The sequence below is a fragment of the Papaver somniferum genome, unplaced genomic scaffold (genome assembly GCF_003573695.1).
Source record: "Papaver somniferum cultivar HN1 unplaced genomic scaffold, ASM357369v1 unplaced-scaffold_84, whole genome shotgun sequence".
Taxonomy (NCBI): Eukaryota; Viridiplantae; Streptophyta; class Magnoliopsida; order Ranunculales; family Papaveraceae; genus Papaver; species Papaver somniferum.
The window spans coordinates 1134927-1207015 of record NW_020651415.1 but is presented as its reverse complement, the minus strand read 5'-3'; the positions used below and the strand labels follow the sequence as shown (position 1 = coordinate 1207015).

General features: G+C 36.0%; 5 protein-coding genes across 5 annotated transcripts; 1 reads left to right on the top strand and 4 right to left on the bottom strand.

Moving 5' to 3' along the window:
• Nucleotides 1–11270: 11270 nt before the first annotated feature.
• On the bottom strand, nt 11271–15008 carry LOC113345890 (probable methyltransferase PMT26). Its single transcript, XM_026589543.1, has 8 exons — nt 14397–15008; nt 14159–14308; nt 13301–13571; nt 13099–13209; nt 12785–12959; nt 12386–12658; nt 11972–12166; nt 11271–11499 (listed from the first exon to the last, which is right to left on the bottom strand). The coding sequence occupies exons 1-8, from the start codon at nt 15006–15008 to the stop codon at nt 11271–11273; spliced, it is 2016 nt and encodes a 671-aa protein (XP_026445328.1).
• A 17432-nt stretch (nt 15009–32440) lies between these two features.
• LOC113345862 (probable membrane-associated kinase regulator 1) lies at nt 32441–33652 on the bottom strand. The gene has a single exon (XM_026589520.1). It carries the CDS (start codon nt 33505–33507, stop codon nt 32569–32571), a length of 939 nt encoding a protein of 312 aa, XP_026445305.1. The 5' UTR covers nt 33508–33652; the 3' UTR covers nt 32441–32568.
• Nucleotides 33653–48773: 15121 nt separating this feature from the next.
• On the bottom strand, nt 48774–50473 carry LOC113345889. The gene is made up of 8 exons (XM_026589542.1): nt 50381–50473; nt 50230–50293; nt 49980–50059; nt 49800–49869; nt 49665–49714; nt 49240–49563; nt 49000–49071; nt 48774–48848 (listed from the first exon to the last, which is right to left on the bottom strand). The coding sequence occupies exons 1-8, from the start codon at nt 50471–50473 to the stop codon at nt 48774–48776; spliced, it is 828 nt and encodes a 275-aa protein (XP_026445327.1).
• A 231-nt stretch (nt 50474–50704) lies between these two features.
• LOC113345951 lies at nt 50705–53567 on the bottom strand. Its single transcript, XM_026589589.1, has 7 exons — nt 53150–53567; nt 52858–52946; nt 52680–52755; nt 52283–52332; nt 51845–52177; nt 51545–51583; nt 50705–51340 (listed from the first exon to the last, which is right to left on the bottom strand). Exons 1-7 carry the CDS (start codon nt 53334–53336, stop codon nt 51155–51157), a joined length of 960 nt encoding a protein of 319 aa, XP_026445374.1. The 5' UTR covers nt 53337–53567; the 3' UTR covers nt 50705–51154.
• Nucleotides 53568–71342: 17775 nt separating this feature from the next.
• On the top strand, nt 71343–71963 carry LOC113345916. Its single transcript, XM_026589561.1, has 2 exons — nt 71343–71455; nt 71529–71963. The coding sequence occupies exons 1-2, from the start codon at nt 71391–71393 to the stop codon at nt 71821–71823; spliced, it is 360 nt and encodes a 119-aa protein (XP_026445346.1). The 5' UTR covers nt 71343–71390; the 3' UTR covers nt 71824–71963.
• The last annotated feature ends 126 nt before the right edge of the window (nt 71964–72089 follow it).

Below are 72089 nucleotides of genomic sequence, written 5' to 3'. Positions count from 1 at the left end.
ACGGAAAATTGGTAAAATTTTGAGAATGTTATGAGATGTTTCAAACACACCTTACACCTAGAAATACACTATCAAAATGGTTACCGCAATCCTTTAAGGATGTTGGTTGGACATCCTTTCATTTGAATCCTTTAAGGAATGGGGTGATTCAATCCTCTATAGTGGATAGAGGAAAACACATATTAATCCAATGTGATAGTACCGCGGCTATTGCAAGAATTGAGTGCGTTACGAAAACTACAAGAGTTGATGTTATGAGAATGGATTATATAGTGTCTGGAAAGAGATTTTGTGAGTCCTCTGACGAAAGGATTGATAAGAAGATGTGTATACATCTTAGGGATGAGGTTGATGCCCATTGAGATTGAGTCATCTATGATGGATACCCAACCTAGAAACAGGTTCAAAGGGACTAGACGAAGTCATAAATGATATGTAGATGCGAGAATCATGCTTTTGAAGAATTCATCCCACGGCATGACATCCTAAAGCGAGTAAATAAAATATTGAGTTTAATTTTAATTTTAAAATTTTAAACTCTTAATGATGTTTATATCTCTATTTAGAGTGGGATACTTTCAAGAGTACTCTTGATAAACTCACTTTTTCTATGACAACACAAGTCCATAAGTTCGGTTCCTTCGTAAAATAAGGATATCACCGAACTTTAGTTTACGGAAATAATTAAAAGTCCAAAAGTTCGGTTCGTTCGCAAGAATGTTCAGTTTTCTTTGTAACCGAACTTTACCTTTAATACAATAAAAATTATAGAAACACGGTAACCTAATTTTACCTATTAAGGAAACAAATAAATTACAAAGTAAGAACCATGGGCTAATTCTATATATGCATTTGCAAGTGTAGTTCGGTTGATTCAAAAAATATGTTGAAGTTTGCGAACCAACCAAACTTCTAGCACTAGGTTACTTTTAACCTGCAGTTCAGTTGGGAACTTGGTTGCGTTGAAGTTTGCGAACCAACCGAACACTTGGTAAAAATTTTAGTTCACGTGAAGTTCGGTTAGATATTATTTACGAACCAACCGAACTTCTGACCCTAAAGTTCGGTAAAATTGCGGGCAAACAGAACATTACTCTGTAAATCCTATAAACAAAGTTCGGTAACATGTCTGTTAACCGAACGACTAAAAACCTCCATTAACGAGCGAGTTCGGTGACCTGCGTGTTTGGAGAAAGTAACCGAACTACACTTTCAGATGTCCTCGGTTACATGTTCTTCACATTAGGTAACCAAACAAGGCCAAATCTACTTAAAAAACATTTTTTTTAAAATTTGGAGCAATTCAACCAACATTATCTAAGTTTGAAGCATACGTGGCTACCCAAATATCCTTCCTCCGGTTGTGGTTGGTAAAATCCATCGTTTTTGATGTTTTCCTTCTTCATCTTCTCTAACTTTACTCTCTCAATAATTCTACTTCTTTAAAAAAAAATCATCTAATTTTTTAATTTCACCAATTGTCTTTAACTTAATCATCTCACTAATCATTACACTAACTAATCATTACCCAAAATTAATCAGGAGGGTAATTTAGGTGTTAATATAAATATGTCATAAGGGGTGACCTAGATTTACATCTAATGTCCTTACCCAAAATAAAACCATGGTCCCCCAAAAAAACCGTGGTCCCCAAAAAATCGTTCTTATATTATTAGGAGGAGAGAAAAACAGGAAGGGGGCAGCCGCAGAGCTGTTTACAAAGAAGAGGCGACAAAGATTTGGTCAGTTTTATTTTCTCATAGTTTGCTAGGTTGTTTGTTAGGGTTTCGATTTCCTCCCATTTATTTTACTTCATATATAGTCTGGTTTGAATCCGTAGGTTTTAAGTGTTTTTTTTCTTCTTGATAATGATGACTTAAAGGTCTGGTGGTGATTACATGTCTTGGTGGTGCATTTATTGGGTCCATTGTAAGTGGTTCAATAACAGATGTTGTAGGTCGTCGTATGGTTTTCAGTTCAGTGCTTTACCGATGATTATTGAGGCTTTTCTTAGGTAAAACCCTTGTGTTATTTTGAATAATTTCATTTCTTTGTTTATTAAGTTCAAATGTAGCTTATTAGAATTTTTTTTTTTTACCATATACTTGCAGCTCGAGAACAAAAAGCCTGAAAGGTATGCTTCTTGGGTGGTTTCTTGTTGGAAAATGCATGGGTGTAGGTCCACCTGTTGCTTCAGTTATTCGATACTCTAGAAATTGTCTATTGATTCTTCACTTACTGTTGAAATTTTCTCATATGAAGTGGCTCTTATTATATGTAAGCAGGTTTCACCTTCTTTCGTAAAAGATACTTATGAGAGCTTTATCCAGATAGCAACATGTATTAGACTTATGTCATCCATGTTAATTGGAATCTCGGCCAACAAAATTACTGGATGGTAAGAAAATTGGTTTGCATAGATCACAACTTCATTGTACAATTATTATTATTGTATGCTTGATCCTGTGATGTTGATAAAAAGTCGTGGTTGGTTGTTACACGTGCATATGCTTTTCTCTGATCCACATTATGCTCAGGTGACGTGTGTGTTTCTGGGTATCCGGGACTACCGATGCAATAATAGCTCTTGCAATGGAGTTCTGAGTGGAGATTTCTCAATGGCTTCATAAGGTCGGAATATTAACCCTTGTTTTATCCAATTTAGAGGCTCTTCTACAGACATTATCTGGTCTTAACTTCTATGCTACCTATACCTTTTTAATTTCAACATGAATATGAAAAATCATTTGATTTCTATTTGTGGTGAAGCGGAAAGGTAGAACCTCCGAGGCGGAAGGCGAATTTGAGAAGTCAGATAGAGGACATGAGCTTGACACTGTAAAGTTTTCTGAATTATTTTATGGGCGCTATTTCATAGGTATCCATGAAAAATTTCCACTCAATTCATTTTTTCTATATTAGAATATTACATGTGGTTCTTACTATTACATTTTAGATTACTCATTCATTAGTTTCTTTTGGAAGTTGTTCTTATTGGATCAACTCTATATGCGTTTCAACAACTGTTATGAATTTCTATTTTTCTTCAACCGTCCTTAAAAGTGCGGGGATTCCATCAGACAGGGGAAACATCAGCGTAAGAGTTGAGAATTTATCCGGTGAAGTGACATATCTTTTGCGCTTGTATATTTGGATCTATGAGAAACCTTTGTATCCTCTTTTGACTTATAGTTGTTTTTTAGGGTCAATTATAGCAATGACTTTGATGGATAAACTAGGACGGACGCTTCTTCGTCTTGGGAGTTTTTTTGGCATGGTACCAGTTCAAATTTTTCCCAATAGACTAATTTGGGATTTTGCATAAGTTATTTTATATTGTATGGGTTATGGTTCATCCATCTACTATGTTGATGTATGGATCGCTCTTGATGAATTGAGATGATCAATGATTGTTCTTGATCGATTTTAATGAAATTGAGGTTCCTTCCTAAATTGGGTCTTCTAGTTCATCTAGAATTTTATGCATGCAGGTGCAGAATCATTTCATTTAGAATGGTATGCATGCAGGTGCAGAATCAATTTATATAGTGTTGTAAAAAAATGTCGGAATTACATCCGGCGACTACTTTTTTTTTGACCTGGAAATTTTTGAAACATCTATAAAGGTATGAAACGTATGCGTTGCACAAATCACCAGAAATGAGCAACGGATATAACTGGAACCATACATATAAAACGTGGACAAAAACCAAAAGGGGACCCATAAAGTGTTACTCTATTAATACTAAGTGTTGCACAAATTAAAATATATGTTGCATAAATAAGAAAATAATCGCTGCGCAATCAATTGTGCAACTTATATAAACGTTGTACAAATTAATTTGTACAACGTTTATAACGAGTTGCAAACCAATGCGCAACTTTGTTTTACCAGCCTTTATTTCCGGTGTCCAAATTATGCGCAACGTTTATAAACGCAACAATGGCTGTTTTTGTGTAGTGAGAATGCTTGGTGATGAGATACAAAATTTGATTTCGGGTTTGTTAAGTTTATCTTGATTTAAGGCATAATGTTGGAAGTTAAACCAAGATATGGTTAGCTCCTTAGATCGAAACTATTGTTGACATAGTCATGGTGGATCAACGTACGTTGTTGACACACTGTGCGATATTTGGAAGTTGGAGTTTACTTGAGAAACAAGGTGTTTGATTTCTAGAGAGTTCTAGAAGAGTTCTATTTAGAGTTTTATTTATGTTAGGAAAGTGTCTTTATTTAGACTTTATCTTTGTTAGGAAATTTTCTTTGAGTGATCGTCAAGTTTGTGAGACTATAAGTAGGCTATTGAGTCATAAGAATTGTACACCGAATTTGATTATCAATGTAGTCATTTTATACTTCCGCGTTGTACTCTCCTCTCTCTTGATCTATCCTATACAAGAGAAGATGAATCAAATGACGGATATTCAAGTGGCAATTGTAAATCGGAGAAACCAGAGAATGAGAAGATGATGGGTATTAAGGTTGGAATCCCTAAACCTAATTTTCTCACGACCAAACACCGACCAAGCCTAAATTACATGCTATGTCATTAAAGGTGCGAGCCGTTTGATACATGATATCTTACGGTTGGTGAGTTTTGTCAAAAGGCTTTGTCAAAACCTTTGGTTTATGGAACCCAACATTTAATTTATAGCGTTTCTGCGGTATTTTCTCTTTGTTTTTTCGTCTTATAGAAACTCAACCGTAAAATCTCTTCCACGGAAAAGATTTTGGATTTGCTATTAGAACGTTCTGCTTTTTATTATGAGACATTGCACAATGTCGGGGATGAATCAACCTTACACCTTTTCAAGGAATTTTATAAACTGCTACGTCCAGACGAGGTAAACAGATATTTGATTAATATTACTCAGTAAATGAGCTTGTATCTGGTAGCATTGCTGGCTTAATATGAAATTATTTCTTATATTGATGACTCAGCATGATCTAGTAAAGTGGTTCGAGCAAACAAAAGGCATGGAGGAGCTAGTCCAGAAAGAAAAGGAAGAAATGAAGGCACGAGATTTTTGTGAAGCGAGTTGGCTCCATGCTCTTGGGAACTAGCTTATAAACAGATTTATGACTTTGTTGGAACATATGCCAGTATTAACTGTATCTTATGAGTTCTGCAACTCAATACTTAATTTCTGAATACGTTTAGTATTTTAGTACTAAGTTTGTCGCTCTGGACTATTATTTTAGGTAAAATGCATTAGCTAGAGTATGCCCTATATTGTTTGAGAAACAAAAACGATAATGAAAAATTGTGATACTACAAAATTACTCCTCATATAACTATCTGAAACTTTTGAAAGAAAAGACAGATCTGGTTAATTCATCAAACAAACATTTTACTGAAAATGATGAAAGCAAATCCGGTTTCATTAAAAAAAAACATTAAGGAAATGGTGTTTTACTTTTGGATTTAAGAGTCAACAATGGTTATAAAAGACTACCAATAACCCATACAAGTTTATAGTTAGGTAGATGAATATGCAATGGAACCCTTTCTGGTTCCATCAAAAAACAATTTTCATACCAAACAACTCACAAAGCAACCTAATAAACTAGATGTAATATATTACATCAACATCTTCTTCACAGTTCGAAACCGCTTCAGGTACTATTGGAACATCAGCTTGTTTCCTTTTACATCTCAAGTAAGTGCTCTGTACCGGTTGTTGTGCCCTGTCCTCAGCATCATATTTTTCCAGCAATGATTCTTCTTCTCCAGAAAGAACATTTGTAGCATTTGGCCTAAAATTTTCAATCAAGGTTCGTGCCCATTGGTATTTGGCTTTGAATGAGGTAGTTTCACTGCTAGCACCATCATTTTCTTCAACTGGCGCAGGCACCTCAACATTTTCAGTATCACTATCAGGCAGTTAGGGATCAACATAATCATCTTCAAAAGTCACAGCAAAATGTTCGTGAATGGTCCGCGAAGTCATATTCCTTGATCTTGATACCCAAAAACAATATGGGCGCCTACCATCATTTCGGTTTTCTATTGAACTTAAAAACATCATCACTTCTTTTGTCTTCTTGATGAGCTCTTCTTCATTCATTACGCCATCATAGAAGGGCTCAAAGAAACGCCAGAATGGACATGACTTAAGAGCTTTCAAATGCAGCTGCTTGTTTTTTATCAACTCTTTAATTTCTGCTGCTTGCTCGCACAAATGATGCAATGAACACATGTACGTTTCTGTTTCTCTTTTTTTACCTATTATGCAACCAAAAGTAAACCATAAGAGAATAACAAATAAAAATGATGAAACCATAAGCATAAGATTATACTTGTAATGATGAAACCATAAGCATTCCAATACACTTGGAAAATGATGAAACCATAAGCATAATTGAAAAGGGATGAAACCATCATCGTCGAAATCCAGGCTAAAATGGGGTAGACAACTCTCTAACGGATCTTCCGATACGGTGTTTGGTAATGACTCATGCACTAAGGTTTCTATCATGTTTACCTCTTGAATGCATGTGTTATATAGCTCAGAATGTATCCTATTTACATTAAAGATATTCAGCTCAATAGTCATATTACCAAAAAATATATTCATGATACCATTTCGACAGTTTATGAGTGCATTAGACGTCGCTAAAAATGGGTGACCTAAAATTACAGGTATCTGGTTCTCTGGGTAAGGGAAAGGTTGGGTATCTAGGACAATGAAATCCACTGGATAAATAAACTTGTCGACCTCAATAAGTTCATCCTGTATCACACCACGAGGAATTTTGACAGACCTATCAGCTAACTGGAGTGTTATCTTGGTAGGTTTCAATTCACCAAGTCCTAGTTTTAAGTACATATGGTATGACAGTAAATTCACACTGGCTCCTAAGTCAAGTAAATCTCTTTCTACCCGGTATTTTCCTATTGTTCAAGCAATGGTAGGGGAACCTGGGTCTTTATACTTAGGAGTTGTGGTGTTCTGAATGATCGAACTTACATGACTAGCTAAAAAGGCTTCTTTAGGGACACTAAGCTTTCGCTTTCGGGTACACATATCCTTAAGAAACTTGGAATAAGCCGATAGTTTCCTAATTGCTTCTAGTAACGGAAGGTTTATGGTAACTTTCTGAAAAACCTCCATTATATCATTAAAGCTGGATTCACTTTTTGTTTGTACTAATAGCTGAGGAAATGGGGCTCTGAGGACAAAGACGGGCTCAATAGAACCCTCATTGGTATCTTTAGAGACTCTATAAGTCTCTTCATTCCCTGGCTCAGAAGGGTGAACTACAACATGTTCACTATCAGGTATGGAAACCTTGTTGTCGACTCTCTTTCCACTCCTAAGGGTTGTAACGGAATTCACATGATCATATGATCTTCCTCCTATTTCATGAACTCCTCTAGGATTAGGTTGTGTCTGACTAGGAAAACTTTCATTATCTCTCTCACTTAGAATTTTACCTATTTGGCCAACTTGAATATCTAACCTAGCAATAGCCTTGTTACTATTTAGAAAATTCTGATTAGTTTCCTCTCGAAAACTAGCCTGGTTCTTTATTAACATATCTTGGGCCTCTACGAACATCTCTTGGATCTTTTTTAATATACTAAGAGATTCCTCCACGCTAGTTAGTCTATTCTCAGAAGGGTTCTGGAACTGGGCTTGACCTGAAGAGTTCTTATTATAACCAAAACCTGGAGGAGGCTGAAAATTACTAGACTGGTCTTGACTATGGCCCTTAGACCAAGAGAAATTAGGATGGTTTCTCCAACCAGGGTTGTAGGTTTCTGAGTACGGGTCAAACCTCTGACGGTTCTCGAATCCAGTGTTATTATAAAGAGCATTGGCTTGCTCTTCAGTATTCTGTCCTTCCCGAAAAGGCTCCACTCTACCACTAGTGTGACCTAATTCTAAAACTTCTAACCTCTTTGCTATAGCGGCAAATTTGGCATCAGACTCATAACCTATTAACATTTCCTCTATTTAGAAGAATTATTTTCTTGGGCTCCCTATTATTTTCCCATTGCTGGGTCTTTTCAGCGATTTCATTCAAAAATATCCACGCCTGCTCAACAGTTTTATTTTCTAATCCACCGCTACATAAAGACTCAACCATGGTAGTTGTCGAATAATCCAAACCCTCATAAGGATCTGAACTATCCTATCCATTCCTAAACCATGCTGGGGATTTTGGGATAACAAGTCATTAAACCTTTCCAAATACCTGTATAAAGATTCTCCCTCTTGTTGAGAAAAAGTACAGATCTGCGTCCTAATAGACGATATTTTGTGCGTAGGGAAAAACTTCTGTAAAAAGGCAAATGTAAGTTGGTCATAGGTTTATATTGATTCAAAAGGCAAACTGTATAGCCAAGATTTGGATTTATCTCTTGAAGAAAAAGGGAATAACCTAAGTTTCAAAGCATCATCATCTAGGTTTCTAATTCGTAGAGTACTACAAATTTCCTCAAAATCCCTAGTATGAAAATAGGGGTTTTCATTTTCTTTCCCTAAAAAGACTGGGAGCATCTTTATGGTCCCAGGTTTCAATTCATAAGTTGCCTCAGTTTCAGCTAACTTGATACATGACGGACGAGAGGTCCTAGCTGGGTTTAACAAGGCTTCAAAGTTGTCATGGTTGGCACAACTGAAGTACTAGGGGTACTTGCGTCACTCAGAGATAAGTTCTCAAAACTTAAGTTTCCAAAAACAGGGCTCTCAAAAGAAGAATCTTCGAGCTCCCTACTTCCACAAGAACTACTAGGTTTTTCACTAATCAATCGACCTAGAGTATCTCTTTTCCAAACCCGTCCTTTTAGGAAGTCGGGCATACACTAAAAAAAATCAAAAAGAAATAACAATCCTAACAAGGAAGGTTTTTCTTAAAAAACACACAGCAGGCTGACTCCACCAAAGCAAACCTAAAGATTGCTAGAAACAAAAAACATGATGGCTCCACTTAGATTGTTTCTAGACCAGCTTCTATCTCTCGAAAGAGAATTCGTTACAATTTGAGCATACCTCTCTGAAATCAATCCGAGCTAATGTAAGTGAAACAGAGACGAGGGAAGCTCAATGGAGCTTTGACACCCAAGGTCTCGCCGGCATTACAAGACGGCACGTTTCAACTTAAAGAAACCTTCATGAACTTCGAAGAATTCTTAAAAGAGTAACCAATATCCTTCGAAAAACTTTCCTAACAAGCTCGTTACCCTATTGGTCTCGTTCTAATCAAATTTTAAGCTTGGGTTAGCGTTAGGTTTCGTTATCCTAAGGCGGGCAAAAAGGGAACGGTGATGAAATCCGAACCCTTATTTTATATGGTCAATTCTTGCCCTTTACTAGGAATTTAAAAACAATCGGTGCAGTCCTCAACAAATAATCACCTTAAGGCAGACAGTAAACCCGCTTACAGGAGATTCGCGGGTGTTTCGATGGACTTACCTCCCGTACCAGACGGGCGATGAACCGTTGTAGTCGACTCGGGCCACTGACTCCGGTGTCAGTGTGCGAACCCGAGGGGCTAAAACGATATCGTAATCGTCGTCCTTCCCTGCACACAGTTTAATAATATATATTTTAAAATAACCCTTCCGTAGGGTTTTAAAAAAAAAAAATTAAGTCCAAAGGTCCAAATTAAAGTCCAAAAGGAAAAAAAATAATTACAATATTTCCTAATACAATTCAAAAAAAAAAATCTAAAAAAAATTAATAATAAAAAATTAAAATAAAAAATAAATAAATTAAAATGATAAAACTAAATCCTAAAAAATTATTTGTCTTCTTTTTTCTTCTCTTTTAGCTTTTAGCTATATTCCAAGCCCTTAGTATTCCACTTCAAACTTGTAAATCAAAGACACAAAAAGAAACGTAAAAAGGAACAAATAAACCTAAAAAAAATTTACCTAAGCACAAATCGGCGTCAGCGGCGCCAAAAATTTGATGTATTTTCAAATGTTGTAGTAATTGTGGTAAAAATGGGTTCTTTTCAGACTTGTGAAGGGAATAAAAATTTTAGATTTTTTTTTAAAACTTAGAAATGTAGTAGTGATGAAACCATAAGCATAATTGAAAAGTGATGAAACCATAACTCTAGAAGTTAAGCAATAACTAAAAATGATGAAACCAATTTTTGGTTTCATCAAAAAAATGAACATCTTATGGTTTCATCACAAATCTGTTAACATCAAACCAGCAACAATAGAAATTTGTTTTTCCCCATTAACTGAAGATGATGTAACTCGAATTTGGTTTCATCAAAAAGTAACATGCAATAAACAGGGCCAACAGAATACACAAACTTGAATCCTAACAGAAGAACAATAAACACATCCAAAATTGAAATTAGTTTTCAATTAAACCTAAACCTAACAAATCAAACCTTAATCTAACAGATGAAACCAAAAATCAAACTGAAAACGCAATAAATCAAATGAAACCTAAACCCAAAAAATCTGGTTACATCCCAAACGTAAAACAGAAACCATTGATGAAGAATAATTGAATATTTTTCTTACCTTTTGGAGGAAGTTTCGTTGTTTTCTTAAGCTTATCATCTTTCTTTTTCTCCCGTTGATTTTTTTCTTCACCATTTTTTGTTGGTTTTAGACGATTTTTGTCTGAAAAATGAATTGATTTAGGTTAGATTTTTCTGCAGTTGATGAAATACGTAACCATAGAAGAAGAGAAGAAGTTAAAATCGAGATTGAATTCTTGTTTTCGCTATGAAGAAACTACAGCAGATCTGGAATTTTTCTGGGTTGGTTTTGAAGAAGCTGAAGAAAGAGTTGAAGAAGAGAGCGAATTTTTTAGGTTTTTTGTCCGTTATCGAACGTTATAAAACATTAAATGAGTGGAGGGGGTTTTGGACAGTTTCTTTTGGGTGAAATTAGAGGAGGGTAGTTTAGACAATTTATGACAATTGGGGCTTTTGTGTCAGTTTTGTTCGGACGGATTTTTTATGGATGAGTTATAACCCCTTTGAGGTTATAACCCGCGCCGTTCATTATGTGAACGTCTTTTAAACTCCGCATATTCCATAAAAATGATTATAAAAAAATCTAAGATATTCTAATATATCTGGACAACGGGTGCGGGGCGAAGCCTCGCCACACCAATTGGCAATTCCCGACAAACCCGGTGCGTAGCACGGGTTACATACCGTTAAAATTATAAATCGAAGTAGATAAGTCAAAACCATCAAAGATATCAGTAATTCTAGCCGTGAGCTGCTTTGCTAAAGATTTTAGAAGATACCTAAAGATCTATGAACAAAAACCCAGAGAAAAAGCTTAAGCAGTGGCTAAGGCAATTGTTTCTACCACTTTTGGCCGCCAGGTAGTTTTCTGAAGACACAACAATCCTTCATTTTCCTTGTTGTTGGTTAAGCGAATTTCCCATTGCAAAGACTCTGCCATTTGCATCAGCTCCTTGATAATCTCAACTTTGTCACGCACTATCAATTTTCCGTCTGGCCTTAATATCCTATCAACTTCTGCTATCACGGCTACTAAGCTGCACCTGCAGAACCATAAAATAATACTTAAACACAGTATACTTTGAAACACATTCAATCAAACCGCAATTTGATGCTTGGTGAATCCTAAGGCACTGGGCTATGTAATTCATGATACACCCAAACAAGTGAAAATATTTTCTCATATATTATTAATGTGAGAGCATAAAAATTCTACTATATGGGGCTGCATTCTTGAAACTTGTTAACAGCATTACCAGAAACACTTGTTCGGTTAGGTTGGGTTGGGTTGTATGTATACGGACAAGGATTGGAAAAGAACCCAAAATATGGAAATAGATGTAATGTAGAAAGGGCAAAAGATGTTTTAACATTGATCTTGGTGTTTAAAACAACTGTACAGGACAGTAAGCCATATTTGGCTGATTTTGGGATGAGAATATCACATGAGGAAATCCTAATTGAGAATATACATACACACAGTAACAAAAAAAAAGGGGAAATCATAGCACAAACCTGAGTTTGAGCTTAGAGAAAAGATGATCAGCATGAAGAAGGTCATAGGACCTAGGATAGGTGCTAAAGGATTCACACCAGTCATGATAGATACCAAATAGACCCCGTTCATATATTATGGGGAGTGTGTCTGGTGAATCTATCGTAACCACATTCATTACCCACACATTCAAATCCTTGAGCGCAGCAGCAAAACTGCATGCACAAACAAACACCAATATAGGATTAGAATAGAACCAAGGATACGCAGTCTTAAGCTCTTAAGAAATAAAGATCGCATCATAAATTCGTTTCAACTATATTATAAGGAAACACACTCACAAATAAAAGATTAGCATAATTTCAAGCTGTACCAATAAGAACAATTATTCAAAAGTAACAGTTTGATTGAAAGTTGTAATTTAGCATGCTTACCCTCCATAAACTGATCTCATATCCATGACATTTCTCACGTCAGACCAGCTAACTCCCATTTCGTGTAGATAAGAATTTGTGACAACACGTTTCCAGTGTTCGTGGTCCGCGATGAAATCCTCTGGGGATGCTTTTCCATAGACTCCAAGTCCCGCACCATTCAACCAGTAAGGTGGCTTTTCCAACCTCAACGGCCACTGATCTGGCCACTGAGACCCACGCTCTGATGCTTCTATTGGCAACTTGTGCATACATGATTTCAGTGTAATGTTCCTACACCATTTCAAACATGTGATAATCAACTAACAGTGAAGACAATGTTCCTACACCATTTCAAACACGTCATAATCAACTAACAGTGAAGACAAGCTTAAACTATGGAGCAACTAAGAAAATTACCAGGCAGCATTTGGATCATCAGATTCTTTACATAGAGGTGGGTCATCTTCTGGTCTTTTTTCATAGCATTCGTTGGATAAAGGCTTCCTATATATTGCAACCCCAACACCATTGAATGAATCCTTTTTAACTATCAGCAAATCCCAGCACATCTGCTTTGTTAGTGCAGACATAGCTGCAAAATATCGTGAAAGAAGAATAGACAGCTTGTTAGTGGAGACATGACTGGAAGATATAATAAAACAAGAGTAGACAGCATTAGTTGCATTTAGTGTTTCCTCGTATTTAACTATCAGAGAGGAGGAAAAATCTACCTTTCCAGATCCCAAAGTCTTCGGCTTCTTTCCGATAAACAGGAGTAGCTGACCAGACAAAGTATCCACCAGGTCTCAGAATACGGTTCAATTCTAAGAGAAGTTTACCACCTGCATCGTTACATTATAGTGAATTTTCAATATAAGAATTCAAGCATCAGATAAAAGGAATTATAAGAGATAACAAGATGAAGGAGGATACCCTCGATATGCCATGGAACCCTGCAACGAGCACAATGGATAAGATCAAACACTCCACCAGGGAAAGGGAGTCTTGTTGTGCCCATCACGGCTGATAGAGCTGGGAGACCCCTTTCAAGTGCAAACTGAATTTGGGCCTCATGCTCATCCTTTGGAGCAAATGACATCGTAAGAACATCTTTGTCAAAGAGAGATGCACCAAAACTGGCTACCCCACATCCAACATCCAATACCACACGGCTCTTCCTTCCCCATGATATATCAGCCAACTCCTGTGATCAATATAAAATACAACGGTTATGCACATGAGGACATGAATCACATTGAGCTTCCGCCACCCCTATTCCTCTTGGTATATTTCAACTGCATATCTTTCCAGTATCTTGCTACTATGTAACTAAGATATATCAAGGTATACATAGGTTAGGTATGCCTCGTGTGAGAAATAATCAAGGAAATAGGAAAACACACTAACCTATCTATCCAGTGGGGAATCACCTATTGTTCGGGGTATGCTTCCATACTTATAAAATATTAAAAGTACATAGACAATGAGAAAAATGTTGGGGAAAAACTGCTGCCCCGATGACTTTCCAACCTTTAACTGCCATTCTTTATTCAGGAAATGTAAAGCCAAAAACATGACATACCAACATTTTAATATTGTCGATATTTCACTTAATACAAGTTGAACAAATGCAATAGGTCAACTAAGTACTACTAATTAAACCGTGTAAGTTAAGGTAACCACACGCAACCTACAAAGAATCATAACTTCGTCAATATCATTCAAGAAAAGTAAACCCACTTAGCTATAATAACACATAGATCGTAAATCCGTAGGGATAAAAAGTCTTACTTTTTCGATAAATTCAACATAAGGCAAGGCGCCCTGCATAAACTGAGTTCCACCACCAGGAAATGTTAGGTACTCTCCACTAACTTTAACCCAATTTTGATGCCCCTTTATTTCTGCAAGCTTAGTGTGGGGAACATTGGAATACCATATCTGCAGGAGAACACACACATTTTGATCAGATAGACTACGAGAAAGGAAACAATTGTGATTGTGCGATGTTGAAAAGGTAATCATTTACCTTATTCCTGCTTTTAGGCCACTTAATAGATTTTTTATATCCTTGAGGCAGATGAACCAGACAAGTTGGTGGCTCTTCAGGGCAGTGCCTTTCTCTATGTTCATAGTGTATAGTACTTTGAAGATGTGTAACAGCATATATATTATCTAGGCAAGGTATATAATCTGGCCCGGCGGTGACGTTACAAAGTTTCCATTTATACTCATAAGCACTCTCATCTTTTGTAACAGAATATTCCTTTTCATTCTTTGACTCTGAACTTTGAGTAGAAAATGCCCCATCTTGTGTGGTAGACTGGTGCTGAGCTGCATCGGGAACCTTATTACCTCCACTCCCCTCAGATTTCTGAGATGTTAAATCCTGAGGTGAGATCTGCTTCGAATCTCCCTTTTTCGCATCTTCATGTACGACTGCTGAATTATCTTCAAATTGTGTAGAATTAGGTTTATTGACAGTATCTACCTCCCCATCCCTAGAAAATTCTGTATTTTGCAGAGGAACAATTGACGAAGATGTCATCATCCAACCACCAACTAAGCTGAGAGCAACAAGGACAACAATAACAGCCATTGAACTCCTCACATCAGCTCTTGGACCTCTTCCAATACCCATCTTGTTATTGTTTCGTCACAAGTATGATCCTGAAAAACAAATAGAAAAAAAAAATGAAATGAATCTCACACCTTGCGATCATCTCAATTGTTCCCTATCTCCACACATCTAGCACGATAAGTGAAACAGAGGATCGAAACAACATAAGCAGACTTTACTTGTGACGGAAAAACAATGTATGCATATCATCATTACCAATAGAGACTACAAAGTCATCGGAAAAACAAATCTAATCTATATGGATGTTAAGTATTTATTATAGAACTTGAAAACACAAGGGATGAATTGCACAAAACACCATTAAGTGTAACACTGAAGTGAAATATGTGAATTCTATTTATAAGTTTTGGGCAAAAAATAAAATAAAACAAACTATTCACCTCAACGATCTACTTTTATCTGATTGTTACTCCAGCTATGCAGCTATCTTCTCCAAATACACAGAAGGGTACTTGCAAAAGATTACTCCAACGCTCGATGTTAATATTAGGTATTCACAGGTTATTGTTCTAGTTGACCGGAGTATTTACAAGTTATACAAGTCGTTTAATAAGACCTATCCAATCATGAGTTTTGAGATATTCCCGTTCATCGGTACTTATCCATCCTATGATTCTAGAATTTTCTAAAATTTTCGATAAGATTTACGAGATGTACCACCAAATCCTATTTTTTCTCTCATAATCCCACCAGTAAAAAAAATCAGGAACTCACCCAACTATTTCCGGTTTTTTGAGATTTTCATTCGTCACTTTGGATTTAGAGAATTTTAGGGTTTGGGCTATTAACCGTTAACTATCTGGGCTGAAATTTATTTAATTTTTTGATTGGTAAAGGAGAAAATATTATACTATTTACAGGTGAGCATTTTATCAGTAATCCGCAAGTTTAACCAAGACCAACCGTATTTTTGTGGATGGATTCGGACCGTTCGCCAATGGATTGGATTCGGATGTAATTTTTGACATTCAACGGATTACGGAATGGGCCCATAAGCAACCCTGAAAATCCGTTGGACATCCATATACGTTGGATTAAGGCATTTATATAGTTCTAACAAATATGTAGATAGTTTTGGAATTTTTAAGGTGTTTTTTTGGAGTGTTGTCCATGACACTTCTATATTAATCTACATATATAAAGTGTGTAGGTTCTATAAGAAGTTATCTATATTGTTGTATTTGTTCGTTATAAATTTTAACTAACACATATCCATTAGATTATTCGCACCCAATCCGTTCAACGGTGCATCCATTGATGCAAATCCTTTGGATGTTTGATTGGATGCGGATGCCAAATTTAAAATCCGTAGTGAATTGGATTAGATGCGGATGAGGTAAAAACCGGTCCATCCGATCCCTGCTCAACCTGAGTTTGATCAAGACGAGACTGTAATCTGCAGATTAGCTATCCCTATAATAATCTATCCTTTTATCTTATGATTATTTATTTAATTAGTTCAAACTAAACTTTGGATTATTTCGAAAACGTTCCACCCACAAATAATGATCAATCAGAAAGTATATATAATACTAATATGTAACCCGTGCTACGCACCGGAAACGATGGGATCAACCAATTGAGTGTGGCTTGTGGGAAAACGGGTTAACCCGGCCCGTCCCGTAAACCCGCGGGTTTAACCCGTTACCCGTCTAAATATCACACGGTTGTATTGTATGAAACACAGACACGTTGTGGCTCCCCTTATCAATGCAATTGTGTGTCCTAGTGTTTCCTTTGGACCTTATCTCCTCAACCGATCGAAGAGAATCTGTTTTCTCTTATTCTTTCTTCTTTTCTTTTTCTTTCTCTGCTCTTCTTCTTTTCTTCTTGTTTTCTCCGGTGAGGTTTTTGAGATTAGAGCGAGAATTGATTGAGGATGTTAAATGATGGGTTTGTGTAGATGATGAAGGAACTTAGGTTGTTGTCGATTAAGCCGAAGAGGAAGAAAATATGGATCTGAGAAAAATTTAGGATTCGGTTTGAGTTCAAGATATGGAAGATTTGATTATTGGAAAAGTCAAAGGCTCGGTCCACATCTGAGTCCAGGTCAAGTCAAGGATCAACTGAGTCAACTGAGTCAAATCGGGCAACGTCTACTGAGTCAAGTCTAATCAGGTCTGGTCACTGAGTTAACTCAGTCAGATATGCTGAGTCAGATGAATGGGATGACTATGCATAAAGCTATGCCATAACAGAGGCCAAAACTCTAATGCACCCTTCTATGTTACAACTGAACAGAAACTCTACCAAGGTTACCAACACATCTAATCTCGTTATCAAACAACACATTCTTAACAAAAGCAATTAGTATATTCTTTCGAAATAAACTTCATAATCGATTACAAATACAACTATAATCAATGTAGTCAATATCGGCCGTATCGGCCGATATATCGGGGATATTTCGGATATCGGCCCAGAACGATATGATAAGAAGGATATCGGGGATACGATATTCGCCCTATAATATCGGCCGTTTCGGTCAAATATCGGCCGTATCGGTCGATACGAAATTTTCCTACATTTCCCGATATGAGACGGTATTGGTCGTTTTCTATAAAGTTTAAGGGTAATTTTGGTGAAGAAAGTCTTCCAAGTGGTAGTAGAGGTGCATGTAGCTCTCGAAGCAAGTTGGTACAGTTAATCTTTTGTTTTTTTGATAAAATTGATGTTATCTATTATATCTTATCCGAAAATGTGTGGAGAAAATATTTAATATAAAATTATAGTCTCTAAATCTAGAACCGATATTATACCGATATTTCAACGATAATATCCCCGATATAAAATCGTACCAGTGTATCGGTCCCGGCTGAGATGAACCGATATCCGATATTAACTACATTGGTTGGGCCATAGTGTTTGAATGAAATAAGTGAATTGATGTTGATGTTGTAGCTGCTGTGATGTTGTAATGCAGAGAGGTAGTCTGGAATGTGTATGCCTAAACTGCATATGAAGTTTTCAAAAGTATTCTGTGGTTGTGATGATGAAGATGGAATGAGTATTACACTGCTAGTGGTTAGAGTTTGAAGTTTGAAATTGAACTGTGGAGTTCAGGTTTAAATGGCGGTGATTCAGGTTTGAGATGTGTAGTAAGTATTGATGATTGTAGGGAATAGCTAATAGCTCAAGTGGAGGCTTGCTACTGCAATTGCAGGCAGGCTTTAATTATAGTCAACGTAGTTAATATCGGATATCGGTTCATCTCGGCCGGGACCGATACACTGGTACGATTTTATATCGGGGATATTATCGTTGAAATATCGGTATAATATCGGTTCTAGATTTAGAGACTATAATTTTATATTAAACATTTTCTCCACACATTTTCGGATAAGATATAATAGATAACATCAATTTTATCAAAAAAACAAAAGAGTAACTTTAATAACTTGCTTCGAGAGCTACATGCACCTCTACTACCACCTGGAAGACTTTCTTCGCCAAAATTACCCTTAAACTTTATAGAAAACGACCAATACAGTCTCATATCGGGAAATGTAGGAAAATTTCGTATCGACCGATACGGCCGATATTTGACCGAAACGGCTGATATTATCGGGCGAATATCGTATCCCCGATATTCTTCTTATCGTATCGTTCTGGGCCGATATCCGAAATATCCCCGATATATCGGCCGATATTGAATACATTGGAGACACCCACTCGCCTCTACACGTGGATCCATAAGAGTACAATCCCAAATTACTATTTCACCCTCCAAAAACAAATTGATAATTATCTTCATTCGGTATCCGAATGACACGTTCGAGTAGTCCATTTCGCGTAACTTTTCGAGACCTACTCAGCAGTACTAGTTTCGTATCTAAATCGTTGTTAGATTAATTCATATTAATTAACGTTCATGTTAAACTAGTCGAATTATCAATGGCTAAAACGTATCTTGTAGAGATGGCAAATAAGACATAACCCGCGAGTTTGCCCAACTCGACCCGTGAAAACACGCACCCGGATTGGATGGTTGTAAAACAAGACGGGTGCGGGTTGGAAAAATGGTGGCTTGTGGGAAAACGGGTTAACCCGGCCCGTCCCGTAAACCCGCGGGTTTAACCCGTTACCCGTCTAAATATCACACGGTTGTATTGTATGAAACACAGACACGTTGTGGCTCCCCTTATCAATGCAATTGTGTGTCCTAGTGTTTCCTTTGGACCTTATCTCCTCAACCGATCGAAGAGAATCCGTTTTCTCTTATTCTTTCTTCTTTTCTTTTTCTTTCTCTGCTCTTCTTCTTTTCTTCTTGTTTTCTCCGGTGAGGTTTTTGAGATTAGAGCGAGAATTGATTGAGGATGTTAAATGATGGGTTTGTGTAGATGATGAAGGAACTTAGGTTGTTGTCGATTAAGCCGAAGAGGAAGAAAATATGGATATGAGAAAAATTTAGGATTCGGTTTGAGTTCAAGATATGGAAGATTTGATTAATTAAAGATGGAGTTAAGTGGTTGATGCGAAAAACGAAAAGGGTTGCTGCTCAATTGATTTCTAGAATGTGAATCAGAGAATCAAAGTTTGGAATTTGAATTAGGGTTTGTAAGAAGTTTAAGGGAAGATGAAATGGATAATTCAGAAGATTTATTATTAGTTGTCGTGAATTAGGTTTAAACCGAAGAATTACTTGAGTTTATTAGTTAGGGTTCTGGAATTTGGTAAATTGAAGTTGATATTGAAGTTTAAGGTTGATGAGTTGTAGCTGATAAAGAATTATGCTCGATTCTGTTGGTAAGAAGATAATAAAGATGTTATTAGAGTTGAGTTGATTGTAGAGTGGACAAGGAAAGGATTTAGGGTCTGCTATTTTGTTCAAGGAACCTGAACTGAGGTAAATCTTCTTTACTGGATTGAAGATATTTATAATCATTTTTATTATGTTTCAGTTTGAGTGTATGAAGTTGATTGACAGGGGTTGAGAAATACTCAAAGTTCTGGTTCTGTTACTCAGAATAAAAGTTTTGGTTTATGAAGTTGTGGTTGAACAAAAGGTTGGCTGAACAAAAAAACAGTTTCAGTCGTTCAGGATTTGTTTCTCAAGATCTTTATGGGTTTTTCAGGGCTTCCATCAAATTACCATCAGATTGTACAGGGTATGATTGAGATCTGGTGTTCAGGAATTTTTGTATCTTGTATTTTACCATTTTTATTCTTGTAATTTCCACAATTTAACCTAATTAAGTTTTAGTTTTAATATTAATTAAACAAGTCGGGATAACCCGTAATCCCGCAAGCTTTACCCGTTACGGGAACGGGTTGAAGAAATCATGACCCATGAAGAATATCAACCCGCAGGTTTTGGCCCATGTTAACCCGAACCCGTGTAACCCGTAACAAGCGAGCCCCGGCTCGCCCGTTTGCCAGCTCTATTCTCTTGGCTAGTCTAATAGCGTTGACGAACTTGAGGGTCCTTGCAATTCAAGTTCAACTAGCAGAAATGAAGAACAGGTAGCCGAACAGGCTCAATCCAAGTTCGGTTACCTGTTCTTCTTTTCTCCTAGTCGAACATTACCAAAAATACCTTTAAATGGTGGCATTTTTAGTAAATTTTAGCCAATTCAAGCAAAAAATTGAGATTAACATATATGTCAGAGTTCCCCAAGCATCATCCTCTGTAATTTCTTATTTTGATCATCGATTGGATCGTAAAAACCATCATTTTGTGATTGAGATTGAATTTGGAGAAAAATACATTCACAGTTTAGCAAATCACTCATTATTTGATCATTGTGAAAATTAATGTATACTCCGTCATGCGAGATTAAGATACGTCAGAGCCGTCATTTGAATCATTCATCTTTGATTTAGAAACCTCAAACCCTAATTTTTTAATTTTTTTATACAAATTAACCTCTTCTTCTCTCACTCAATAAATCTACTTCTTAAATTAACACAACCTCAAAAAAATTATCTAACTTACTCACTTAATAATCTAATCAATTAAATTAAACTAACTTATTATAGGATATTTTAGCCATTAATAAAAATACCAAGATGAAGGCCATCAAATTTTATTTCTTAATGACCTTGGTCAAAGAATCTTTATTTTCCTTTTACCACTAGATAAGGACATTTTATAAAGTACCCCAGTTTTGAAATGTCCATTTCAAATGTACTCCCGTTTTTTATAAGTTTTCTAAAGTACCCCGTTTTATTCAGAGATAAATTTCATCCATTTAAGTGCTAGGTGACAGTTATCTTCCCAATTAAAAGTCTTATTTACCCCTGAACTACATCTTCTTGGTAGAGAGAATAAATAATTCGACGATCCTGAAAGAGGGTGTAACGATCCTGAAGTAGGCTCGACGAACCTGAAAGTGGTGTACCGACCCTGAACCAGGGTCGACTAAACTGAAAAATATGTAGAAGATTGATTCTCCACCAACCATATACCCCAAGACACTTGAGAATAATGAACCCTTTCAGGGGATGATGAAACGAAACTGAAAAATGATGACACGATCCTGAACCAAGCTCGACAAATTGGAAAATGATGTAGAAGGTAAGCGTACTAACTAGTAAAGTGTGAACCAACTACCATGAAAAACTAAACAGTTGGGACACTTTAGAAAATTTGTAAAAAACAGGGATAAAAACAAAAGAAATCAATAAGACGGAGGTACTTTATAAATTCTCCCTAGATATATTTGATGGGTGACCACATACTAACGGAAAAAGATAAGAAAAAAAATCGAGCAAACATCAAAGGGATCGGGAAAGAACCACGAAGTAACGGGGAGCAACATGTATATATATAGAGGGGAAAGTTTTTTGGGGGGAAAATTGGGGCTACCGTATAAGCATGCATCCCATACGACTTTAGACAACAGGTATTGACCACAATGATTTTTGGAATTTTACCAATTTCCATCCATAGCCTAAAAATCTTTGACTTAGGACTTAAGGTCGTCTTCTACAAACATAAAATGATCAGTGAACAAGAAAGGGACAAAAAATATCAGAGGTCACTCCATAAACCGAGTTACCAGTGGTGAGACGGTACCAAATCTTCCCTCTTAAAGGCCTTGACAAATAAAACTCTCGTATTAAACGGTGACGAAATCCTCGTTTTCTATTGGCGTAGAAAGACCCTTTTCTAATGCAGAAGCTATGGTGAGACACTTGGCATCACTCTATTGATTGTAATAATTAAAATTTTGATAAATCAAATACTTTACTGTTCGTTAATAACGGTGTTAAAAAAAAATAGGTAAACAATACTTATGTTACAATTTAAGCTTGAATTATTTAGTTATACGGTGTTTATGCCTATACTTAACTATGATTCAGTAAGGGTGGAAAAACTCAAGTCCAAATCGTTAAATAAATAAAAAAAAACAAAAACAAAAAACGTGAATTCTTAATACGTGAAACTCTTAAAAAACGAAATCCTGTTAAAAAAAGGAAATCATTGACACCAAAAAAAAAAATCGTTTCAAATCAGGAATCGGTGCCAAAAATAAGGAATTGACATTTCTTTATATATATATATGCATGCAAGTCGAAAGATTAAACCATGCAATTACAGAGCCATTTTGATCTTAACTTAAACCTAAATCATGGAAGGTATTGAAAAAAAAAAAGCTGCAAGGTATTCAACTGCAAGGTAAGACTGAATAATCTTTTAAACTTTTTTTATTTAAACCTCCATACATTCGTCCATACGTAACACCTAAAACTCAAGTCCAAACCGGTAAGTAAATAAATAAAAAAAAAACGTGAATTCTTAATACGTGAAACTCTTAAAAACGAAATCCTGTTAAAAAAAAAGGAAATCGTTGACACCAAAAAAAAAATCGTTTCAAATCAGGAATCCGTGCCAAAAAAAGGAATTGGCATTTCTTTATATATATATATATATATGCATGCAAGTCGAAAGATTAAACCATGCAATTACATGGCCTTTTTGATCATTAACTTAAACCTAAATCATGGAAGGTATTGAAAAAAAAAGCGGCAAGGTATTCAACTGCAAGGTAAGACTGAATAATCTTTTAATTTTTTTTTATTTAAACCTCCATACATTCATCGATACGTAACACCTAAAACTCAAGTCCAAACCATTAAATAAAAAAAAAAGAAAAAAACACGTGAATTTTTAATACGTGAAACTCTTAAAAACGAAATTCTATTAAAAAAAGGAAATCGTTGACACCAAAAGAAAAAAAAATCGTTTCAAATCAGGAATCCGTGCCAGAAAAAGGAATTGGCATTTCTTTATATATATGCATGCAAGTCGAAAGATTAAATCATGCAATTACAGAGCCTTTTTGATCATTAACTTAAGTCTAAATTATGGAAGGTATTGAAAAAAAAAAGCTGCAAGGTATTCAACTGCAAGGTAAGACTGAATAATCTTTTAAATTTTTTTATTTAAACCTCTATACATTCGTCATACGTAACACCTAAAACTTATGAACAGGTAAAAAAATGGCAAGGGGAAAAAATTGGCTACGTGGAAAAAAGATATGAAAAGTAGAATTTGAAATTAAAATACGTTAAAAGTTATCATATTACAATTTATGGGTTACAACAACTGTGATCAGTTGATGAAAAGATGGAAGCATACAAGAAAACAATTGAATTGGATTATCAGGAAGACTTAATGGATGAGGAGTCTGTCACAGTAGGTAAGAAGGTCGTAGCTTAACAAAATTTAGATTCTAAAATACAACCAATATCTTAGATTTAACAAAATTTGTTGTCATCATCAGGTTCTGAGGCTGATGAATGAAACAACAGCAGGGATGAATGACGCTATCACAAAAACAAACAAAAACAGTAAGTTAAAACTTTAATATTTTCACATAAACAAGGGGATATAAAGATGATTTTCACATATTAATACTTTAATATTTTCAATATCAAAGGGGTAGTACTGACAGATGATGAAGAAGACGAGGAAGAAGACGTACGATGAGGTCGCAGGAAAACATAAATCGGAAGAGACAACGACCGGAGCAGCGAAACATCATCACATAAACAAGAAAAGTAATTCAAATCTCCTTCCTGTCAATCACAAGTTCACAATAGCATTCAATGTTTAAATTTGATTACTTCTTCTAAACAGAAAACATAGATCAACAACCGGCGCGTCTACTACCTCTTTTAGGTGACATGCGATGGGGGAAAATCCAGGAGTCTGGAAAGCTAAGAATAATACGTACCTGGGAAGTACGAAATTCAGACACTGGACAGTTGTACGGCATCCATATGATATTGATCGACAGAACGGTGAGTCCAACAACATACATTAACGCATTCATCAGTTTATAGAATCAATAATCTTAATAATTTCTAATAAAAACAACACCGAATTAACGATAACAGGAAGAGCAGGTACACTGTTACCTCACACCAAGTCAATTGGACATGCATAAAGAAAATCTTAAAGAACAGAACATAATAACTCTAAAATTCTTCAATATGGATGTATTCAACGGGAAATACAGGCCCCTACCTCAAGAACGAAGGCTAGCGTACTTTCACCACTTCACCGGTGTTAAAGTACAAAAAGAGACAGAAGAGGACGCCAACATCCCAAGACACAAGTTCATACCTACTGATCTTGAGCAACTGCGCGAGATATCTGGGGATATCAGCCACTGCACATGTAATAGAATTGAAGTGCTAATTAAATCGATTCGTAGAAAAAGGGTTTAAAAGTTTTTAAAGAAAAAAAAAATAATACCAAAAAATTTCTTTGCAGACATAATAGGAAAACTCATAAGCGTAAAAACTACATTAGTGCGGAAGAGGATGACAGACACCGACGCAGTAGAGACAGATGTTATACTCTTTGGGGAGAACAGGCAGACCCAATCACAGATGAAAGCAAAATTAAGAAAGATGAAAACATAATACTGGTGGTAGTCGGTCTGACAGTAAAAATGTTTAATGGTAAGAAAATAATCAAATATGTCTGGAGTTAGGTCTAAAAAGGCTATTATTATCATACTAACTTGCATAATGCCAACGCAGGGGAATACGTACTGAACGCATCAATAGGAACAAAGATATATATGGATCTAGACATACCAGAGTGGATAAGCTGCTGATTTGGATAGGTGGGTAGAATCAGGTCTCTTAGGTCGGTCATCACTAAATGATACAGGAAACTTTGTCCTTCTACTAATAACAGATCGAACTGGATTTGGCAGAGTATATTGATACAAAAAGAACGGGTGGAAGCAAAGCGAGCCCTTGCTCTAGGTTGGTAAAGTGCTTAAAGCAGTCCCTGCCCATCTATTACTAAGGGGCTTTATAGGTAGGAGCCGTTGCTTGTTGACTCCTGATTCAGATCACTCTAACACGCTTGGCTTAAACGCTAAAGAAACTGATAAATGGGACCATTCTGAGCTGGATATCATTTGTATTAGGTTATTAGTAGGCGGCTTCACTTTAGTATTAGTAGTATGACGTGTTCTCGTAGACTGGATGTAAAAAAGTACATGTTAGCCCCGACGATAAAAGCATCTTTATTGATAACGTTTTGATAGTGCCAAGGTAGAACTCAGATTTTCATGACTAGAGCGTGCTCATCCGTTCTGGGAAGAATATCTCTTATAGAGCCTGCCCATCACCTTCGAGTCCATTTCTTGACAGGGAAGCCTTTAATCTCTTTCCTTTTTTACTCAGATGGGTGACCCTATCATTTTTTTCCAATTAGGGCTGGACGTGGATAAGCACATAAAGGGTTCTCGCTCACGCCTGCTAGGCACTTCCTAAAAGACGACCACCAAGAGCCTTTGTGTATTGGTACACAGGTAAGGAGGTTTACCCCCACTTGTCTTTTAAGGTAAGGAATGGGTGATCATTGATCCGATGCTTCGGGCGAAACCAATTCCCATGGTGTGACGGGCGGTGTGTACAGGGTCGGGTACAGATCCACCGCTCCATGCTGATCCGCGATTACTAGCGATTCCAATTTCATGTTCCCGAGTTGCAGAGAACATTCCGAACTGAGGCAATCTTTCTGGATTCGCTCCGCCTTACGGCCTTGCTTCCCACTGTAATTGCCATTGTAGCACGTGTGTGGCCCAGCCCAGAAGGGCCATGCGGACTTGACGTCATCTCCACCTTCCTCCGGTATATCACTGGCAGGGATATCAATAGAACTAGAAAAAGATTACCCTTCGCTCTTATGGCAGTATCCTTCTATGGAGGGCGTCCCCGTCCTATCCAAATTAAATGGCTTTGTCCGCCTTGACTTGGTTTTTCTCACCACCTCGACCGGATTTACCGACCTTGAAATAATTCCACATGCTTTCCATAAAGAAGGGGAAATCTGTTACTTACTGTTCACGGAAAGATCCGACTTATAGTCTAGTCGTCTTCCATTCTTTTTTAGGGGGTCTCTTTCTGCGAGTTGCAACATTTTGATGTTATTTAGATTTTGGTAAGAGTACCCAATTGAATTAGTTGATTCCATTATCAAGAAGCATGGTTTTAGGCATACCATTTTCTTTCATAGCATACAAAGTAGTTTCCCTATCTAGGGTATCCTGATAAGGGATGTCTAATGGGCATGCAATGACCTATATACCCTTAAACACTTCAAAAATATTGATTTATAGGCTTTAGGTTCGGCTCACTCGAGCTGATGAGTTTTAAGACGAACCTCTCCCTGTAACTTCAAGTCTTCAACCTTGTTTTACCCATAACTTCTTCATCTGATGTCGGAATGACCTCATTCTTTTTGCGTTATCTTCGTATTTTCATTTTCATGAAGATGAAGATAAAATCTACTTGATTTTAATGGGTTGAATTTGGAACTTGGTAGTCGGACCCCTAAATGTGTATAAACCTAAGTGTTTTTTGTAAAATCAGAAACATGTTCGGCTCATATGATTGTTTGATTATGAGACGAACTTGGAAAAATATATGGTTCGGTTGATAAGATATGAGCCGAACTTGAAAAAATATATGGTTAGGCTGATACGACATGAGCCGAACTTGGAAAAATATATGGTTCAGCTGATAATTTGTCTCCGTTATCAGCCGAACTGTTCATTATTTTTCACCCTGAAAGTGTTTATGGTTAGGCTTATAAGTCAATACTGTTATCATCCGAACCGTTCATAAGCATTTTCAGAACGAAGAACAATGAGCAGTTCGGCTCATAATTCATCTCGCTAATCAGCCGAATTTCGTTCTATAATCACAACAAGTTCTATTTTTTTCTCAATTACTCATTCGGGAATCATTGTTGTAGTTGTGTATTTTCCTAGGTTTTTTAGATGAATAATGACCATCCTCATCCTCCATTGAATCAACAAATAAAAGTTCTCACTTTCTCCTTCTCCTTCTCTCTTTCTCAATAAAAAATTTTTTCCCCAAAAATTTTTATTCTACACTTATAAAGGGCAAATTTGTCATATAAAAAAATTTGGTTAAGCGGCTTTCTCATTTTGTTATTTGACATCCCTTTTTGTCTTCACTTGGTATGCCTAGAAATGTTTGGGTATGCCCAAAAACATGTTTCATTATCAAAGTCAGTCTCATTTATAGAGCCAAATGGGTATAGTAGGCCCAATGAAAGAAGTTTGATTTATCCTCTTGGCTTATGAGAAACCAACTATAAAGAAGTGACTTCTTGAGCGAATAAAGAAAAGTAAGTACATGTACATAAAAAAAAATAATGAAAACACAAGTGTTACGGAAAAAATAACTAATAAACTCTGAAGAAAAGTAACATATATGAAGGATCAACAAAACCAGATGTCTTTCGATAGGGAAACAAAAAGTTGAAAAAACATGGAAGAATTTCTTTTCAACAACAGGATAACAATAGAGGAAGGACAAAAGCTACTGTTCGATCCGGACAATAAGGTAACATATCTAACCATACTGAGTAAATTGCTTTGATTTGATATCTTATAGCAAAAATCCAGTAGTATATGCTGAGTTGATATTCATATAAACAGGGAACGACGTTCACATTCAAAGCAACGGTGATTGATATTGTAAAAGGATCAACCTGATATTATATGGCAATAAAAGACGATACACAAATACAGATAAATGGTGCGAAACCTGCAAAAGAAAGGTAGACAGACCAGTACCGAGGTACAAAATGGAATTGAAAGTAAAATACGATAACGATACAACCATTATAATCGTGCAAGGACAAACAGCAGAACTCCTTCTGGATAATGTGAGAGTATCAAAATTTATGGAAATCAGCACAATTGACATTAAGGTATGCCAGTAAACCTAAAGAATTTGTACCCAATTTTATAATTGAAAAAATAATAATTTGTCTGATAGGTAAATCGGGCTGAAAATGTGACCGAAATATGGGACTCAATAGGATTGTCGTTTATCTTCGAAGTGCAACTACATCAAAATTCATTCGACTACAACACTTTCTCCGTGCAGAATATTTATCCTCTTAACTTTGAAGTGGAAGCCAAATACAGACTGAAAAAGATGGAACATGTAATTCTAAAGTGAAAAGTTTATTTATTTACATACACAATTTAAACATAATATAGAAACTGAAACTTAGAATTTGTGATTCAAACAACAATCAAGAGATACCTGTTGAAGATGAAACTAATGAATGCTGCAAAGAGATAACACCCGCAACAAAATTGGCTGGAACTAGCGGACAATTGGAGGTGCCTACAGAAATGCAAACATCAGTAGATGATGCAAAATAGGAATATTTCGAAGATATAGTCGCGCTAGCAGAATTAGCTGAAAAGAAAGGAAATTAGACATACAGTTTTTCTTATTGATATTTCTTTCAGTAAAAACATCATAACATATAATCTACACATAGCATAGAAAAATTTAAATTAACTCTTATTTTTGGTCGTTATTTATCGGAGTTTAGTGTAACTAAACATTTAAATTCAGATTTACTATTCAGAGACTTAGGTTGACAAATATCATAATATAAGCTAAGTTTTTATTCTTCGACATAAGTAATTGAGTGTTTGACATTAAACAATGAGTCATGAGTTATGATGGTGATCTATACAACAAAACCGAAAATGTATTACTTACATTTAAATGTCTTCTGAGATCTAAAAATAGGAGGAAGCGCAACATGTTTTATCTAAAGCCGTTAGAAACCTAGGGATAATAATCAATGAGTGCATGTGATTCGCACGTACAATGAATTTGTCAGTACTCACGTGTGGTTGATCTTAGTATCTTCAAGGATGTAAAAAATATATTAACAAACAGAGATTAAATTGAATGGTAAGGCAAAAGAAATTTAAACCATAATTCAACGTTACAGGAATATTTGTTTTACAACTTTAATTCAAGTTTCAAAAACGCGTCATACCAAAACAACACACAAACCAAATTAAAAGTGCATTGTCTGGGAAGGGGTAAAGCATTGTGCACACCGAAAAGAAATCTAGTTATATAGAATTTAATGTCCCTCTGTAGCGGCTTTGTTTTATATCTGTGTAGGTGTTTTTAATCACATCTCATCTATAGTTCCTGATGGGTTTCTTACTTGCTTATGTTCAACTTACCCCAACAACCCCTTTCATTTACTCACTACAATCCGAGTATAACTCAGCAGATGTAACATCAGTAAGGGGTGTGTAAAAAGTCCGCAATCTTGCGGGTAAAATCCAATCCGCAAGATTAATGGGCCGGACACGGATGAGATTCTTAAATCCGCACTTTTAATGGTGTTTGAGTTTAAAATCCGTGGATTCACCCGCACCGCAGTTGTTTTACATTACTATGCATATTAGCGGTTACGCCGGACAAAATCACAGCTCCTTTCCTCCTTCCACAAATGGTTGATTTTCTATGAAACTAATTCTAAGGTTCTGTTCTATCCTGTTATTGGAGGTAATAATAAATTGAGTTACAACAAGTGGTGTTGAAATAGGGAAACTTAGTTGCCGCAAAACGATGGAATTTAAATTGAGTATTAGTTGTCGATAGACTGCTGCAGAGACTATACATAAAATTTCTTTAACAGATACACATTTATTGAACCATGATTCATGATGCTTGAGTGAGATGGTGACTTAGACTTTAGGGAAAACTCAAACAACATTACTGACATCAACCTGTTAAAGCAGCAAACAAAATGAAACGAGTAGTAATCATCTTGGCAGCAACAGTCTCTGATGAATCTGTGTGAACTAACGTGATTATTTGAGCCCAGTGAACTAAGGTCTTTCCCTAGTTTTGAGTGATCGTTTTCTTTTTAAACTAAATCCGCGGTTAATCCACATCCGATCTGTATAATCCGTTGATCGGATGTCAAATTCGCGGCTGATTAGGCCGGACATGGTTGGATTTTTTAAATCCACAACTTTGACCATCGTTGCACACCCCTAGACATCAGTGGCAATTGCAAAAGCTAGGATCGCAGATTTGCAGTGCAGATATGAAGGAAGGACAAATAAATTAATTTCATCATAGAAATAGGCTTGGGAGCTTACTGGGCTGAGTGGGCAACTTCCAAGTCAATTGCCAACCCAATTATACAAGAGGGCTGTTTTTAGGCGTAGCCATTTCATTCTAGGCGTACCAAATGAAAATTAAGGGATGTCAAATAACAAAATCAGAAAGTCCCTTAACCAAATTTTTTTATAATGACAAATTTGTCCTTTTATATATTAGTGTTAATAATCTGGATTAGTGATTAAGATAATTTTCAGAATTATAAGGTTTATTTTTGTTAGATGAAAAATTTTGGGGGAAAAAGATTTTTATTGAGAAAGTGAAGGAGAAGGAGAAAGTGAGAAATTTTATTTGTTGATTCAATGGAGGATGAGGAGGGTCATTATTCATCTAAAAAACCTAGGAAAATACACATCAACTACAACAATGATTTCTAAATGGCTGATTTCGTAGATTATGAGAATGATTTTACACAAACTCAAACTCAAACACAAACTCAATATGATGTGTTTTATGAGCCAAATCCATATGATGAAGACATTGATGAGGAACCCAATGCTTCTAATACACACACACACTTCTATACTAAGCTTAATCTCACTTTTATAGCTCGAAAATATCAAAAGTTTTTATTTTTTCATTGAGGTTTGGCGAACCAGGAAGAGGTTCGGCTTACATCTATAAGCCGAACCAACCCCTTGATGAACAGTTCGGCTTACTGAAACTGTTTAGATATGAGCCGAACATATATTTTCCACTTCCAACCCTAGACACTAGTTCAGCTTATATGAAATTTTCATTATAAGCTGAACCTATTGCTGAGAGTTCTGGAATAAAAATTGTTAATGGTTCGGCTTATATAATGAAAATCGTATGAGCCGAACATGTATTTTCCACTTCCAACCCATTTGTTAGAAACTGGTTCGGCTTATATGAAATTTTCATTGTAAGCCGAACCTATTCCTAAGAGTTCTGGAATAAAAACTGTTATTGGTTCGGCTTATATAATGAAAATCGTATGAGCCGAACATATATTTTCTACTTCCAACCCATTTGTTAGACACTGATTCGGCTTATATGAAATTTTCATTGTAAGCCGAACATATTTTCGAGAGTTCTGGGATAAAAATTGTTAATGATTCCGCTTATATAATGAAAATCGTATGAGCCGAACTGTTCATAAACACTTTCTGAACGAAGAACAATGAACAGTTCAGCTCATAATTCATCTCCCTAATCAGCCGAACTTTTTTCTGTAACCACAAAAAGCTCTAGTTTTTTCTAAATTAAACCTATTCAATCAATCATAAACACTAAAATAAAAGATGAATTTGTGATAAATACCTTCTAATTCCATTTTAGGAGTTTTTTTTCAATCAGTTGAGAGGGTTGAGCAAAAGGAAGAAGGAAGAAGAAGAGATGCATATGATAGGAAACTTATTTTGATTTTATTGATTTTGGTTTTAATTATTTTTTTAAGGATAAGGATATATTAATAATTTAAATTGTTTGAGGACATATAAGTAAATACGTTACCATTAGTTACCCCTTATCAAGTCATCCTAGATGGGAAAATAATTTTGTATGCCCAGAAATTTTTGGGTATGCCTAAAATCCGCCCTCTTATACAAATCTAGTTTATTCATTGTACGTACAGTACTAAAACTTAGACCTTCCAAATTCAAAGTCACGTTCAATATACAGTATTCAGCATGTTCTCATCATCTTCTTCGATTCACACCCACCGCATCACCTTCCACGAAAACCCCATCTCTACCATACAAAATCAAATTCATAAACAAAACACAGACCCACGCCATCACTCAGATGCCCCCGCCACCATTCACCACCACGTTGGGTGCCTCAAGAAATCAATTAATGGTAATCTAACTCCATTAATTTAATTACAGGTGATAGTAATTAAAAACAGAGTACCTTGGATTGCAAATTCTGAACACAACAACCCAAAAATACTCTGTTTCCAACACCACCACAATTAAGATTCAGTAATTTATTAAGCCATTTTCAATTAATGACAAAAACAGAGAGAGTATTTTAATCTGGTGGGAATTAAAATAATACAATTCCTAATCTGAATCTCCAAAGCAAAAAAGTATTGATCTAGAACTTTGGAAATTTTGATTGATTACAGTAATTATTAAAACTTATTATCAGATTTTGAATAAGAATTCTTACAATGAGTGATAGCACCTTGGATTGCATTCTGAAGCTCTTCAATGGATGATGATGATGATTTAACCAAACTACAACGACTAGGTGAAGATCTCATTGATGATGGGCAGCTTGAAACAATACAACTCTGCTTATAATTATTGTTGTTTTTTCTTGGATATAAAATGTTCTCTGAAAATGATTGAGATTGAGATAACCCACGATCCTTAATCGACGATGATTGTTGTTTTGATGATAATTTCTCATAAAATGGTTTTACTTTCTTCATATACTTACTCACCATTTCTTTCATCTTCTTCACTGAATTTGAATTACTCCCTCCCTGTTCTTGAATCACAGGAGAATTAACAGTATCTCCTCTTATTTTACTCTGATCTTTTCTGAACACATTAGAAAACCTGGATAAAGAGAAATACTTGACGGGTTTCTTGATTTGTTCCTTATGAAGATTCTGAAAACTCAGAACCTGTTGATAATTCTTCTTCTGATTCAAATCACTACGAGGATTGTTAAGTTGAGGAAGTAGTTCTAATTCCTCAGTTACAGAACTAGGTCGACAAGATGAATTACAAGAAGATTCATGACTACTACTACTCAACAAAAACAAATCATTAGAACTACTAGTGGAATCACGAGAATTTGTAGTCGACGATGCTGATGACGATGATGATGAACCAAGAGATTGAAGCATAGATAAACGAGGTGAGATATGTAATGGAAGTATCTGACCTTTAAAGAAAAGCTCATCAGCTGCCGCCGGACATGATGATGAAGATAATTTGTGCGGTGATGGTAATGAAATCAAGAACTCAAAATCTGACGATGATGATGAATGTGTTGGTGATGATGGTAATGTTCTTGATGATCTCTCATCAATCTTTGATCTCCTGCTGGTTTTCCCCATCTTTTTCTTCACATTCTCTGGTTCAGAGAGAGAGATCAAGAGACATACTTTTATATACAGAGAAGAAGAAGGTGAAAAGTTGAGAAGATTTTTACTTGTTAGGATTTGGGAAAATGGTGCATTTTTGAGGATTGAGCCAAGAAAAGGCTTGACCGCACCATACTGTGGATTCTCTGATTTTGTACTGGTTTTATCATTACTCTACTAACGACATGAGGTGGGGTCCATCTCTGAATATTGAGCCGTTAGATGATGGATTTGGATTCTTACACCTGGGTGACACTGTTGTTGCATTCTGGCACATGGGGCTGGAGTTGTTACATCAAATGATTAATACGGCCGATACGTGTAGGGCATTGTCCGTGCCCCATATTGATACGTATTGTCACCGCCGACACATTCCTGCTGGTCCTAAGAGAAAAGAAGAAGAAGATTTTGGATAACATCAGGCATATCGATTACAGTTTGTCTTTCACCTTCTTCTTCCTTCTTAAATTAAGAAATGGGCCAATCCGGAACCCGGATTAATATATACATATCGATTACAGTTTGGTTTTCAAACCGTAGGTGTAGCGGGTGCTTAATTATCAAGATCATGAATGTCATTTTTTTCCTTTTTGGTAACGACTATCTTTCTTTTGGTGTTATTTTGATTTTTTTAATATTCAAAAACTGAATATAAATCAAATAATTAGTTAATCAAATCTTTAACACAAATTAATCGAGAGCTTTCTAGCCATTATGGTGGGATGAGAAAATTTGGACATTACCATTTCATGACCTCATCTGGTTGGAGTCCATATAGACGTGGCAAGACATGGAAGGAGAAGTCAATGTTGGGTCTTAACCTGTTTTACGGATTAGTCAGGTGGTCTAATAGACCCGAATATCTTAACGTACCCGGCTTGTCAATAGAAAAATTTTCTATAAAGGAAACCTAGTATCGAATATATGTGCTCACGTAACAACATTTGTGCAATTGATTTGGTAAAATATGAGCCATCGTTTAGGTACAGTTTAGATGCCGCCAAGGGGCGTGAGGCCATAAGATTTGTATTGAATAAGAAATTGATATCTAGCATGGTTAGCATGGTTGTTATTGGATTTTAGTTGACGCCGGCAAAATTTATGGACCGACTTTGTATACAAAAGGATTAGATGTCGTTTTTTTCTTGATTGCAAAGAAGAAACCGCAAAGGATGGCCTTTTTCGGTTTTAGCTTTGCATCATCTCTTGTATAATATGGTACAGTAAACTTTTTATTTTTATTTTCTTCTGTTGAGGCATATGGTAACGAAATGATCATGTGGGTTGATGTTTTTTTAGATCCTAATTGCAATTAACCTCGTGATCACGTGTTGTTGCATGTGGAAATATACTTGGAAATGAAGCACCCCATGAGCTCATTGCTCTAAGGGCCATCATTAGTCACTTATCTTATGTATATATAAATGTGAGTGAGCCAAGAATTTAGCATTAGATTCTAGAGTTAGATCTAGATTATACCTTTTTAATCATATAATTTTTAGTGGTAATGAGTAGCGACTAATGACATGCATGTGCAGATCATTTAGGAGTACATAGAGAAGCCACCATGTATGCTGAACTTTTTAGAAAATACGAAAGAAGTGTCTATTGAATCTAGGTGTGAAATAAGGGACCTGTTAATCGTTGCTTATGACGTACATCATAGCATTTTCTGGCATTAGCGCAGGCCCAAAAAATCACTTAAGCCGGAACAAGATTTCAGAGTTTAGACTTAAATCCTGTGTGAAAAACTAGTCATGCTCTTTTATTGAAGTTTATTTTTAGAATGATTTTTTGGGGATCATGGTTCCATTTTAGGTAAAGATATTGAAAGTAATTCTAGGTCACTCCTTATTTAGATATTTATTTAATATCTAATCTACCCTCCTAATTAATTTAGGTTATTATTAGTAAAATAGTTTAGTTAAAAATAATTAGTGAGATTAAATTAAAAGATGGGTTTATAATTAGTTGAGTGAATTTTTATGAGTAGAATTTTTGTGAGATTAGAGTTAGAGAAGATGAAGGAGAAAAACATGGAAAATAATTTTTTTTTTCCAATTCAATCCTCTCATACTATATTTTTTAATCTTCAAAATGATCCGGGTTTGGCTTATTTCTTAGATGGTGATTGTATTATTCAAGAAGAAATTCAAGATGAAAATGATGATTTTTCAACTGGATTTGGGATTGTTCGGTTACATTATGTGAAGAACATGTAACCGAACTCTCCTGAAGGTGTAGTTCGATTCCTTGTGAGGATGAACAAGTAACCGAACTAATCTGAAGATGTTGTTCGGTTACTTGATCCAAACACGCAGGTTACCGAACTCCATATCAATGGAAGTTCTGGCATGCAGCGTTATGTTCGGTTGGTTCGTAACTAACCTATTTTTACATACAAGTTAACCTAACTTTCTAGGTTTTAACCCCATAGTTCGGTTACATGGATGTTTTCAAATGTTTGCGATCAAACCAAACTCATAGGTCAGAGTTCGGTTTTAAGACTAATAAAACCAATGGGAATAACAGTAAGGTTCGGTTACATAAAAAAAATTCTTTCTATGTTTTTAACCCTAGAGTTCGGTTACATGGGAATTTTACAATGTATTTGCGAAACAACCGAACAAACAAGAACTACAATAGGTTTTTTAGCTCCACAGTTCGGTTAATTGACCAAATCTGCGAAAGAACCGAACCTTCTCCTGGATGTTTTGGAATTTTTGGGTTGTTGAGTTCGGTTAATTGACCAAATCTGCGAAAAAAACGAACATTTTGATTATCAAGTTCGGTTGTTTACGTAATTTAGTCAAATAACCGAACTTCTTAATAATTTCTTCAAAATTTGAGTTTAACGAAACACATCCACAATAAGTCTTCCAAACGTAAAAATTTGAGTCAAATTATGCAATTTAGGGAAACCTACTAATATATAAGTCTTCCAAACGTAAGGAAACAAACTACCAAATCTCTTCAATATAAAAAGTATTCCAAAACCACATCCACAATAAGTTTTCTAAACATAAGAAACCAAAGTACTAATTGTTGCAATCACTCATTTATTAAGACCTCTTCGTGAAACTTTACTACTTTTACGTTTGGGAGCTATAGGTCTTCCTTCATCACTAGGAGTGTCATCTCCACTGCTTTGTTGTTGAACCATCCGACTTGAACCTTCCCCTTCTCGGCGATTCCTCTTCAACGACATGGTCTGGCTTGGATCAACCTGGCTTGTATCGACAAGGTTGGGATTAAAAACATTAGTCCATTGGTTGTAGAGGTCTGTTTGTTGTCGAGTGTCCATCGGCTCTCCACTCCGTATTTTTGCCATCATTTTCTTCAACAACTTAGCACTTGCCTGCACCTTTTCTCATCAAAAACACAAGTAACTATTATTTTTCAATACTTTTTAACATTTTGAAAAACAACAATAAGAGTAAATATCTTACCGCAGAATTCCACAAGTTCAAGGCCCCATCACCACTCATAGGGGTAGCCTTCATAACCTTCTGAGCCTCTTTCTCCATTGTCGTCGCTTTTGATTTATCTGTGCGGGCTTGTTGGACACTGTTTATTACACGAGGATGAGATATATGTTCATACCATTCCATGTATCCATCGTCAGCGGCATTTGGCTCATCAAACGAATCTTCTAACTCTTCGGCTGGAACAAGATAATCGCAAAAGTTCTTCTAGTGGTCCACTGATGGAGCATGATCGTATTTGGGGGAGAAATTCTTCTCGGTTTTCTTAGTTCGGACCTTCTTCACCTTGAAGTTGAATCTTTCCTCTTGTGGGACACTTTGGACACAAGCAAGTTGTCTAAGTACTCTTCGAGGATTATACATCGTACAACCTCCAGGATAAAACAACGGTCCATTATAACCGCAACAGGTGAGAAATCAATAACATCAACATCCTCCACCTCTTCATCCGATGCAAGTCCGTAAGGATGGAAAACCACATCTTCCACTGTTAACTTATCCAATTTCTCCCTCAACTCCAACACCTTTTTTTCCTTTTTCTTTTCTTGTGTGTTCAAAAATTCATATTTACTAGCCGTGGGCTTCCCATAAGGCCAATGAGAGTGATCATGACATAATTGCAGTTTATGGAAGTGGTCGTACACCCAAACCTATGAGAAGAGGCAACAAATAATACATAGGCAATATTATTAGTAACAATACACATTCATTCACTTATATATTCAAACACACAAACGATAATTTAACGGGGTACCTGAACAAGGGTTTATAAGCCTCCAAAATATAGACTCTGAAGCCTCAAAGCTTTTCTGAGTTCAGCTTGAACGAATGAAAGAACCGCAGTGCCCCAAGAATAGTTGTTCACCTCATCCAAGGGGCCCAATAGCTGGAGGTAATGAGCATTTACCACGTGTCCTGAAGTGTCAGGGAAGAAGATGGTTCCAAGTTGATATAACAAATAAGCAGTCACATGGTGCTTAATCTTCTCCTCTGTCATCACCAACTTTCCTTTAGTAACCAAATCTTTCGTCCCTGAAAACTCATCAAACAAGGTTTTGAGCTTGATCTTTTTCAACTTCTTCTTGTACGTGCGGTTTTCCTCAAACTCATTATACTCATCACCTTCCTTAGGCTCTTTGTTAGCTCGCCTAAACTCACGTTGTGCCTTTCTTTCGCTCCAGCCTAGACACCTTTCAACTAATTTTTCAAGAACTTCATAACTCGTCGATGGATTGTAACCATCTCGAACACTTGTTCCTGTAATCGGTAGGGATGTGATTCTAAAACAATCATCCGGAGTTATTGTCATCTCACCAAAAGGTAAATGAAAGGTATCCGTCTCTGGAGAAGATCTCTCCGCAAATGCAGTAACAGTGACAGCATCAAATTTTTGGTGCGCATGTTGTATCCCGTTCCATAGTACACAATCAAATACCGCCAAGCGGACCTCATCACACTCATTTTGTATATTCCATTCCTTGTTCTTCTGACGTTTCAAAACACGAACAACATTTTTATGATCCTAAAAAAACAACATCATATCTTATATACTAATATATATATAAAAGAACAATATATGACAAAATATAATAAAATGACTGAGAAATCTAAATCTTGATGGTTAAGATTGAACCATACCTTTGTCGCAAATATCTTGGCATCCCATGAGTTTTTGTATCCCATCAATACCTCCCCGCCATCTCTTGGAGTACCATAAGTTGGATTCTTTGGCGGCAAACACAAATCCTTATGAGGAATGTATGAATATCTAGCACAAGGCTTTTTAGGCGCCTTTTTAGGTTTCTTTACCACTATTTCCGCTTGTTCCTCTTCATCCGAGTCCTCCTATGATTCATCATCATCCTTATCTCCACCCTCATCATCACCACCCTCATCATCGCCACCCTCATCATCACCACCCTCATTTCCTTCTCCTTGAGCTGGTTCATCTTCTCCACCTTGATTGTGTTCTTGACTGCCCATCTCTTCCACAATCTCTTCATTAACTTGTTGGATTACGTTGTAAACATTATCTCTATTGAGACCATCTTGGATGACAACACCCGGTAATGACCCACCTCCATACTTAGCATTTTTGGTTCCACGCTTACCGGCACCACAATGTATTCTGCCTCGAGGCGTGGGAGTTCTCAGCTCTTCCGGTAAAGGTTGGTTTGATTTTTTACCTCTACCATTAATCAAGAAAACAAAAGATATTAGCTTATCGAAGTAAGGTTTCCCTAAATTAGATGCAATATAAGGGTTCTCAGCGTAAGGTTTGGTTAGTAGCAAAAGTTTACGAAAAATAGGCTAACTCTAAAAACAATTGTGAGCAAGGGAAGAGTTCGGTTAGCCCAGCTTTTTTACGGACCAACCGAACTCTACATATATGTATTTGGGGAAGAGTTCGTTTACTTTCCCTTATTTAATTTTTTTTGCGAACCAACCGAACTGTTCAGGAACTCAACATAGTGGCCAAAACAACACAATTCGGTTAGACTGGATTTGTTGTTTTTAATTTTCATAATAAGGGTAGAGTTCGTTTATTTTGTAGTTTCAAAACTTTTGCGAAACAACCGAACTGTGTTGGATAAGTTCGGTTGTATGAGAACTCAACATAGTGGGAAAAACAATACAGTTCGGTTAGACTGAATTTTTTTCTTCTTTTGGGAATAAGGGTAGAGTTCGGTTATTTTGTAGTTTTCAAAACTTTTGCGAAACAACCGAACAAAGTTGGATAAGTTCGGTTATATGAGAACTCAACATAGTGGGAAAAACAATACAGTTCGGTTAGACTGAATTTGTTTTTTTCTTTTGGGAATAAGGGTAGAGTTCGGTTATTTTGCAGTTTTCAAAACTTTTGCGAAACAACCGAACTGTGTTGGATAAGTTCGGTTATATGAGAACTCAACATAGTGGGAAAAACAAAACAGTTCGGTTAGACTGAATTTGTTATCTTCTTTTAGGAGTAAGGGTAGAGTTCGGTTATTTTGTAGTTTTCAAAATTTTTGCGAAACAACCGAACTGTGTTGGATAAGTTCGGTTTTATGAGAACTCAACATAGTGGGCAAAACAATACAGTTTGGGAATAAGGGTAGAGTTCGGTTACTCTGTAGTTTTTAAAACTTTTGCGAAATAACCGAACACGGAGTTCGATTACTTGGTTTTAAATCCAAAAGAACCGAACTGTTCTTTGTGTTCTTCATGTTCAGAAAGTTCGGTTAGTAAAATAGTTTTTTTTGGAAAATCGGACTAACCGAATATGGCTCTGTAACTCCTGTTAAAACCCTATTTTGATGATTTATATTCGATTGAAACAATCAAAATCAAATTAAAGTGAAGGGTTTGTTGTAAAATACCTCCGGAGTGGTCCCATGGCAGAATCAGGTTGCGGCTGGCGTCCTTTATACTCGATGATGCGTTTAGCTTGCGGTTCCACTTCTTCAACAATTTCACCCGAGAGATTTGCTATATGCCCTAATGGGGGACCTGTTCCTGGGAGTCGATTGGTACTCTTACGACGAACCATTCTTATATTTGATTGATTAATCGACGATGAAAATTTTGTGAATCGAGGATTAATCGATGAAAACGATGTTGAAAACGGGGAAGAAGAAGAGGAAAACAGTTTTGAGAAAACTGTTTTTGTTTTCTTTTAGTTTTTGTTTTTGTTTTTATTTTAGATAAAGTTAGAGATGGTTATTAGGTTAGGGTTAATTTTAATTAGGATAAGGGACAAATCAGTAATCCCATATGATTTTAGGACATCCCTTAAAATTATAGGTGAGTGGCCTAATAGGACCATGGTCCCCTCAAAAAAACCATGGTCCCCAAAAAATCGTTCTATTTTTAAATGAATTTTCTTTCCTTCTCTCTTCGCTACGTTAACTAAACTTATCCCATTTTTTGCTCGAGTTGGCCGAACCAAAATTCGGCAATTAAAGAGTGAAGGTGCTATAATTTCGGACAACAAACAATCCATCATCTATAGCAACCGAACCTCATAACCTGTGTGGTTTTCCGAAGGTAGTTTTTTTTTTAAATATTCGAAGGAAGTTTCTTGTGAGGTAAAAAATTACTAAAATTTAATCTTTACCCAATGATCGTGTCTTAGCGCACTTACACGTTGTTTGTTTGCGGTTGAATCGGCGTCTGCATCTGAGTCAACTTTTGATTCGCGCCGAATCAACAATCAACCTGTTTGTTTTCTACTTTGAGTCAAATCTGATTCGACCTTCGACTCAGACCAAATTTCTGACTCGGATCCATTTGAGTCAATATCCCCGACTCATTGGACCAAACCACTAACTCACATATTTTTTGAGCCAGCCGAGTCAGGTCTGATTCAAAACAAACATATTAAGTTAGATCCAAATGAATCAGGTGATTTCACTCAGATCCAGACGACTCAGATAAGTCAGGAATAACCAAACATAGTGTTAGTCTTAAGCCCCGTTTGGGATGGCTTTTTTCTATCAAAGGCACTTACAAACTTCTAACAAACTTTTAACAAAATTTATGTTTGGTAAATTATTTTCAAAGTTCTCTTGGCCAGAAGCACTTCCATTTTAGGTCTGCTTTTAAAAGCTACTCAGCACTAGCTTTTAAAAAGATGGAAAACAGAAGCTATAGGCCCACATAATTTGATTTAATTGATTCTCTATTTTGACCTTAATATTTTGTTATAAAGACAACTTTAGCCTAGAATATCCTGGCTTGATTGGGATATACCCAGATTAATTGGGGTATACCTAATAAGACAAAATTTAGGTCATTTTGAAGCAAAAGAAGCCACCCCTTGACCAGGTTTTTTCTAAATGGCTAAATTGTCCGTGCAATGATTAACACTAATTTAATTGAAATGATTAGATTAGTTAGTTGATTTATATGAGTGGATTTGGAAATAATTGAGAGTAAGAAAGAGTATGAAGCAGTAGAGGAAGTTTTGGGGGGGAAAAGTTAGGGTTTTTGAGAAATTTGTGATATGAATGAGATGAGTGATTCTAGTTTTGATTTTGAAGGGAGGGAGTCTTCTAACTTTCCTCTTACAGATGAGTACTTGTATGATAATCTACTAAATCATGATTAAATGGATTATATGCATGATCCTCACTTTTATTTTCCTCAAACTCAAGATGGGTATGGAGGTGATGAATGTCTTGAGCCAAACATAAAATAGAATGACCTAGAAGAATAGAATGGAGCAACAAGTAATCATGTAGACAACTAACGTGGTGAAGATTGTGATTTTTACATGCAAATGATCGATTTTGGTTTTTTTTTCACTTTTGCTGCCCAGTATCGGCAAGGTCGACGATTATCGACCCTTCCGACTGTAAACGTTGGCATGGTATATATTACCAAATGCTTCGACTTTTCATGAGAAGTGTTTAGTCGGTAAGGTCGAAAATTTGAACCCTGCCGGCTATAAGCTATATGTTGTAACAATAAAATACTCAAAGAAAAATGTTAGAAATCAATTTCTGGAAAGCTTAAATAGACACTCAATGGACAACAAACATAGGACAAAGTCACTTGATCATCAAGCAGTCATTAACGCGATAGTTGACTGGTACGCCTCAAGAATAAGTGATGCCTATACCATGTGGTCAAGTCGTATCCACGATAAAACTGCCCGTTGCAAGCACTGTTAGCACTACAGTACTTTCCCACTCTTACGAACTCAGCAACAATGGCACAAAAGAAAAGAAAAAACTACACGAAGGGAGAGAGACAAAAGAAGAAGGATAGTAGCTTCCTCTGGACACAAATTGAAATGAAAGTTTCGAGTCTCTTTCATAGCAGAAAAGGGATAGGTGCGATAAATGCATTTGATGCAGAATCAATTCCTTGCGCCATGCAAGGCAATAAAGAATAAAACGGACAGAAAAAAACTAACACATTAACTCGAAATTATGCCAGTATATTTTGATTTTTGGAAAGAAATCAATGTCGAAAATATGTCATCATAATTTAAACTTGGTAACAAATTAATGTTGCTAAGGTCAGACGCCCCCCAAAAATGCACAAAATCATAACAAAATATTTTTGATTTTCAAAACGTTTTAGGAAATAATTCAAAAGAATTATGTCCAAAAAGATAAATCTCGGTAATATGGTGGTTCCACCCACATTGTTTTACTAAATATCCATAATGGAATAACTATATAGTGGATCTCATCTTTAGTTACACCCAATGTGGGACTAAAGGTCCTATTTCATTCACTCATAGGAAAATGAGTAAGAGATCTTAGAGACCCAAAGGTCCTAAGTTCCATTCCCATCAAGACTATATAACAAACAATAAAACCCATTTTCTCCAACAATTCCCCAACATGAATGAAATACCGAGAAAATCAGAAAACAGAAAGCGATAAATACCACTATAGGCAAGAGGAGTCCATGAGGTCTTGAACCTTTGCTTAGTGAGAAATTGCAGGAACTACTTGATGGACAGTGAACGCGATGTCTTGAACTGCCATTGTTTGGTGTAATCCTCGATAATAACCACGCGTGATATCTCTCTAGGTGTTGTTAAGTTCGTGTCGTTGTGTCCTTTTTGGCCTTGGACAAATCCCGTTTCTCATAATGCTCTAGAGAATCAGCTCTATTCGACCCACTTCCACATTCAGATAGGTGAGTTCCATCAAGAGTTTTTACTGCTACACCCCACTTCAATCTTAAATTGAAACTATAGAACTCATTAAGACTTAGTTAAAAGTCATCCTTCACATGCAGTCACACTATCACGTCTACACCTTAGGGAAGGGGGAGAGAATGAAATTATCTGATAGTGTTTACCTTGACCCACCACGAATTAGTTGTCTCATTCAAAACCTTTATCTTGGGATCTCCAGTCAGCAAGGATGAGTATCCTTCATGGAAAGTTTATTTAATGAGCCTAAGCCCCATCCCCCTCGATGCATTAATAACTATCTCCTTGGATAAACTTTTCGTCAAAGGGTCCGCGATATTCTCCTTGGACCTTAATCATTTAATGTAAATAATGCCTTTTGAAATTAGTATTTTAAGGGTATCGTGTCTTCTAAGAATATTTATACACTATCCATTATAGTAGTTGTTTTTAGCTTTAGCTATGGCAGCTTGATTATCACAATGTATAAATATAGCTGACACAAGCCTATGCCAGAGAGAAATGTCTTCTAAAAAGCATCTCTGCCAAGAGGCTTCCTCTCCTGCTTTACCTAATGCTATAAACTCGGATTCTGTAGTGGATCGAGCTATGCAGGTCTGTTTGGAACTCTTTCAAGAAAAAGCTCCACCTTCTAGAGTAAAAATATATCCACTCGTAGACTTAGACTCCTCTGAGCCCGATATCCAGTTTGCATCACAAAATCCCTTCATAATTTAAACAAAAGGTCAAAGTGTATTTCAAATGCCTAAACACTCTAAAAATTGCATCCCAGTGTTCCGGCCCTGGATCACAAGTATACCTACTTAACTTACTCACAACATAAGCAATGTCTGGCCTAGTACAGTTTATCAAATACACCAGACTTCCTATAACTCGTGATTATTCAATTTTTGAAATTCATTACCCTTATTATTTTTGAGTCTACAACAACGATCATACGGAGTATGCGAGGGTTTACAATCAAAATGATTGCACAGATTCCACATAATGAGATTGTCTAAGACTATAACCGTTAGAATTTCTTTTAATTTTCACCCTAAGATAACATCTGTGTGGCCTAATTCTTTCATGTCAAAGTTCTCATTTAGCATGTTCTTAGTGGAATTAATTACATTCATGTTTGTACCAAGTATAAGCAGATCATCAACATTCAAGCATACAATCACACATGCATCATTCACAAGTTTAGTATAGACACACTTGTCAGATTCATTGATTTTAAAACCACTAGAAAATATTACATGATCAAATTTTTCATGCCATTGTTTAGGTGCTTGTTTCAATCCATACAAATATTTTTCTCAGTTTACAAATTTTTTTTCACAACCTTTCACTACAAAGCCTTCAGATTGTTCCATGTAAATTTCTTCATCTAGTTCACCATTTAGAAAAGCTGTCTTTACATCCATTTGACGTATATCTAGGTTATGAACCGCAACTATAGCAATTAACATCCTAATGGAAGTAATTCTCGTAACGTGTGAGTAAGTATCAAAGAAATCTACACCTTCCTTTTGTTTATAGCCTTTAGATACTATCCTAGCTTTGTATTTTTGAACATTTCCATCTATGTTAAGTTTCCTCCTGAAGATTCATTTAGATCCTATGGCCTTACCCCCTGGAGGTAAATCTACTATATCCCACGTATCATTCTCTTTGATGGATTCCATTTCACTACTCTTTCCAACATTGACCTTCAGAATAAGTCATGGTTTCTCTATAAGTCTGAGGATCAGACTCTGCTAGTGTTATGAAGTCAGGCCAAATAAGGTTTTGGTTCTAGCCCTTTTCCTTCTCCTAGACTCAGTTTCTACTTCATGTTCCTCTAAAGGTAAAGTGTGACTGGTTGAAGGGACATCTAGTGGATCAAAACCTCTCTTACGAGAGTCAGATTTCAAAGGAAAAACATTTTCAAAGAACACAATATCCCTAGATTGCATAATAGTATTCACATATATTTCAGAAATTTCAGAACTCTCAACCGTAAATCTATATGCAGGAGTATGCTCAGGGTACCCTATGAAGACACATTCAACAGTTTTGGGTCATATCTTGGTTGTTTTAGGTTTAGGGATGCCAACCTTAGCCAAACACCCCCACACTTTGAAGTATGCAAAAGAAGGTTGTCTACCTCTCCACAATTCATATGGAGTTTTATCTGATCCTTTAAAGGGTATGTTATTCAAGATATAGCAAGCTGAGAGGACAGCTCCCCCCCACAAGTTCGAAGGTAATCTTGAACTAATTAACATGGCATTCATCATCTCCTTAAGGGTACAATTCTTTCATTCAGCTACACAATTAGACTGAGGTGAATAAGGAAGGGTAACCTTGTGTATTATTCCATGTTCTACACCGAAATCTCCCATAGGAATTCTGTACTCACCACCACGGTCAGACCTAGTGTTTTTAATGGTAGTATTCAATTGGTTTTCAACTTCTAGTTTATACATCTTTAAGGATTCTAAGGAACCATCCTTACCTCTAATTAAATATATATGACAATACCTCGTACAGTCGTCTATAAAAGTAACAAACCATTTTTTACCACCTTTAATTTGAACCGATTTCATGTCAACTAGGTCTGAGTGAATTAATTCCAAGGGTTTAGAATTTTTATGAACATTTTTGCTAAATGGTTTTCTAGCATACTTTGATTCTACGCATATATCACATTTGTGATCCTTTTCCAAACTAAATTTGGGTATATGCCTACATTAGCTAGTTTATGCATTGACTTATAATTTACATGTCCAAGTCTACCATGCCAAACATTCAAAGACTCACAAACATAAGAAGAAGAATCATTCTTATTCATTACAGCAGAGTTTACATTAAGATTATACAGACACTCGGTCGTATAACCCTGCCATACATAATCCTTACCCTTAGTTACAACACATTTTCCAGATTCTATTACAATTTTTAAAACCCTTATCATCTAAAACACCACAAGAAACAAGATTTTTGCAGATGTCTGGAACATGAAGAACTTCATTCAAAGTGAGAGTTTTGTTAGAATGAGCTTGAGCCAAACTTTGGTAGCATAGAATAATCAAGGTTTTCTACAAAATTAGAGCTTAATTATCTTGGATGCCCCCAATTTTGACGTCAATATTATGGTCCAACGATCAATGATATCGACGTTCATATAATGCCTTCGACAGTGGTCTTGACTGCCACACAGAATCCAAATTTTGTATGCCAAAAGCCAGCCTTCTTTGAAACTTCAATGGAAAAAAAGGTAAATAAGGTTTTCTCTTGTAAATGGGCCGAGCTTGGAATTTATCCGTGTGGTATGGAGTCTGGACTTGTCCCCGCAGGTCTACGTGTGTAACTGTATCTACGGTCCTAGTCACTGCTGTGTTTACCGCATTTTGAGCTTAGATATTGGTGAATTTTTTGAAGGCTGTTTTTAGGCATACCCAAAAATTTCTAGGCATACAACTTTATTTTCCTAACTAGGGTGTGTTATAAGGGGTGTCTAATGGGTATGCAATGACCTATATACCCTTAAACACTTCGAAAATATTGATTTATATGCTTTAGGTTCGGCTGACTCGTGTTGATGAGTTATCAGCCGAACTTCCCTCTGTAGACTCAATTCTTTCGATCTTGTTTTGACCATAACTTCTTCATTCGATGTGACCTCATTCTTTTTGCGTTATCTTCGTATTTTCATTCTCTTGAAGATGAAGATAAAATCTACTTGATTTTAATGGGTTGAATTTGGAACTTGTTCCGGCGTAGCATTTGTATGGTATGTTCGGCTCATACGTTTGTTGGAACCATGATGAAGTTCGGCTTACATCTATGAGCCGAACCAACCCATTGATGAACAGTTCGGATTACATATATGAGCCGAACCAACCCATTGATGAACAAATTTTGTACCAAACGATTTTTAATGGTATGTTCGGCTCATACGATTTTCATTATATAAGCCGAACCATTAACATTTTTTATTCCAGAACTCTCAGGAATAGGTTCGGCTTACATCGTTGGTTCAACTTACATCTATGAGTCGTACTGTTCATCAAGGGATTGGTTTGGCTCATAGATGTAAGCCGAACCTTTTCCTGGTTCGCCAAACCTCAATGAAAAATAAAAACTTTTGATAATTTAGAGCTATAATAGTGAGATTAAGCATATTATAGAAGTGTAAGAAGCATTGGGTTCCTCATCAATGTCTTCATCATATGGATTTGGCTCATAAAACACATCATATTGAGTTTGTGTTTGAGTTTGAGCTTGAGTTTATGTAAAATTATTCTCAATAAAAAAAAATTTCCCCCAAAATTTATCATCTACACAAACAAACCTTATAATTCTGAAAATCATCTTAATCACTAAATAAAAATTTTAATCACTAATCCAGATTATTAACACTAATACATAAATGATAGATTTGTCATTATAAAATTTTTTGGTTAAGGGGCTTTCTGATTTTGTTATTTGACATCCTCTTTTGTTTTCATTAGGTATGCCTCGAAATTTATTGGTATGTCTAAAAACAACCCTCAATTTTTTTAGGTGATCGCCAGAGGAAAGGGTTGATAAATAATATTATTTAGCAATTTTTAATCAGTTTAAATGTGGGTGACGGCAGTTTTTTAGCTTCGGGGTACATATCTTAATGTTTTAGTCTTTCTGTTGGATTATATCTTTAGACTTGACTTGAGTATACCTGCCCATAAGCTTTTCCCAATCGGTTTTGCAGAATCATTTGAAAGCCAAGCATTTGGATTGCCACCAAACTTTTGGATAACCAGTTGTACTTGTTTGAACAAATAATAAAACATTAACTCTGTGAGGGTTTGATTAATCTTTTTGACTTAATAAAAGTGAGAAATTTAGTTTGGAAACCAAATATCAGGATGCACAAACAAATTTAGCGTCCGACTCCTATGAATGAATAATTGATGTTTCTGGTTGTAAAACAGGCTCTACACATACAATTTCCGAATCTATGCATTTCAACTTACAAAGATTTACAATCATCAGCATTACACATAAATGTGCTTTGATCAGTCATGCAAACTTCAACATCGGGTTTAAGACCACAAAATGGTTAAGAATGTGTCTTTAAAGAAAGATTGTTAACTACTAGAATCTGACGAAGCTTTTTTGATCTCCTCCATCTGCTCATCAGTGACTTTCTGGTGTTTAACCACCTGAATGGAAAATGGATTTGATAAATTGGTCAAATTTAGGATCTTATGTTCTATTTATAAAAATTACAGTGAAAGATAGAAGTAGGTATTAAAAAACGCAAACACGAAGGAATTGGTGATTCTTAAGCCTCATATTGTTTAGCTAACTTACTGGATGTTGAAAAATGAGTGTCAGTTGAAAAAGCTTTAACGCCCATACCGTCTGCAGAACAATGTTTTCTAACTGCAGGCGCATTGCCAACATAACCAGTTCAATAGTAATTAAGAACTTGGTAGACAAAAGGGTCAGTATTAGGGTTACACCAAACGTTGGCGGAAGTACACCGTAGACATTGCATTTAGTACTTAATTGAATTGTTTAGAAGAGGTTCAAATCACTTTCATATCGTACCGTTTCACTATCCTCGCCATCCCTAAAAGCTGCATACTGCAAGTGATAAAGATTTTTACGTCCAAAGGTTATTGCTGATGGTTTTCCTTTCGGTGCATTATGTTTGAAAACAGACCCAGCATCCAAACTTCCATCTTTAGCCTGTAGTTGTCCTGTATGCTCCCGAGTTTTCAAAGTCAAGGATATGTTATTTCCGACAGGGTTTTGCATCGGGGTCATAGTCATTACGCTAATGCTGCTTTGCTGAGACGGAGGAAGCATGCTTTGTCCCATGGATAAGCCAGGAACAGTTCTTATTTTCATCATCATCTTTGCCATTATTTGCTAGCAAAATATAGGGTCAATATAAAGACGCCAAATGTAATAAGAAAGATCAAGTATAGGTCGGAAACAACATAAATCAAGAGAATAGTAATACAAGTTACCGCTGCACAAGGTTGAAGATTATGCACCAATGCTGCCGATGGAGCAATACCTGCACTCAGCCAGGTTACAAACTATTCATGTAAGCATATCATGTCATATGTATCTTACTAATTAACATCATCTATATTGCTTACCAGCACCATAACCATGCCCAAAGACGATTCCGCATCCAACACCAGCTTTCTTAACTCCAAATATTCTTAACTAAAAATGATTATGAGAATAAATAAGACATATAGCAAATGAAATAGTGAATGCATTTCAAGAATACCAAACATCCGATAAGATTAACTCATAGTGTTGTTTGCGTGTACTCCAGCACCAGAGAGAGCATTTGTTGCGCCTATAGTCGCAGCCATAGCACTCATAACTTGTTGTACCACTGGTATTGCACCTTATATATCAAAATGGATAACGTCTCAAATTAACCGCAAGAATAAAGCCATAGACTGAAATTGTACTTACAACACATTGAAAGAGATAAACCCTCCAACACATATCATCCTAACATTAACATTGTGTATATAACTGAATGAATGGAGAATGAAGAAAGAAAGGATTTACCCAGACTTGAACAAGGTCCAAGACCAATACCAACACCACATCCAATCCCAAAGCCGGTAAATACCTGACCAATTATCACAGTAAATGGACTCTGTATACACAGTTATGTAGTTGTTGCTATTGGCTTCAAGTCTAAATCAAGACTAATTACAGTTCTGGTAGTGATAGACATTACTGCCTCTCTATCGTTCTCTGTTTTTCTTGGGATTTTAATGAGAGATAGAATTGTTATACACAAATCCATTTCCCAAGAACATTAACAATTCTAGTTGAAAAGAAAAGACTAAGACTTGAATTGACTTGGTATGCAGTAACAGTGGTTTGCACGTCAGGATATCTAGTCAAAAGATTTTACCCAGTGTATGATAACACGCCACATACGGACCAGCGAGCAAGTGGTATGTCTTCTACTCCCTCCTTTCCTAATAAGCCGAATTGGAAAAAGCTAAAGTAATGTTTTTTTTAGGAACGGAGATTTTATCATTTTTGGTGAAATAAACTACAACGTCAGTACGTCACAGTGATCACCAAAATCTCTTCATTTGTATGTCAAAGAGAGTAAGTTAATTACAGTGGTTAAGACACTTGTATGTAAAGGCAGAACAGAGACAGGTGAGCAAATAGAGCTTTCTCTCAATACATTGAAGAATAAATAAAATAACAAAAAGAATCCGTAAGGTGTCCCTATGCCAATAAGCTGATGATTCATTTCCTCCTACTGGTTGCATATACTTGATATTTCTTCAAACGTGTTGTAAATCGCTGCAGTGAAAGTAACGTATAGACGTTGAATTCCTGTATATGAACTTGTTAACTTCCAACAGTCAGCACCAGAGATAAAATGTTGTCTTCTCAATCTTGCAGACTTCAATGCCACTTATAAGACCTTAAAAAGGATTAAGAATGTGTTTTTTAAGAAAGGTAGTTATCTATTTTTGTGCTGCTTCCTACGACAGTCAAAACAATCAGAACACGGATTTTGAGTTTTAGCCCCACTTGTGCTGCTGGTTTGGAATTTGCTTGGATGTACTTTAAGTTCTTCTACAAGTATCTGGCAGAGCTTTTGGTTCTCTTCCATCAGATCATCAATGATTTTCTGGTGTTTTAGCACCTGATAAGAAAATTGTTTTGATTTACAAGTGTCCAAAACAGTGCCAGCAAAAGATGAAAATATATATTTCTGAATAAAAATGAAAATAGGTACTACTTGAATAGCGAACAGGAAGGAATTGGTGTTTGTTAAGACTGATACTATTAATTGCTTAACTAAACTTACTCAATATCGACAAGGGAATGCTAGTTATAAAAGCCTTACCAATTGAAGAACATTGTTTTCCGACCGTAGGTGCGCTGCCTATATAACAAAAGATCCAACCATAAGAACATCATCCATCACGAACCTCACAGAAGCAGAGCCAATAAAGAAATGACTGATGACACTACTAAGCATAAGAAGAAATTTGAAAAGTGTACACTATTAGCCTCTTTAGTTAATGGATAATGATTGACTAAGCATGAACAGTAATACACCTTGCATATGTAAACAACGAGGCATATTGCATTCCGTACTTTACTGTATTGTTTATAAGAGGTTAAAATCTCTTCTACAACATACCGATTCATTATCCTCGTCACCCCCAAAAGCTGGATTCTGCAAGAAACTGCTAATAACTTTTTCAGTACGTCCGAAGGATGTTTCTGATGGCATTCCTTTTTGTGCATTATGTTTGTAAGCAGACCCAATAACCGAACTTCTATCTTTTGTCTGTATCTGTGCTGTGTGCTCTAAAGTTTTTGATGTCAATGATGTGATATTTCCTACTGGATTTTGTATTGAGGTTTCACTCATTGCACCAATGCCGCTTTGCAGGGACGGTGGAAGCATGCTTTGACCCATGGATAAGCCAGGAACAGTTCCAATTTTCATCATCACCTTAGCCATTGTTTCCTAACAGTATACAAGAAAGATGCACTTCAATGGATGGAACTCATGAAGAACATTGAAAATGTAAAGGAGAAACATAAACCAAGAGAACGGTTATAGAGTAGTAACTGCTAGACATGATTGAAGACGATGGACTACTCCGGGCTTTAAAGCGAGACCTGCGTGCAACAAGAATAGATGATGTAAACCTGGATAGTTCCACAACTGAATAATGGGCAAAATGAGGAAATTGTAAGCCTTCCATCATTATCCTAGTGATTGTTGCACATATCAATTTGCTAAAGTTTTTATGATTCATTTATCAATATTAGATGAGGTATTTCAAAATTTTCTAAAGTTTTTATGATGCATAAATGTCAAGCATTCCTCCATTATCATATACTATGATAGCAAATATATTCTTTCGGCAAGTAAATTTCAATTTGCATTACAAAACTATTCACCTAAGCATTACAAGATTCAAGATCAATTCCACTATACTACTAATATAATCTCTACTGCTTACCAGCCCCAAAACCATGCCCAAAGCCGATTCCGCATCCCACACCTGCTTCAATATTCTTAGCTCCAAATCTTCTTAACTAAAGAAATGGTTTTACAAAAAACAAGAACATATGAAATGCAGGTTGAACACATTTCAAAAATGTAGAAATCCTTTTTAATCCCATAAAATTAAAACTTACAGTGCTGTTCACATGTCTTCCAGCACCCGAAAAAGCATCAGTTGCACCTCTAGCCGCACTCATTACCTGTTGTAATGCTGGTATTGCCCCTAAATTCAAACAAATTGCATTTCAAATCAATAACAAACTGAAACAACAAAAAATTTGCAGGTAACCTGTTCGATGAAATGGCTAATAGAATTTGTATTACCAATTGATTTGATCTGAGGGTTTTCACCATTATTATTAGGTTTTGAAAATCCACCAAAATTCATAATTGAAAAATAAGAAAGAAAAAAACAAAGGGGTTTACCTAAATTTAAAGGACGACCAACGCCAATACCAACACCACATCCAACACCAAAGCCAGTAAATACTTGACCTACTTTCAAAGTAAATGGATTCTCTACTTGAAACCCAGGTTTTCTTCTTTCCTTTATGCTCGAATCAATTCTGGTACTAGTAGTATTTGTAGTTGTTTTTGTAATTGTACTATCCATTGTTGATTGTTTTTCACTCTTGTCTCTTTTTAGGGTTTAAACAGAGCAGAGAGATGCCGAAAGATGGGATTTTTCTTGTTCTAAGAGGAAGAATTAATCTTCATTCTCGTTGAATTTGATGATTCTGTAAAGTTAATGGTGAATAAGTTCCTCTTCGGCTGGTTTTTGAGATGATGAAGAAGAACCAGAAAGACGAAAAAGAAAGGCTCTAGAAGCCCAACATAATTACTTGGTAACACCCAACTTTCATTTACACCATGCTTACACCAAACGATGGGTTGTTGTTTATATAAAGTATTCTTTTTAATCGTGAAAATACCTTAGAAAAGAAAAATTATATTCACCAGATTCTACACTCACCAAATTTTATTACGTGATTTCGCTCCAAAGGGAATCGAGTTTGCGTTATGTGCGTTCGGATAGAGAAGGACAGAAATCAGCCCCACCATCCTCTCACAACTGTGCGTTAGCCGTTAGATGTGGATCTCGGCATTTATTTCGGTGACTAAATGCAACCTAAGTTGGGTCAAATACCATTTTTCATCCCCGTTTGAAGGTATTTATTGTGCTTAGCTGGTCATCTTCCTTTCCCAAAATTTCATTCGTTCCGGGAGATCTCAGGTTCGAGGTCCCAAAGACATAATATTACAGGAATTAACATGAAAGATAGAGTTAGTTTACTCCCCGTGATACCATTCCTCCCATTCGCTTCGGCTCCCTTGACTAAGTTAACCATGTGGCTCGCTGGTAGGCTAGCACGACAACCTGTTCCATTAATATGGTAGTACATTGTTGGATCTTAGCTTGTTAGACTTCCAACCAGTTAATGTAATACTCTTTATTTAATAATAATAAAAATATATTATAGAATTACATTAATCAATAAAAACAAAAGAATTTCCATATTTTAATATATTTTATCTTAAAAGTAACTAAATACAACCAAAAAAAATCAAGACACTAGTTAAGGTTTATGATAACAATGAAGGGGTAAGTTTTCAACATCCTTGTTATTTTTTTTCCCTCTCATGGTTAAAAGTTAATCAGTAAAAAGTTTAGATGAAAAACTGATCGATCTGGTTTGAACGACCAAGAGGCTTCACGAAATACCTCGGCTGACCGACCCTAGCTAGTAGTTTCATTAATCACCTATATTCTGTCAGTTATAGATGGTCGAACTGCAATAGGTTCATTAATCACATGATGCAATGCTGGAGTCAATAGGTTCTGAGCGACCATAAACTGCAATAGTTAATAGTTTTTGGTCGACTATTAAAACAAAGAGTCAAGAATTTCTTACTGGACTATAAGAGAGCTTCCAAAAAGTTCAAAATATTGCGTGCAATATCATGACATGTGACAAAATTTCTGACTGACTATAAGAGAACTATTACCACAAAATTTTCAACTGTATTCGAAATAGATTTTGCATACAAGTAAACCTGCCAAAACTACCTAACAAAAGAAGACGACTGCCTGCCTGCAAGGCAACTATCATTCTAAATACTTAGCACAAGATGTTCTTGTTTTTTTTCTTCCACTGGTAAGTGACATGCGTACGCGTCCTTAAAGTCATTCTTGGTTGGATGTCTTCGGTTCCTCCTTGTTTCCTTGTATCAAAACCAATTTACCTTGGCAGGGTTCTTCGTCAATTGGATATGGTTCAAACCATTGCTCTCCGTCCCATGAGCACATAAACACGTAGAAGGGGTGATAAAGCCATTACTTATAAGCAGACTATAGCAAATTGGACTGGCATTAGGAATAATGGAGAAATGCCAAGGTAATCCGTCAGCATATAGAGAAGGTTACATAGAGTGGTGTGGTAAAGTTTCGCACCCTCATGAACAAAACCGGTCGAGAAGACTTCACCACCTTGATTATAATCGAAGAATTCCTTCCCGGCCTGCATCTGAAAAATTTGTAAGAAAAATCTGGTAAGTGACCTGAGCAAGCATGGAAAAACTACATTAGCATCTGCCGAATAAGAGGGATAAAGAAATTTAAAACAAACGATATAATCAAAATCACCTGCAACAAGGTGATGCATCCAGTCACAGTCTTGGTATTATGTCGTGAAGCGGAACCTAACTCACAGAACAAATGGACAAGAATGGTTGAGCCCAATGACATATTGGGAAGAGTAAGTGAACAATAGTGATAAATCTTGTGGTGCTCCATTATTTTCTACTACCTTTAGATTTGGCGTTGAAAGTGATCCTACAGGATCATCTTGTGCCTCCAAGTTCTGCGAGGAAGATGCAGCGATAATTTTTCACTCCTACAAGACAAAACACAAGAAAAATTAAGTAACACCGCAACAGAGTTATGAGATCAGAAGCACGTATAAGGATGGAACATAGAATAACACCCACTTGGGAAGAAAATTCCCCCGCAATTGGGAAAATTGACAGATTCAAATTTCTCAATATCAATCGTTGCATTTATTAATTTCACTTATTTACTCTGCAGTAGGTATTTCATTATATTTCATTTGGTATTTTATTTTTCGAAGCAGATAGTTTCAACTCTTGCATGCATTCATTGCGTTTATAGTTTTTACGTGTTTTACTATAACAACAAGTCTAAAAAATACTTTTGGTCTAGTTTTTTCATATCATTGTTGTTAAGTTCTCATATTCACTGTCTTCCAATAATGAAAACTATTTCCTGTGATGTCCAGGGTCTTAAAACCTCTTCCACTAGGAATCATCTTATTGATTTGATTAGGTCTCAAAACCCGGACATTAATTCTCTTTGTGAGACCAAGATACCTCAAGATAAAAGTAAGCCACTTTTAAGCTATCGTCATTATCCAAATGAAGATTACAATGACCCAATAGGCCTGTCAGGAGCCTTAGATCTGCTCCGGAAAAATGGCTTCTCATGTGATCTACTAGATGTTAGTCATTACATGTTCAATCTAGTTGTTCTATCTGATCCTGGCAAGCCAGAATTTCTCCTTACTTGCATGTATGGTTTTACTGATTATTCTAGGAGAAAAGAACAATGGGAATTCATGGAAAAAACTAGTGAGACTCTCAGGGGTCCTTGGATACTTGTAGGTGATCTAAATTTTCATCTTATAAGATATTCTCAAGGTGCATGTTCTTCTTCAGATGGTCTAGTAGATAGTATTGTTAAAACTTGTGGCCTTGAGGATCTAGGTTTTGTTGGAAAAGACTATACTTGGACTAGTAAAAATCTAGGTACTGGTACTAGAAGATTTAGAATTTACTTGGCACTAGGGATAGTGAATAGAGCTATTATTTACCTCATTCTCAGTTGATGCACTTCACTCAAGTTGGTAGGGATCACAGTCCCATTATGGTTGTTACTGACTCAGCTACAGCTACAAGTAGGAAGCCTTTCAAAAAAATTATAACATGGTTAAATGATATATAAGTTGTGTTTCTACGACTGGGAATGCTTGGAAGATTGATGTTGCCGGGTCACCTGGCTATCAGTTAGTAAAGAGATGGATTATATGCAGAAGTAGGCCTGGTCTGGACCCTCACTTTCATTTCTAGGCCACTTTTTTTGTTTCTTGCAAAACTAGTCAAGTTAAACGGATTCCATCCACTTTAACCATCTCGGTCAATTTATCGCGTTGACTTGTCAATATCTCGCCAAAATATCATATAGGGAGATCTCATACATGTGGTAAGATTACTGAAATGTCCTTCACACGTGTGTGTTAGTCACACTAGATAAGATGTCCACGTGTTGCTATCTGAGAGCCTAATCTAACTAAGACGACATCTCGAGGATTAATTGAACGGCCTAATCTAACTAAGACGTGTGTGTTATTCTTCTTCTTCTTATCTTCTTCTTCTTTGTTTTCTTCTCCTTCAGTTTTCTTTCTTTTGCTCAAATTAGTGAAGAGGGAATTTGGAATTAAATTAGGGTTTCACTGAAAATATTTGTAGGAAGAAATTGATGATGATCTAGAAAAAGGGTTTGATAGAAATTGAGAAGCAAAGTAGATTAAGGTTCAGTTTATGAAGAAAGTATTGATGGTGTTTGGATCTAATCTGAGGAGAATCAAAGACGGGTTTCTTCTATAATTGAGTATTAGATCGATGCGATTGAAGAGAGAAACCAACATGAACTGATGGAGATGCCATTGGTCGGAGATGTGATTTGTTGTTGTGCTCGAATTATCAAGAACAAGAGGTTTTGAAGATGGGTAATGGTAGAGATTATGAGATGGTAATGGTGGTGAATTGAGCAAGGTTGAACTGTGAACAAGAGATGCGAACAGAAATAGAAGAAATGATTAAGCTGTGGTGCTTCAGAGTTAGGGTTTCCGTTGGTTTTGCTGCTGCTGGGTGAGAAGTCGAAGCTTTGTAATGAAGCAATCAGCAGTTGTGTTGATGAATAGAGATGGGTATGACTCATCTGGTGAATGGGTTTGAGCTCGATGGGAATTCAGGTGGGGTTCTTGTTGGATTAATTACAGCATCAGAAGAAGAAGATGGTGGTGCTACTAATTCACAGTTCGTGATGGCCTGGATGGAGAGATGGGTGCTGTGTATAATTTCACAGAAGATTGAAACCGAAAATTGCAGGAATTAAGAAGATTGGGTTGCTCCTAGATTTGATTTTGGTTTGTGTGTGACTGAGTTCTGATGGTAATTGGTGATGGTAGTTGCATTTGAGCAAGAACAACACAGGTTATGAGTTGCTGCTGTCGAGATATGCAGGTGTTGCACTGCAAGAATGGTTGCAGTCTCAGATGGTGCTGGTACTTAGAATTACAGGTGGTATTGAGCTATTTTTGGTGGTTTTAGCTCATGACAATTAGGCATGAGGTGAGTAACAGAGCAAAATGTGCAATCGGTGTTGAATGAGTAGATGGGTTCTTGAATTGGTAGGTGGTTTGCAGCGGAGTGATGCCGTGGTGAGATGAACTAACAAGAGATGAGGGAAAGCTGTAATTGCAGGGTTGTAACTGAAGTTAAAGCTGCGGAAATGATGAGATTACAAGGTTGTAGAAGGCAGTGGAGATTATGTTATTGTTGAAGCTGGTTTGCAGGCATACAGCTTAACCTGCAGCTGCAAACCCCATCGGCCAACTCTAACTCATTATCTTGTGTTCAGACTTGTCCTGCACCTTAACATCAACACCAAGGCTATCTGACACCAAATCCTGGCACTCATTTCCTGCAACGTGAGCTACATCCACCACCTGCAACTAGTCTTCAATTCAGCTGCAACAACAACTTCTTCTTGACTCTCTGCTCTCCTTTAAAGCAATTCACTCTCTCAATGAGTTCCTCCATTCCAAACCATCAGTTGCAGCTCCTCTTCCTAAAAATTTCCACCAACTCGACTGCACTTACACCTGATTCAACTAGCACCACCAGACACATCTCAATCACCAGCTGAAGCTCAACTGCACCAGCCAATACCACCAGTTACCAGATCCCTTCACTCTCTGATCTTCTTTGTAATATCAGCAAATCCAAATCCAAGTGAAACTCACAAGCATGTGAGTCTTTAACTCCAACTTCATTCATTCTAACTGCAGCTACAACTTCAGCCCCTAGCTCAGACCCTTTCCTGCCATGTCCGGAATCAACTCCTTCTGTAGCATCTTGCCTGTACCATCAACTCATTCCACTTCAGTTGCACCAGTTCTCTTCTCATTTTCAGCTCACTTCCACAAGCTCAATCATTCTTAGTTCCAACAGCAAACCATCATTAACTCGCATTCTCAGTCATTCTAACTGCATCTCAGTTCATCATCTCAAACCCTTGTAACATTCATGGCTCGTCTCCAACTAGAGTCAAATGCAGATTCAACCAAAACCCTTTGAGCACATCGCTAACAGCATCATCTTCTTCTTCTTAATTTCTCGATCTCTCTGTATTGGAATCACCCCAATTCTTCAAACCCATCTTTTATTTCATCTTCAGATCCCCTCTAAAACATTTAAACCAACCTCCATTGATGCTTCAATCAGCAGTTACAGACTTAAATTCCCATGAACAACACCACCAAACAACCACATGGCATATCCGAGCCCACGTAATCAGTCCACATGGCATATCCGAGCCCACGTAAGCAATCCACATGGCATATCCGAGCCCACGTGTACAATTTTCATGTTGATTTAACTGAGTTAAATCAATGATATAACATTAAATCAGTGATACAAAGGAATTTTAGGTATTTTTAGTTACACTTAACGGTGCTAACTTTCCATCCATCACTTTTGGTCAAAACTTGCCTACTTTAGCAATAAATAAAAAAAGTGGCGTAGAAATGAAAAGCACCAAAAAACAGGCCTATTTTTGTAAAAAGCCCTAAAGAGATTTCAGTCCACAAGAAGAGAATTATATTTATGGAATAGAACTCATTTTGGAAATGCCAATCATAGAGTAGATCAGTTGCAAAAGGAACTTGATGTGTTACAAAATCAACCTCCTTCTGATGATAACTACAACAAAATCTTAAGTATCAACAAAGATCTTTCCAGATAACAAAAAAAGAAAACGGAATTCTATCATCAGAAATCCAAAGATCGTTTTATCAAGGATATGGACAAGAATAGTAAGTATTTTCACAACAAGACCAACAAAAGAGGAACCAGAAATAATAGTGACTTTTTACAAGATCACGATAATAACGGTATTCACTCAAGGGAGGAGATTTCACAGCATCTTAGTTCTCTTTTCAAAGATATAAGTACTTCTATTGAGGTAAATTTGGATGATAGTATGTTCATGCTTCTTCCTTCCAATTTTTCTGCGTCAAATATACTAATGCTTACAAGAGTTCCTACTCATCATGCAATACATGATACTGTCAAGAGTATGAAGAATGGAAGTTCCCCAGGACCTGAAGGCTCCCAAGATGGTTTTTACAATATCCAATGGAGCATTATTGGTGATGATGTTCGTCGGTCACTAGACTTTTTGAGGCAACACATACTGAAACAGATTAATAAACATATATATCTCTCATTCCTAAAAAAAAGCAATCTATGTGTTGATGATTATAGACCAATTGGTTTATGTAATACATCTTACAAGATTATATGCAATATTATTGTAAACAGATTGAAGCCTTTTATGGAGAAAATTATACCTCAATATCAAGCTGCATATGTTTCAGGAAGCGTTATTAGTGACAAAATTGTCATAGCACAAGAGATAATTAATTCTATGAAGAAGAAAAGAGGTCCAATAGGTTGTATGTCTCTAAAACTAGACATGTCAATGGATTTTAATAGACTAGAATGGAAGTTTTTAATCAAAGTTCTAAGGCACTTTGGGTTTAATAGGGATTTTTGTGATCTAATACATCCATACATAAGCACAAAATCTCTTGCCTTCATGCTCAATCACTCTCATTGTGAAGAATTTCATCCTACAAGAGGCATAAGACAAGGTGACCCACTATTAACATATCTTTTTAATCTTTCCATGGAGTTTCTTTCAAGACATCTAGTTTCTGCTCAACAGGAAAATACCATTAAAGGTATTAAAGTAGATGTTAATTCTTCATCCATTAATCATTTGCTCTTTGCAGATGACTGCTTGATTTTCACTCAAGCTAATATTCATCAGTTAATAATCTTCTGAATCTTCTTGATATGTTCAACACTCAATCTGGGCATGTAATAAATTTCGAGAAATATTCTGTTCATTTCAGTAAAAAAAAAATCATGAGGTGGCTAATAATATTATACAGATTCTAGGTGTTAAACCCATGAATTCTAAAGAGAGTGAAAATGCGGGGGTCTACAACCACACCCAACAATTCGTTTGGAAATCTGAGAGGACTTACTCCAATATACTTTCTAGAGAATCAACTAGATAGTCAGACTCAATCTAGAGTAAAGCATATAAAAGAGTTTTAATATCTTTATTTCACAATGTAATCAACAAATCAAACAGATAAAAATCCACGAGCCTGATTATCATGTGAAACAACTTGAACGGTACCAAAAACCAATGTTCAAGTGTCAATCAATGTAAATCAACAACCAAAGGTTGGATATTGTAATTGATTGATCTTAATGCACAACCTGTGATTTTTCAATTATATAAAAAAATATAATGCGGAAAAGAAATAACACAGACACCAGAATTTTGTTAACGAGGAAACCGCAAATGCAGAAAAACCCCAGGACCTAGTCCAGATTGAACACCACGATGTATTAAGCCGCTATAGACTCTAGCCTACTACAAATTAACTTCGGACTGGACTGTAGTTGAACCCTAATCAATCTCACACTGATTCAAGGTATAGTTGTGTTCCTTACGTCATCTGATCCCAGTAGGATACGCACTTGATTCCCTTAGCTGATCTCACCCACAACTAAGAGTTTCTACGACCAAAGTCGAAGACTTGATAAACAAATCTGTCTCACACAAAAAAGTCTATAGAATTGAATAACTCGTTATCCCACAGAAATACCCAAGATTTTTTGTTCCGTGTTTTGATAAATCAAGGTGAATAAGAACTAATTGATAAACCGGACTTATATTCCCGAAGAACAGCCTCACAATAATCTTAATCGACTAACGAAACAAGATATTCTGTAACCAAAAACGATGAGATGAAGGTGTTTGTGACTACTTTTCTATCTTTCCTATCAGAGATTTAAATCTCAAGCCTTACGATTGCACTCAACCACGATAAAAACAACAAGATCAGATCACGCAACTACAAAGAGAATAGTTAGGTCTGGCTTCACAATCCCAATGAAGTCTTCAAGTCGTTAACCTATAGGGTCTCGAGAGGAAACCTAAGGTTAAAGGAGAATCGACTCTATTTATGCAACTAGTAACACACAAGAGGTGTGGGGATTAGTTTTCCCAGTTGATAGAATTTTCCTTTATATAGTTTTCAAATCAGGGTTTGCAATTCAAGTTACCTTGGTAACAAAGCATTCAATATTCACCGTTAGATGAAAAACCTGATTCAACCAAGTTAATATCTTTGAACCGTTAGATCTAACTTAGCTTGTTACACACAAATGATATGTACCCTCATTTAGGTTTATGTAACCGTATCCAAACGTGTACATCATGTTGGTTCATAAATAGTTAACCGAGGTTAGCTATATAATTACTCTCATATCAACCTTATTCATCTTAACCATAACTACACTACACCAAAACATCCGATTTGGGACGGATATAGGCGTTGCAATGAATTTCACCAACCCGTATATCCGTTGGAAATACGGCACAGCAAATTTGTGTGCAACACATATATCCGTTGGTCAAATTAATTTGTGCAACGGATAAAAACATTGGTCACCTGGTTTACCAACGTTTTTGGAGCAATGGATTCTTTAATTTGTTCAATGCTTACTATAATTTACGCAACGTATTAATCTAATTTGAAAAACACTTATACACGTTGGAAACCAATTTTACATGTAAAAAATAAATAAAATTCGACGATAATTCCGTCGGATTTCTGCACCTTCATATACCATTGTAGATCAACTAGAAGACCCAATTTTTCATATGAACATATGGTTAACCAATAATATTCTTACATTATTCTCTCTTTCAGCATGGATTACATACGCATAACTTATAGTCTCTACAAGAGATCAGAAATATACATAGTAAATACTTTATTGAACTTGTACAGTTAAATGATACGACTAATACATGATAGGACTTTAAGATAATCTATGAATAGCAGAGCTGAATTATGACTGATTTAACATATCATATTTTCTGAACATATTCGGTATTTTATCTGATGCATGACATAACCGGCCCAAATTTCTATTGTAGTGGCCCCTGAAAATAGGAAAATACATATATAAAATACTAAAACCTGCTCGAGATTCTCCACAAGTTTAGTTCTTTTCTCAAATTGTCCCCAAGGTACATATTAAACTAAAAAGTAAGGTTTAATTAATCATTGACCCAATGTGTGCTACAAACTAAAAACCTTAGAAAAAAGAGCCTATGAAATAAACCCCTATTAACATGGACATCACCTGCATACATAAATTTCTGACTACTTCTAGGATCTGTCAGTCTCCTTGGATATGATCATTGGTACCCATTAACTCATTGTTGGCATGGTGGCCAACTTCCAACACAATAGGACATATGTCAAGAGTCTACACGCTGGTATAACTCTCATGAATCTTTAGTGGTTGAAACCGCTGTACCTTCGACTGAAAAGGAAACATGACACTCTCGTACTGGACTTCCTTCTGCTTTTCCATTTGACTCATCCTCACCAAGTAAATCGAGTAATGAGAACTCTAAGGAAGTAAACCACAGGATTAACATGGAAAAAACAAAAGAAAATAAACAAGAAACAAAAATCAAAAATCAAAACTAAACAACAAAATAACCCCAGAAGTCCACAATCAAAGAAAAAAAAGAACAAGTATCTTAGACCAAGACTTGCAGAATGGCTGAAATTGCATCAAGGGATTCGTGGGGGAAAACCTCATTTTGCGAAATTCTTAATAGAACCGGTTAACAGATCAATAAATAACAGTATAAGAAGAATGTGAGATCTTACGAGTTTCATTTGCGTTCTTCCAGCAATCCGAATTATCACCATTTTTTTTGGAGGAGTACTTATGGAAAGTTTCTGTGTTATGAGGATCACTGAAGAATTTCCTGTTAAAGAAGAGCATGATCTCAGTTTTCCAAAGGAAGAAAACATATGCAAACACAACAGATAAAGAACGCAAGCACCTGAACTCGCCAGTGCACGGAAAGAGTTATAAGTCCAGACATGAATAGAAGCATGCATAGACACAAAAATTAGCTCATCTCAAGACACATACTACAAAGAAAAATAGGTACGGTATGAGATCTCTATTGATTAATGTGCACACTCCGTATTATGGGCTGCTTAACTACAAGAAATAGCTCACTTACTTTCGGGGGGATACACATTTCTCTTCTTTAGCTGGTGATTTAGTCTCTACTGCAGATAATAAAGACGTTTAAGCACGTAAGATATATCAAAAAGAAAGAGACTTGATACAAATTAAGCAGTTAATATCTCAGGCTAGAATAATCGTTTTGCATTTTAAAGTGATATGAAAAGAAAAAAACAAACAAACTTACTTGTGTCCTTCTGAAGCTGGTAGTTCACGGGTGAAAATCTCAGGACTGGGATTTGCAATGTAAGTTGAACAATTAACAGATAGCTAGTTATTATTGGCAAGGTAATTAAGTGATGAACACATGACATGACAGATATCCGTAGTGATAGTTAGTGCTAAAGTAAATTGGCAGTGGTACTGATAATTATTTGCAATGTGCCGCAAGATCTGGTACTGGTGCTGATGGTGGCTGGTCGTAAAGAGTTGATGGGTTGAATGAGCTTTAATTGGTCCAACAATATCCTATATCTTTTGCTCTTATATTCAGATTATTATTCGAGTGAATGGGTCCAACAACATTCTGAATCTTTTGCTCTTATATTCAGATTATTATTCGAGATATACAGTTGCTTACTGTGCAACATAGTAATCCAAATTCAAATAACGATCATAATACCTGTTTTTGGACTCCATCAAACTTGCACGTCCGGGCAAGCATCACTAAGGCATGTACGCCACCTGCCACCGTAACCTCCATGCTACCTTTATCATCGGCCGCGAAATATGCAAGTGCACCTGCAGCCCGTTCATAGGAACATCAAATAGAATCACCAATTCAAAGTTAACCTTGTATTCCTTTACTACTTCTCTAGAATATATCAACGAAAATGAATGCAAAGCACATACAAGGACTCCATCACCACCGAAGGGCCATTTGAAGATAAGATCCACTAAAGCTTTTATTCCACCTGCCTTAGCAAAGGCGGCCTGAAAATAAGTATTACCAATTTTAGAAATTATGAGCTTAATAAAATTTTTATCAAAAGATAACACCATGCACAACCTTGTGCTCTTCTCCCACAGAGAGGTTCCAAAGTCCACCAGCAGCTTCTTCTGCGACCAATCTATTCACGGACCTTGCCAAATCAGCAAGGATATTGATTCCTCCTTCTTCAGCTACAGCCTTCGTAGCTTTTGCATTGACCGACAAGTTTGCAAAACAAAACTCCATTTCGTGTTTCTAGTCCCTGCAACAGAAAGGAATCGAACAGACATCACATTTCCAAGTGCCACCTAATCGATACTCATACAGTCCATAAATCCAATCTCTTATAGCTGCCCACAGTGCATGTCCTAAGGGACTTCATAATTCAGCGGCGAAACTCTGAGCGCCGAACCATCCGCTGCTTTTATCAGCATTTTTAAAGGAAGGAAAATCCAAAGGGGGTGAGTGAGGAACATCAGAAAGCAATATGATCCTATAAAATGACACATTAAATCAATAAAATTACCATTGTTACAGCCAGAATCGTCATCTCCATTTGAATGTTGTTGCCGTTTTTTTTGCTCGAAATACTGTCTTTGCCTGAAATTTTATAAGAAATGTCTCAACACTCAAATCTACAACATAAGACACTTATAACCAAATCTTAACTAGGAAAATTCCAATGAAAACTAGCTTCATGAATCATTTGCAACAAATAATCCAACATACACGAAAAAACAAATTCACAAATGTTTGAATCACCTTTTATGTGTTGATTTTCTTGACTGAAATTTTACCATTCCATTTCCAACAAACATGATAAAAAATCAAAATTAGAATCAGATAATGAACCATCAACAATCTTAGCATAAACAAATGCAAAGTAACTCACCCAATTTTTTACTTAAGCAAGTTAACCGAAAACCCAATCTAGAATCAAGCATAGAATTCTCAAATTAGTAGTACATGATAGAAACATTTTTGTGTCCATATTGTCCTTTATTTTTCTGTTTGTTGGTACTCGATTTTGTAATTATTATGGTGTTTTATCTGTGTATAGGTATTTTTGGGCAATAAATATTTTTGGAAAAATCGGCTCGAAAAGTTGTCTAAGTGCACCCAAAGGGACATGTGTTATACGGACTCCGTAAACGGATAAGGGGGACCACTAGATAAGAGGCACCTTTCTTCTCAAATTTAAAATCTGGTTTTGGCGGAAAAATGAAGAACACTCATGGCAGATTTTTTAATCGGATTTTGGATGGGTTAAAGGTAGACTCAATGGCTGAAACTTCATGCGTAGATGTGATATACCATAATAAAGTTAGTATGAGTGATCTTATTGATTAAATTTGGCTGAATGGTTATGTGGAAAATTAAAACAGTGACCATGAGTTTCACTGGTTTTACACGAATTGTGAAGAATTTAAACATGTACTACACGTGCTTGGAAGACTTAATCGACATTCTGTAACGTAAAGAAGATTTAGAAGAAAGTTAATCCAACTGCAGATTTGTGAAAATCAAAAGCAGTGGTAAAAATGGAAAGAAATTTTTTTCTTCAATGCCGAGTTATGGAGGATTTTTTGGGATTTATGGAGGAGATTTAATGCTTGTTTTTGGTATAAATAGAGTCTCTAGGATCATATAAAGAGGTGTCGAGAGTTTGGGAAGCTTAGGAGACCCAAGGAAGAAGAAATTTGAGTTTTACAAAACTTGGTTTCTGCTGCTGCTGCTGATGATGAACATCAAGAACACGAAGAACATAAGACGCACAAGGGGTCGTCGTTCTTCAACAGTGACATCGACAATAGGGTGAGGGTCGTATTACTACAGAGACAACAAGAATATACCTGTATCGTATTTTGGAACAGTGCTTATGCGACACTTCACTTGCGTTACAGAATCCTGTTTGTAATCATTTTCTCCAATTTCATCATTGTAAACCACTTTTGAACAAATAAAAAATATTTTGAGAGTAGTTTTACTATGATGAGCTAAACCCAAACACTGTGACGACGGAGGGGGCCGAACTTCTTACATGGGTAATTTTAATAATTCTTTTTAAGTCTTTCGCATTAATTTTAATTGAAATTATGATTTGAATTAATTGGTTGTTATTTAATTTGATGATGTATGCTTAGTTTAGGTGTTTTGATACATCATGCTTAGGATTTACAATCAATGTTTTGAGAATCTACCTTGTCAAAAATGGAGTCCATATGTATATTTTTTGAGCTAAAAATTGTTCAGAATAAATAAGTGAACCTTATGTTATGAAGATTGGCTAAATCCTTAGTCCCAGTACCCTCGCCCGTTCTTTAATATTTATGTATATATATTTTTATTAAATTTAAAAAATTTTCTCTTCACAAACCTTAGAGTACGAATCCTATTTACTATTACTACAACATCACTGTAAAAACACATCAGTTCAGTAGAGGAAAAAAAATAGTAATCAAGACCCCTGTTAAAATCAACTTCAAAGAACACCAGAAAAAAAAAAAACTCTAGAGGAGGCAATAGTTGGCTTTATATTATCTCATTTGGTTTTCCTTTAAGCTTCAGTAGTTTTGATGCAAATGTGGGTACAACTAAATCAATACAGAAAATTTAAACAACAACAACAACAAAATTTCTAATACCTGAATAGGATCTGAAATCGATAACCTCGGCGTCAGAGTCTAAAACAAAGATCGAAAGCTAAGAACTGGAATTATCTCCATCTTTTGGTTATGAAACAATTAGGAAAAAGAAGTGTAAATCTAGGGCTTTAAAAGATAAAAAGAAGAAAATAAACAGAATCTTAATAAGGTAACGGATCTATGACTATTTTACAAATTCCTGGCTTGCATACCTGTCTGTAACTTTTCTTGATGAAGGCGGAAATTTGCCCAATTTTCTTGTTGGAGCCGGAAATGTGCCCAATTTTAGATTTTACTTTTTTTTTTGCCAGAGTCAAATATGGGAATGGATGTGACAAATTCACGACAATCACCACTGTCGGTAACGTATACCAATTACCAACTAACCAATAAATCATGCACTTCCACTTCATTCGTCGCTTTCTATCATTTCTAATTTTCTATGGTTCAAAGTAAAATTTACGTGAAGTTATTTTGTATGAATTACATTACAGAAGAGTATTAAAGCGTATTAAGGTGAGCATTGGCCACTAATAAAGCAATAAACAGTCTATAACACATTGGCAAAAAAACACTTAAGATTAGTCACCATCTACTACGAATAAAGTATGTACCATTTCAATTTGCAAAGATTTAGATCAAAACATTATTCACGTCGTCTAAATTGAGTTACGTAAAGAAATTCTCTAATTGCTAGGATTAACACTTTACATATTTGGAATTAACTAATTACTGGGATTAACCCGTTACATTTGTGGCACTTTTTTCTTTTTGATCGGCAAAGAAGAGTTTATTTATCAAAAAAGAGAGCATATAAAAGCTATACCACCATAAGAAAGAATACAAGGTAATGAGGAAAAAGAAAAGAAGGAAGGTAACAATCTACCAACCTACACAGGATTAAAATAGATGTTACACCAATCTGACATTACAGTAGAAGAGTTAACTGAATCAAACTCTTTAACTGCTAGAGCACAAGTAAACAAACAATAAATGGCCTTATTCACCACTGCATTGACATTGCTTCTTTTATTCGTGAATACTCTTGGATTTCTTTCTTTCCACAAGCTCCAAACGATGGAAAACATGTAACAAGTTCCAAACAGCCATGTTAGTTGCATTTTGTTGAGAAATATACCAGGTTTGAAGAGAAGGAATAATGTTTATGTGAACACAATAGAAACAGTGCAACTTCTTTATAAAATTATTCCAAACATCTGAAGCAAAACAACAATGAAGGAGAAGGTGATTACTTGATTCATTATTGCTGCAGAACAACCAGGTTTCAGGAACTTCAACACCTCTTCTTCTCAGAAAGTCTCTAGTAGGGAGTCTGTCATGAGCTATCAACCACAAGAAAAAATCAACTTTTGGTGGACACTTCAGGTTCCAAATAAAAGTGAATATAGAGTTTTCCAGAACAATACCATTATCCATTGAAAGTTGATCATAAGCTGACTTGACTGTATAAGAGTTTATCTTTATTAGAGGCCATTGCAGTTCATCTTCTTGAGCAGCATTTAGTTTGAAAGAAGAAAGATCAGCAGTAAGAATATATATGGAGCTCAGTTCTTACAGCCACATTCAATCTTGCTGGGACTTGAAGATTCCAAGAAATATCATTGTCGTCTGAAATACACATCTCTGCAACAGAAAAATGCTTTTTTTTTTGGATAAAGCATACAAATTAGGATAACATGTTTTGCTTAGATGGTCATAAATCCAATTATCATCCCAAAATTTGATAAAAGCACCATTATTAACTTTGAACTTAACATTCTTCAAGACAAAAGCCTTATACTTCATAATAGACTTCCACACGGATCTCCCATAAGAAGACTTTGGAGTCTTAAGAATCCAAACAACACCTTCATTGCCATAATTTTCATGCACAATTTTTCTCCAGAAAGCTTCTTCCTCAACTACACATCTCTAGGTCCATTTAGAAAGCAAAGCGTTGTTAATTTTTTAAAAATTTTTGATCCCAAGACCACCAAACTTTTTCCTTCTGTAAAGATCTTCACATTTAACCAAGTGAATTTTCTTTCTTCTCTTGTTATCATTCCATAAGAAATATCTCATGATTTTCTCCAACATTTTTATAACAGAAGCAAGTATTTCAAACAAAGACATGTAGTAGATAGGTAAACTGTTAAGCACACTCTTTATTAAAGTAATTTTATCTTCTCTGGAAAGTAAAATCTTCTTCCAACCTGCAACCTTAGCAATGAATTTCTCAATAATTTTATCCACTTGGCAACACCTCCACATTTATCTCCATATATCCTGTTCTGTGCACTTTAGAGACTCATTCTATCTAGTACTAATATCTGAAGCAATCCATATGTCCAATTACATTACTGTTTGACATGGATTACCAATTTTGTTTTTGTTTCATGGCTTTGTTAGTATACATCTGTTCTACGTATAACAAAAGCAAGCTAATTAGCAATGGATATATGAAGCAATCCTTCGTTCTCATATTTCTCATTTTGAACAAAAATATAGCTATCCGTAATAATATTCTAGCACTGATCTTCGAATAAATTTTTGATGGGTGTGTTTTATGATGGGGCGTGAGGGAAAAATAATATTTTGACATGTGTCTTTCCAATTAATTGCTTTAATAAATTATGTTACCAAAAATATCAAGATAAAATATCGCCAATTAAGATAACTAATAGTATTTTCACCAAAAATATACTTGTTTGATATTTTTGGTTATTGAAATTCATTGATAAGAAAGGCACGTGTCAAGATTGTCCCTCATGCCCCCATCATAAAAACCCCTCGTCAAAAATTTATCCTCCAAATTTCAGGAAATTTTTATTGTCCGCCTCGAAGGAATATAAGTCGTTGCAAATATTCAACATAGGATGAAGAAATATTAACAAGTCGTCGTGAAACATTCAACAACGAATTAAGTAGGCATGCGGAAGATACAAAGAAAGTATAGAAGGTTAAAGACATTAGCGTACGAAAACAAAGATTATGCATATGTCAATGCAGAAATATTGACTAAAGATAATTTTGGATAAGGAAGAAAAACACCGGCAGCTATTGACAGAGATTACTAATTGAACTTCGCCCACAAAATCCTGTATAGCTAGTTATTTATTCATGTCTTTAACCTTTTTATATTTTTAAGCTTGAGTGCTTGACCATTTGATCTGAAAATCTCTAAGTATGCATATTTTTTTAATACGTGTTCTTTTCCGTTTAACCAATTGTTACCTAGTACGTGGTTTACCTGGATGTGTCCGAAGAGATTGTTTGGCTTGTACGGCCAGGAAACAACCGGCCGAACCATATGTCAAACCTCTAAAATATAAAAGCATATCCCACATAGTTTTTAGCTAAGAGGTAATTGAGACGCACACACACTGTGACAATGATGAAAATTCATTGATAAATATAATTGCCAATTCACAATAACTTAGTCAATTCGATTTTTTTAATGTAGTTTAACCAAAAAAAAATCAACAATATTTGTCGCTATAAATATAGCTTATATAATTGCCATATAATATCCGTATCTTCAGAAATCAAACCACTAAATATTTCAATCAAATTAATAGGAGTTAATACCATGGAAAAAACTTCTTCTTTAGTGTTTGGCGTCCTTTTTTTTATGTTGGTGGTTCTCCAAATCGTGTAAGTACTGCTTGTCGGAAATCCTACGTTTTTTTTCCCCATAGAGCTGAAGTTTAATAAATGTTAAATGCAGTTATGTCAGTGGCATAGATCTTCCAGAAGGTGTTGGACAATGTGATGCCAAACAGCAGGTAGATATCGGAAGCATGTCGTCCTGTGCTGCATGTGAGGCTGCTTGCAGGAGCGCATCATTTACTTCAATATGCATAACTGATTCCACCAACACAGGTGCATTGGCCTGCAAATGTTGCTTACCAGATCATTTGAAACCTATCCGCAAAAGTGCCGCAGCAACAACAACGACGTCCCTTCCGTTCCTTTCCTTCTCCTTGTTTTTGGGTTTCATGGTGAACAGGTTAATTAACTAGTTTAATTGGCCATCTCTGGCCATCATTTGTTGGTTGAACGAATAAAAAGAAAAACAATTGACACTACAGCTCGGGTTCAAACCATGTTGATGTACTATGTTGTTATTTAAACGTATACTATGTTGTGCATGTTATCCTAAGCTTCCATTCCATTTTAAGCTTTATGTAGATTGAAAGTGGGTCCATTACCTAAACTCCGTGCTATATAGATGACTGTAGAAATAGGACATACAAACTCATCTTGATTGGAAGTTTGAATCTTATCG

Excerpts from the sequence above, each read along its gene's own strand:
- LOC113345890 (XM_026589543.1), bottom strand. The coding sequence starts at position 15,008 with ATGGGTATTGGAAGAGGTCCAAGAGCTGATGTGAGGAGTTCAATGGCT. Across the intron at positions 12,960-13,098 it reads AGACTTTGGGATCTGGAAAG|CTATGTCTGCACTAACAAAG; the intron begins GTAGATTTTTCC and ends GATATTTTGCAG. Across the intron at positions 12,659-12,784 it reads GATGATCCAAATGCTGCCTG|GAACATTACACTGAAATCAT; the intron begins GTAATTTTCTTA and ends GAAATGGTGTAG.
- LOC113345862 (XM_026589520.1), bottom strand. The coding sequence starts at position 33,507 with ATGGGGAAAACCAGCAGGAGATCAAAGATTGATGAGAGATCATCAAGA.
- LOC113345889 (XM_026589542.1), bottom strand. The coding sequence starts at position 50,473 with ATGGATTTGTGTATAACAATTCTATCTCTCATTAAAATCCCAAGAAAA. Across the intron at positions 50,060-50,229 it reads TGGACCTTGTTCAAGTCTGG|GTGCAATACCAGTGGTACAA; the intron begins GTAAATCCTTTC and ends TTGATATATAAG. Across the intron at positions 49,564-49,664 it reads ATCTTCAACCTTGTGCAGCG|CAAATAATGGCAAAGATGAT; the intron begins GTAACTTGTATT and ends ATATTTTGCTAG.
- LOC113345951 (XM_026589589.1), bottom strand. The coding sequence starts at position 53,336 with ATGGATAGTACAATTACAAAAACAACTACAAATACTACTAGTACCAGA. Across the intron at positions 52,947-53,149 it reads TGGTCGTCCTTTAAATTTAG|GGGCAATACCAGCATTACAA; the intron begins GTAAACCCCTTT and ends GTTTGAATTTAG. Across the intron at positions 52,756-52,857 it reads GAAGACATGTGAACAGCACT|TTAAGAAGATTTGGAGCTAA; the intron begins GTAAGTTTTAAT and ends CCATTTCTTTAG.
- LOC113345916 (XM_026589561.1), top strand. The coding sequence starts at position 71,391 with ATGGAAAAAACTTCTTCTTTAGTGTTTGGCGTCCTTTTTTTTATGTTG. Across the intron at positions 71,456-71,528 it reads TTGGTGGTTCTCCAAATCGT|TTATGTCAGTGGCATAGATC; the intron begins GTAAGTACTGCT and ends TGTTAAATGCAG.